We start from the raw sequence: 60,948 nt of genomic DNA on the forward strand, positions 1-60,948 counted from the left end.
GTCCATGGAGTCACAAAGAGTAGAACACAACTGAACAATAACAACAATGTGTGCCCACGATCTTCATAGATCTCGTGAAATAATATTTATTTACTAAAGTAACAAAAGATTTTAAGAACAAATGTAAATCACTTAAAGGCAAACAGATTTACATAGTCTGTTATCAAAATCCACATTCCAAGAAAACCTTGTTCTCTTAACAGAGAGAGAAAAGCCAAATTCTAGTCTGACACAAACTTACTGTTAATAACAAATTTATTTATCTAGTTGATTTTAATTTAATCTTAAAAAGTCCTCTCTTGAAGAGGTAGTACTTTTGCAAAGGCATCAGAATAAAACCATAGGTTTCTATAAAGACAAAAGGCTTAAAAAGGCATATTTAAAATCTGATAACAGTGCAATTGATAAAGTAACTTGGTTACTGCTATGACACGTAACACTTTAAGATAGTAACTAGAATTATGACTGACAACATTTAATCATGACATATCAGATCTTTATGAATTCTGCATAATTTCTAAAATATCTGTATTAGTAAAATTTACCATATAATATAATCCGAGGAGATTTATTCATGTAATAAATCTTTAACATACCAAGTGACATTAGTTTAATATCTTTGGGATGCCTCAGAGGCCCTCTGAATTACCTCAAAATTAGCTAGAGGTCAAAAGAACTTCATTAGAATCTGATTTTAGGAAGTTCTGTCAAAAATATCAAAGAGTTTTGAATATTCAGCGAGATAAAATCATAGGTCATTATGAAATAATAGTTATTCTTTCAGCCAAAGTAACAATAAAGGATTTCAAAGGTAAGTATAGAACAGATCACTTAAAAGGTAAAGAAACATAAAATCTGTTATCAAAGGCAGTTCAACATCTCAAGAAAAACTGTACCATGTATGAAACTCTTTTCTCAGAGTCCATCTTCCACAAACCTTTCTTCTCGTTTTTGTATCCAAAACTTTATTTTCTCATTCAGAAATGGATACCTGTAAGTCAGACTTACTTCCTTTTCCCTTAACAAAATGCAATTCCATTCCTCATAGCTTCTTTATTAAAGACACACATTCTACTTTCTTTGAGCAACTAGAAACTGTCCTTTTATTAGCATTCTCTAGGTTGGTGAACATAAGTACCAGTTATAAGTCTGCAAATGTTTGCTTTCTTACAGAGAACATCTCAGGGTAGCACCAAACATATTCATTAATAGTCCAAAATACCTTTAGTTTCTCTGTAAGAGGGAGCCTATGTTTAGTAATTAATGTTTTAGCATCTTATTTTGTTGTTGTTCATTCACTCAGTTGTGTCCGACTCTTTGCTACCCCATGAATGGCAGCATGCCAGGCTTCCTTGTCCTTCTTTATCTACTGGAGTTTGCCAAAACTCATGTCCATTGAGTCAATGATGCCATTCAACTATCTCATCCTCTGTTGCCCCCTTCTTCTGCCCTCAATCTTTCTCAGCATTAGCGTCTTTTCCAATGAGTTGGCTCTTTGCCTCAGGTGGCCAAAGTACCGGAGTTTCAGCTTCAGCATCAGTCCTTCCAATGAATATTCAGGGTTGATTTCCTTTAGGATTGAATGCTTTGTTCTCCTTGCTGTCCCTTTAGAAGTGGCTTAATTATTTAATAAAATTCCATCATTTAACTTTATTTAGCACAACCCTAGAAATTCAAGTTACCAAAATCTGAAGAAACTATTTTAGGTAGACATTACTCAAGCATAATAATTCTTAATAGTGTTTATCTAAAAGTTCTTATCTCATTTACATTTTCTCTCCTTAAAAGTTTCTTCACATCAAGTTACTTTGTCAAGTGGACTCGGTATCTGGCCCAAATGTGGAATATGTTGTCACCAGAAACCAAATAGCCTTATATATTTTTGAGCCTCCTGTTTGTCTCGGGAGTTTTAAAATTATATTATCTTTTGTTTCAGTTCAGTTCAGTTCAGTCGCTCAGTCGTGTCCGACTCTTTGCGACCCCATGAATCGCAGCACGCCATGCCTCCCTGTCCATCACCAACTCCCGGAGTTTACCAAAACTCATGTCCATCGAGTTGGTGATGCCATCCAGCTATCTCATCCTCTGTTGTCCCCTTCTCCTCCTGCCCCCAATCCCTCCCAGCATCAGGGTCTTTTCCAATGAGTCAACTCTTTGCATGAGGTGGCCAAAGTATTGGAGTTTCAGCTTCAGCATCAGTCCTTCCAATGAACACCCAGGACTGATCTCCTTTAGGATGGACTGGTTGGATCTCCTTGCAAAATCTCTCTATGGGCTTCCCTGGTGGCACTAGTGGCAAAGAATCCACCTGCCGGTGCAGGAGACATAAGAGACATGAGTTCAATCCATCCGGAAGATTCTGTGGAGGGGGGCATGGCAACACCCTGCAGTATCCTTGTCTGGTGAATCCCAAGGACATAGGAGCCTGGCAGGCTACAGTACATAGGGTCACAAAGAGTCAGACCCTGAAGCTACTTAGCACGCATGCACACACGTTATGGTAGGCGCAGAGGAGGATCTAGCCTCTCTGACCCAGCATGGTACATTCTTCTGCTTTCTCAATTCAAGTGAGTCACAAACATTAAATAACTTCTAAAGGTTTGACCCCTTTAATTTGGGGTTCCATTTCTCACACAATTCAGTGGATATGCCCCATTTAGTAGCTAATGAGCAGTAAGGCTAATCTTCCAGTTGAAGAATAAAAGTTACATTCATCTTAACCTCTTTTTTCTTAAAGAATGGTGTTTTGTTTCATGAATCCTGCTCACAACACTAATTTATGTTTTGCTGAAAGTTTTACTTTCAGTCCAGGATCAAAGGATTTGTTAACAAAAGAAACCACTGGTCACACATAAATAAACAATTTCAATATTTAATTGAGGATTATTTAACTTACCCCTTCATGGATCACAGCTCTGCTGTGGCTAAGGGGCTTGTGTAACTCAGAGGAGCTATGAGCTATGCCATGCCGGGCCATCCACGACAGACAAATCATAGTGAAAATTTGTGACAAAACATGGTCCCCTGGAGGAGGAAATGCCAACCCTCTCCAGTATTCTCACTACATGAACTTCATGAATAGTATGAAAAGATAAAAAGGTATGACGTTATCTCAATATTAAAAAAACCTAAGATCATGGCATCTGGGTCTTATCACTTCATGGCAAATAAAAGTGGGAAAAGTGGAAGCTGTGACAGATTTTATTTTCTTGGGCTCCAAAATCACTGCAGATGGTGACTGCAGCTATGAAATTAAAAGGCACTTGCTCCTTGGAAGGAAAGCTATGACAAACCTAGACAACATATTGAAAAACAGAGACATCACTTTGCCAACAAATGTGCATATAGTCAAAGTTATGGTTTTTTTAGTAGTCATGTATGGATGTGAGAGTTGGACCATAACGAAGGCTGAGTGCTGAAGAATTGATGCTTTCAAGTGGTGTTGGAGAAGACTCCTGAGAGTCTCTTGGACTACAAGGAAATCAAAGCAGTCAATCCTAAAGGACATCAACCCTGAATATTTGTTGGAAGGACTGTTGCTGAAACTGAAGCTCCAATACTTTGGCCACCTGATGCAAAGAGCCAACTCACTGGAAAAGACCCTGATGCTGGGAAAGATTGAAGGCATAAGAAGAAGGGAGTGGCAGAGGATGAGATGGTTAGATAGCACCACCAACTCAATGCACATGAATCTGAGGAAACTCCGGGAGATAGTGAAGGACAGGGGAGCCTGGCATGCTGCAGTCCATGGGATCATAAAGATTCAGACATGACAGTGACTGAACAACAAAATTTAACTTAATTTCAATATACTACCATTAAAAGAGTGCCTCAGACAGTAAAGTGTCTGCCTGCAATGCGGGAGATCTGGGTTCGATCCCCGGGTCGGGAAGATCCCCTGGAGAAGGAAATGGCAACCTACTCCAGTACTCTTGCCTAGAAAATTCCACGGATGGAGGAGCCTGGTGGGCTACAATCCATGGGGTTGCAAAGAGTCGGACATGACTGAGCGACTTTACTTTCACCATTAAAAGAAAAGAGAAATAGAAACAATATAGAAGAGTGATAGCACATATATCACCAAATTGAGCTGACCGACATCCAAACTTAAACAGGGTGCTTGGAAGTCCTGAGTAACAACAATCTGGAGTCCCAGTTGGGAAAAGATCCCAGGCAGTGTGTCCACTCCACCAGTGAGACTTCAAGTTGCAATTTCAAGGGCTCCTGCGTATAAGCCCAGGCCACGAACTGATATCATAAGTTTGCACACAAAAATGCAGCCCTGGTTTTATTTTAATCTCTGTACAATTCTGCTTGTTTCACTTTGTGTCATAGGATTTCGTTAAACCCTGAGCAGTTGACCAGACCTCCAGGGGTTCAAGAATTCCAAAATCCACTCCCTTTCTTATCTAAATTGTTACCTGATATGTTGTACTTGTAGGCAGGCGTAGAATCCAGGCAGTGTCCAGGCAGGTCAAAAGCAAGGTCAGAAGCCTGCTCTCTTGCTTCTGAAGCCTAAACAAGACTTCCTCCATTTTAATTTTCCTAAAAAAAATCTTAAAAAAAAAATGATACAAATGAACTTATATACAAAACAGAAACAGACACACAGATAAAGAAAACAAATTTATGATTACCAAAGGGGAAAGGGGGGAGGGATAAATTAGAAGTTTGGGATTACCATTTATACACTGCCATATATAAAATAGAAAACAACCAAGGACCTACTGTATAACACAGGGAGTTATACTCAATATTTTGCATAAACTATGGGAAAAAAGACTGCAAAAATGAATCTGGTAAGTCATCCTATTCAGAGTTATTACAAAATTAAAAAATATTCCTTTCCAAAAATTATGCCTTATTTCATATTCTTGATACTGGCTTTTAAAAACTTTTTTTGGCATTTTTTTCTCTTGATCACACTTGCCGAAGATTTGTCTTTTTTATTGATTTATTTCAAATAACCAGTCTTCAGTTGTAGTGATCATTTCCGTTTTAAAAATTTTAATTTGTAGTTTTTGTTTTTACTGATTTGACATGTTTCTTCTAATATCTTTGGTCTATAGTTTTTATTTGTTTGTTTTAACTTGTTGAGTTTAAAGTTTGTTTCATTAATTTTTAATCTTTCTAATAAATGCATTTAAGGCTATAAATTAACAGGATTTGAAATGCAATGGTCTTGCTTTTATTTTTACCTAAACATGTTTTCTTAACTATAGTTTTAAAAAACCCACTTAATGTAAAATTTGCCATATTAAGTACTGTTAAGTATATTAACATACTGTGAAAGAGACCTCCAGAACTTGATCATCTTGCAAATCTGAAACTCTATACCTATTAAACAACTCTGGTAACCACCACTCTACTTTTCCTTTTTCTATGATTTTGGCCAATTTAGATACCTAAGTGGAATCATACAGTATTTATCTTTTTCTGATAACTTATTTTATTTAGTATAATGTGCTCAAGGTCCTGTCACATGCTGCCTTCTTCCTATTTAAGGCTGAATAGAATATATGTATGCACCACATTTTACTTTCGTATTTATCCATTGATGAGCATGTGAATTGCTTTCACCTCTTGACTGTTGTGAATAGTGCTTCTACATACATGGGTGTGAAAAAAAATCTCTTCAACACCCTGGTTTCAATTCTTCTGCATACCTGTCTAGAAGTGGGGTTGTTAGATTGCATATCAGTTCTATTTTGAGGAATCTCTATATTGTTTTCCACAGTGATTATACCACTTTACAATTCCACTAAGAGTGCACAGGAGTGCCAGCTTTTATGCACGCTTGCTAATACTTGTTATTTTCTCTTTCTTTTTTTTAGTAATTGTCATCCTAATGGCTCTGAGGTGGTATTTCACTGTGGTTTTGTTTTGCACTTCTATGATGGTTAATGATGTTGAGAATATTTTCATATGCTTGTTGGCCATTGTAGATCATCTTTGAAAAAATGTCTATCCAAATTCTTTGCCCATTTTTAATTGGATTATTAGATTTTTTCATGATGAGTTATAGGAGTTCTTTTCACATTCTGAACACTAGACCCTCATCACATATATGACTTGCAAATGTTTTCTTCCATTCTTTATTTTTTTTTTAAACTGTGTTGATTATGTCTTCTGATGCACAAAAGTTTTAAACCTTGAGGCAATCATGCATGTCTATTTTTGCTTTTGTTGCCTGTGGTTTCAATGTCATATCTAAGAAATCATTCAGCCCAATGTCATAAAGCTTTTCACTAATGTTTTCTTTGGAGAGTTCTATAGTTTTAAGTCTTACACTTAGGTATTTAATCCATTTTGAGTTATTTTTTGTATATAGGGTAAAGTAAGGTTTCAACCTCATTCTTCTGCATGGGGATATTCAGTTTTCCTTCTACTATTTGTTGAAGAGAGTATACTTTCCTCACGTACTGGTCTTGACACTCTTGTTGAAGATCACTTGATCATACATGTGAAGAGTCATCTCTGCAATTTCTCTTCTATTCATTGATTTATGTATCTGTCTTTTTGCCAATATGACACTGTTTTGATTACTGTTCCTTTGTAGTATGTTTTCAAATCAGGAAGTATTAGACTTTGAACTTTGTTTCTCTTTTTCAAAATTGTTTGGCTATTCCATGTCTCTTGAGATAGCATGAATTTTAGGATTTATTTTTCTAAGTCTACAAATAATGCCATTGAAATTTTGAGACTGATCACATTGAATCTGTAAATCACTTTAAGTAGTACAAACATCTTAACAATACTAAGTTTTTCAATCCATGAGCATGGGATGCCTTTCCATTTATTTGTGTTTCCTTTCATTTTTTCACAGTGTTTTGTAGTTTACAGTGTACAAGGTTTTCATCTCTCTGGTTAGGTTTATTACTAGATATGTTATTCTTTTTTAATGCCATTGTAAATAGATTTGCTTTCTTAATTTTCTTTCTATAATTGAAGCTTAATTGATTTACAATGCTATATATTATTTTCAGGTGTATAGCATAGTGGTTCAATATTTGTATAGGTTAAACTCCATTTAAACATATTATAAAATATTGCCTATATTCCCTGTATTATACAGTATATCCTTGTAGCCTGTTTATTTTATACATAGTAGTTTATACCTCCCTATTGCTATCTTGTCTCTTTTCTCTCTCACTGGTAGCCACTAGTTTGTTCACTATATCTGTGAGTCTATTTCTGTTGCATTATATTTATTCATTTGTTTATTTTTTATATTACATATATAAGTGAATTCATATTTGTATTTCTCCACCTTACCTATTTCACTAAGTATAACTGCCTCCAGGTCCTTGTTGTTGCAAAAAGAAAACACCTTTCTTTATTATGGATGAGTAATACATATATATAAACATATGGAATACATATGTATGTATATATTGAAATTATCTTCTTCTATATCCATTCATCTGTTGATGGACACTTAGGTTGCTTCTATATCTTGGCTACTATAAATAATGCTGTAATAAACATTGAGGTGCATGTATCTTTTTGAATTAGTGTTTTCATTTTCTTTGGATATATATCCCAGGGTGGAATTGCTCAGTCACATAGTAGTTTTATTTTTCATTTTTTGAGGAAACTTCATACTGGTTTCCATAGTGGCTACACCAATTAACATTCCCACCAGCAGTATACTAGAGTTCCTTTTCCTCTACATCCTTGCTAACATTTGTTGTCTGTGATCTTTTTGATGATAATCATCAAATAGGCAGATATGTGGTGATACCACATTGTGGTTTTGATTTGCATTTCTATGGTAATTAGCAATCTTGAGCATCTTTTCATGTACCTGTTGGCCATCTGTATGTCTTCTCTGGAAAAAAAAAATGTCTATTCAGGTCTACTGCTCAATTTTTAAGTGGGTTGTTTGGGGGTTTTCTTGATATTGAGTTATATGAGCTGTTTATATATTGTATCAGCCAAAAGGTTTGTTCAGTTTTTCCTGTAAAATGGCTCTAGTGGCACTTAGTTGTCTTTAATGTCATTTAAAACAATTTTGTTAGAGTTTATTGTGACAGCTGTCATATCAGCATTCATTAAAAACTTATCAAAATTGGTGAATTTTGGGGTAACCATTTTAACACTGAATATGAAAGAAAAAAGCAATATTTTAGCATATTATGTTTTATTATTTCAAGAAAGGTAAAAACACAACTGAAACACACACAAAAAGATTTGTGTAACGAATGGATAATGTGCTGTGACTCATCAAACATGTCAAAAAGAAAACTTGCAAACTTTTGTTGTGAAGTTTGTTGAAGTTTCATGCTATAGATTTCTTTCTGGATGATGTTCAATGGTCGGATAGATCAGTTGAAGTTGATAGCAATCAAATAAAGAAATTAATTGAGAACAATCAATGTTATACCACGTGGGAGATAGCCAATATACTCAAAATATGCAGATCAAGTGTTGAAAATTATTTGCACCAGTTTGGTTATGTTAATTACTTTGATGTTTGGGTTCTATATAAGTTAAGCAAAAAAACCCCTTCTTGACCATATTTCTGGTTGCAATTCTCTACTTATACATAATGATAATGTTCCATTTTAAAATCAAATTGTGACAGGCAATGGAAAGTAGATACTGTATAGTAATACAGAATGGAAGAGATCATGGAGCAAAGTGAAATGAACCACCACCAACTACACCAAACGTAGCCAAAGAAGGTAATGTGTATATGTTGAAGTTGGAAGGGAACCCTGTATTATGAATGCCTTCCAGAAAATCAAATGATTAGTTCCAACAAGTACTGCTCCAAATTAGACCGACTAAAGGCAGCACTCAACAAAAAGCCCCCAGAGCTAGTCAACAGAAAATGCAGAATCTTCCCTCAGTAACACAAGACTGCAAATTTCTTTGATGTGCTTAGTCGCTTCAGTCATGTCTGACTCTTTGCGATCCTATAGACTATAGTCAGCCAGGCCCCTCTGTCCATGGAATTCTCCAGGTCAGAAAACTGGAATGGGTAGCAATTCCCTTCTCCAGTGGATCTTCCCAACCCAAGAACTGAACTGGGATTTCCCACGTTGCAGGCAGATTTTTTATCAGCTGAGCTACCAGGGAAGCCCATTTCTTCGATGACCAGCTAAAAACTATTACAGCCTGGCTGGGAAGTTCTGATTTATCCACCATATTCATTAGACATTGCAACTTTGGAAATCAATTTATTTCAGTCTTTACAAAATTCTCTTAATGGAAAAAATTTCAATTCCCTGGACAACTGTAAAAGGCACTTGGAACAATTCTTTACTCAAGAAGATAAAAAGTTTTGGGAAGATGGAATTATAAAGTTGCCTGAAAAGTGGCAGACAAAATGATGAATATATTGTTCAATAAAGTTCTTGGTGAAAATTTTAAAATGTGTCTTTTATTTTTACTTAAAACCTGAAGGAAATTTTTGGCCAACCCAATATTTTAGATTAACCCCGTATCAGACATATCATTGTCAAATATTTCCTCCCATTCAGCAGATTGTTTTTTCATTTGTTGATGGTTTCCTTTGCTGTACAATAGCTTTTAGGTTTAATTTGGTCTCATTTGTTCATCCTTGTTTTTGTTTTCTTTCCCTGAAGAGACAGATCCAAAAACATGTTACTCCTAGCTATGTCAAAGGGCATTCTGCCTATGTTTTCTTATAGAAGTTTTATGGTTTCTGGTCTTACATTTAGATCTTTAATCCACGTTGAGTTTATTTTGTATGTGGTATGAGAAAATGTTCTAATTTTGTTCTTTTACATGTAGCTGTTCAGTTCTCCCAGCACCTCTTATCGAAGAGACTGTCTTTTCTCTGTTGTACAGTTTTGTCTCCTTTGTCATTGGTTAGTTGACGTAAGTGCTTGAGCTTATTTCTGGGCTCTTTATTCTGTTCCATTGATCTACTGTTTTGTAGTTTTGTAATAGAGTCTGAAGTCAAAGAGTGTGATAGTGTGAGATGGTGCTGGAGATGGAGGGGCCAGAGCCAGAGTCAGGTATGAACCTGTCTAGTTCTCCTCATCTGTGTCTGTCACTGCACTACTGGGTGGCAGAGTCAGGTCCCAAGGTGCTGGAGAAGGAGCCTGAGGGTCATGTCTGAGCTGGCTCCACCTCCTATAGGTATGCCCTCTCCCCACTCTCAGCAACGGCATCTTTTTTTTTTTAGTTGTTTTATTTTATTTATTTTTTGTTGTGCTGGGTCTTTGTTGCTGTGCATGGGCTTTCTTTAGTTGTGGCAAGTGGGGACTACCCTCAAGTTACAGTGTGAAGGCTTCTAATTGCAATGGCTTCTCTTATTGCAAAGCACAGGAGCTAGCATGCAGGCTTCGCTGGTTGTGGCTTGCAGGCTCTAGAGCACAGGCTCAGTAGTTGTGGCAAATGGGCTTAGTTACCCCATGGCATGTGGAATCTTTCCAGACCAGGGGTTGAACTCCCATCCCTTGCATTGGCAGGTGGATTCTTAACCACTGGACTGCCAGGAAAGTCCAGTGGCACCTTTCTGATTCCTTATTCAGTCTCCTAACTCATTATTGATCTGCTCACATTTTCTGTTTCTTCATGATTCTGGTTTGATATGTTGTGTGTTTTTAGGAATTATCCATTTATTCTAGGTTTAATTTATATAAATAATTGTTCATAATATTCTTTTTTATCAAAAAGGAATATTTTTATTTCTGTAGCATCATTTGTAATATCTCCTCTCTCATTTCTGGTTTTAGTTATTTGAGTATTTTCCCTCTCTTTTTTTTTTTTAATTATTATTTATTTGGTTACACTGGGTCTTACTTGCTGTACATGGAATCTTTGATCTTTGTTGTGGCATGCAAACTATTGGTTGTGGCATGTGGAATCTAGTTCCCTGACCAGGGATCAAACCCCAGCCCCCTGCATTGAGAGCACAGAGTTTTAGCCACTGGACCACCAAGGAAGTCCCTTGAGTATTCTCTTTTATTCTTAGTTAATCTAGCTAAGAGTTTATTAGTTTTGTTAATCTTTCAAAAATTTATAACTCAATTTTATTGATTTTTTTCTATTCTCTATTTCATTTATCTCTTCTCTCATCTTTGTATTTCCTAGCTTCTGCTAGCTTTGGTTATTTTTCACTTATTTATTTATTCATTTTTGGCTGCACTGGGTCCTTGCTGCTGCACTGGGTCTCTCTAGTCATGGTGAGCAGGGTCTACTCTCTAGTTCCGGCGCACTGATTTCTCACGGGCGTGGCTTCTTTTACAGCAGAGCAGGAGCTCTGTAGCGTGTGGTCTTCAGTAACTGAGGTGTGTGGACCCTGTCGTTGGGGCTTGCAGGCTCTAAAGCCTGGGCTCAGTAACTGTGGCAACTGGGCTCAGTTACTCCACAGCATGTAGAGTCTTCAAGACCAAGGATTGAAACTGTCTCCCCTGCACTGCAAGGCAGATTCTTAACCACTGGATCATCAGGCAACTCGTAGCTTTGGCTTTAGTTTCTTTCCCCATGGGTTTTGTAGGTATAAATTTAGGTTATTAAATTAACTTCTTTTTTAACATACACGTTTACAGCTATAAAATTTCCTCTGCACTGAAAGCAGTGAGGCTTTTCAGTGCACGTTTTGGTACACTGTATTTTAATTTTCATTTATCTCAAGATGTTTTCTAATTTCTCTTGTGGTTTATTCTTTGGTCCATTTGTAGCTTAAGAATGTGTTATTAATTTTCACACATATATGAATTTTTCTGTTTCCCATGTGCTTTGGATTTCTAGTTTTGTTCCATTTGTAATCAGAAAAGATACTTTGTATGCTTTTGGTCTTGAGTGTGTTAAGATTTGTTTTATGGCCTAAAATGTAATCTTTCATAGAAAATGTTCCAAGTGTACTTGAGAAGAGTATATATTCTTTGGGGGAGAATGATTACACATATATGTATGGCTGAGTCACTTGAAACTGTTCATTTGAAAATATTACAACATTGTTAATAGGCTATCAGTTCAGTTCAGTTCAGTCACTTAGTCGTGTCCGACTCTTTGCGACCCCATGAATCATAGCAAGCCAGGCCTCCCTGTCCATCACCAACTCCCAGAGTCTACTCAAACTCATGTCCATCGAGTCGGTGATGCCATCCAGCCATCTCATCCTCTGTCATCCCCTTCTCCTCCTGCCCCCAATTCCTCCCAGCATCAGGGTCTTTTCCAATGAGTCAGCTCTTCACATCAGGTGCCCAAAGTACTGGAGTTTCAGCTTCCAATACAAAATAAAAAGTTAAAAAAAAAAACCAAAAATATATATCCTGTTGTTATTGAGTGCAGTGCTTTTCTAGATCCAATTGCTATATTGTTCAATTTTCTGTTTTCTTATTTTCTGTTTTTTCTATTTATTATTGAAAGTGAGAGTATCGAAGTCTCCTACTATTATTGTATCGCTGTCTATTTCTCCCTTCAACTCTGTGGTTTGCTTCATATATTTAGGAGCTTTGAGGTTTGGTATTGATAATTTTTATATCTTCTTGGTGGATTATCTCTTGTAACAGACTTTGATTTAGTCTGTTTTGATCTTTGATATTAGTACTCCTTTCTTTTGGTTACCATTTGTAGAATATCTTTTCATCCTTATGCCTTCAGCTTATATGTGTTCTGATATCTAAAATAAGTCACTTGTAGACAGACTTTTGTTGAATTTTGTTTTTTAAATCCATTCAACCAATCTATGTCTTTTGATTGAGGAATTTATCTATCTATGTTTAATTAATAAGAGGGAAAGACTTACAATTGCCATTTTGTTCTGTTTTCTGTTTGCCTCATAGCTTTTGCATGTCCCTCCTTTCTTTTCTTTTCTTTTTTTTTTTTTATTAGTTGGAGGCTAATTACTTCACAACATTTCAGTGGGTTTTGTCATACATTGATATGAATCAGCCATAGATTTACACTTATTCCCCATCCCGATCCCCCCTCCCATCTCCCTCTCCACCCGATTCCTCTGGGTCTTCCCAGTGCACCAGGCCGGAGCACTTGTCTCATGCATCCCACCTGGGCTGGTGATCTGTTTCACCATAGATAATATACATGCTGTTCTTTTGAAATATCCCACCCTCACCTTCTCCCACAGAGTTCAAAAGTCTGTTCTGTACTTCTGTGTCTCTTTTTCTGTTTTGCATATAGGGTTATCGTTACCATCTTTCTAAATTCCATATATATGCGTTAGTATGCTGTAATGTTCTTTATCTTTCTGGCTTACTTCACTCTGTATAATGGGCTCCAGTTTCATCCATCTCATTAGAACTGATTCAAATGAATTCTTTTTAACGGCTGAGTAATATTCCATGGTGTATATGTACCACAGCTTCCTTATCCATTCATCTGCTGATGGGCATCTAGGTTGCTTCCTTGTCCTGGCTATCCTCCTTTCTTTTCTTAATCTCTTCCTTTATGTTTCTTTTTCTTTTGTAGTAATTATGCTTTGGTTCCCTTTTCATTTCCTTTTGTGTATGTTCTACGGGTGACTTCTTTTGTGAATGCAATTGCATCAAACCACCTAAAAGTATAACATTCTATTTTCAACTGATAGCAATTTGACTTCAATTATGTACAAAAATCTCTACTCCATTATAGTTCCCCACTCCTATAGCTTAAATTATTGATGTCAAATATTACATTGCATTCCCATAACACAGGTTTTTTTTTTTGGTTTAAAAATGTTTTTGCCATGTGTATGTTTGCCACATATGCATCAAAAATTACTATATTTACTCCTGTATTTAGGTTCAGTTCAGTCACTCAGTCATGTCTGACTCTTTGCGACCCCAGGGACTGCAGCACACCTGCAGGCCTCCCTGTCCATCACCAACTCCTGGAACTTGCTCAGACTCATGTCCATCGAATCAGTGACGCCATCCAACCATCTCATCCTCTGTTGTCCCCTTTTCCTCCTGCCTTCAATCTTGCCCAGCATCAGGATCTTTTCAAATGAGTCAGTTCTTCACATCAGGTGGTCAAAGTATTGGAGCTTCAGCTTCAACATCAGTCCTTCCAATGAACACCCAGGACTTATCTCCTTGAGGATGGACTGGTTGGATCTCCTTGCAGTCCAAGGGACTCTCAAGAGTCTTCTCCAACTCCACAATTCAAAATCATCAATTCTTCGGCACTCAGTTTTCTTTATGGTCCAACTCTCACATCCATATGTGACTATTGGAAAAACCGTAGCTTTGACTAGATGGACCTTTGTTGGCAAATTAATGTCTCTGCTTTTTAGTATGCTGTCTAGGTTGGTCATAACTTTTCTTCCAAGGAGAAAGCGTCTTTTAATTTCATGGCTGCAGTCACCATCTGCAGTGATTTTGGAGCCCAAGAAAATAAAGTCTGTCACTGTTTCCATTGTTTCCCCATCTATTTGCCATGAAGTGATGGGACTGGGTGCCATGATCTTAGTTTTTTGAATGTTGAATTTTAAGCCAACTTTCTCACTCTCCTCTTTCACTTTCATCAGGAGGCTCTTCAGTTCCTGTATTTGCTATTACTGAAGATCATTATTTTTTTCTTTTCCTTTAAAACATTGAGATGTACAACTGTATCTGTATAATATAATTGTATATATATTATAATACATAAATTATGTGTGTACAACATAGTGATTCATAATTTTAAAGATTATACTCCATTTATAGTTATTTAAAATATTAGCTATATTCCCTATTTTGTGTAATATATTCTTATAACTTATTTATTTTATACATAATAGTTTGTATATTTTAATCACCCTCTTCTACTTTGCTCCTCCCCATTTCCCTCTCCCCACTGATAAGCACTAATTTGTTCTCTACATATAGAAGTTGTGTTCTTTTTTCTTTATTTATTAGTTTCTTGTATTTTTTGGATTCCACACAGAAGTGATATTATACAGTATTTGTCTTTTTCTGTTTGACTTATTTTGCTTAGCATAATGTCCTCCAAGTCCAACTGTGTTGTTGCAAATGGCAGATTTTCACTTTTTTTATGGCTGAGTAGTAATCTATTGTGTGTGTGCATGTGTAATTCTCATCTTTTTTATTCATTCGTCTGTGGTTGCTTCCATGCCTTGACTATCATGAATAATGCTGCTATGAACATTGGAGTGCGTATATCTTTTTGAATTAGTGTTTTTGTTTTTCAGTTATATGACCAAGAGTAGAATTGTTAAGTCATATGATAGTTCTATTTTTAGTTTTTTGAGGCATTTCCAGATTGTTTTCCACAGTGGCTTCACCAGTTTACATTCCCCCCAACAGTGTTCTCGGGTTCCTTTTTCTCCACATCTTTGCCAAAATTTGTTATCTGTGATCTTTTTGATGATGGGCATCAGATAGATAGGTGTGAGGTGATATCACTTTGTGGTTTTGATTTGCATTTCCATGGTGGTTAGCAATCTTGAGCATCTTTTCATGTGCCTATTGGCCATCTGTTGTTCTTTGGAAAAATGTTTATTTGGTTCTTCTGCCCGTTATTTTTAATCGTGTTGCTTGGATTGATAAAGATATTGAGTTGTATGAGCTGCTTATGTATTTTGAACATCAACTGCTCATTGGTCCTATCATTAGCATTTCCATTAACATTCTCCTATTCTGTAGGTTGTCTTTTCATTTTGCTGATAGTTTCCTTTGCTGTGCAAAAGAGACATCATTATAATTTTTAATAGTTTCATGTTGCTTACATTGTTTCATTTCAACTTGAAGGACTCTCTTTTAGTGTTTCTTCTTGAGCAAGACTAGTGGTAATAAATTCTCTCAGCTTCTGCTCATCCGGGAAAGTCTTAATTTCTCCTTCATTCTGAAGGACAGTTTTGTCAGATATAGTTTTCTTAGCTAACAGTTTTTTTTTCCTTTCAGCAATTTGAACATATCATCACACTTGCTTTTGACCTGCCAAGTTTCTTTTGAGAAATTCACTGAAAATTTTATGGAGGATCTCTTGTTTGTGATTCTCTTTTGCTGCATCTAAGATTTTGTCTTTGACTTTAGACAATTTGATTATAGTGTCTCATCGTGGTTCTCTTTGGAGTTATTTGAGCTTCTAGAATCTGTGTGTCCGTTTATTTCCTTAGAATTGGGAAATTTTTAGTTATTGTTTCTTCAAATAAACTCTCTGTCACTTTCTCTCTGGTATTCCCACAATGCGTATGTTGGTCTACTAGATAGTGCCCATAAAGTTGCTTGGTTCAGTCACTCAGTCATGTCTGACTCTTTGAAACCCCATGGACTGCTTCCCTGCCCTTTACTATCCCCCAGAGTTTCCACAAATTCATGTCTATTGAGTCAGTGATGCCATCCTACCATCTCATCCTCTTTCACTGCCTTTTCTTCCTGCCCTTAATCCTTCCCACATCAAGGTCTTTCCCAATCAATTAGCCCTTTGCCTCAGGTGGCCAAAGTATTGGAGTTTCAGTTTCAGCATCAGTCCTTCCAATGAATATTCAGGGTTGACTTCCTTTAGGATTGACTGGTTTGATCTCCTTGTAGACCAAGGGACTCTCAAGAATCTTTTCTAGCACCACAATTCAAAAGCATCAGTTCTTTGGGGCTCTGCCTTTCTTATGGTCCAACACTCACATCTGTACATCACTTTTGGAAATATTATAGCTTTGACTATATGGACTTTTGTTGGCAGAGTGATGTCTCTGCTTTTTAATACACTGCCTAGGTATGTCATAGTTTCCCTTCAAGGAGCAAAAGTCTTTTAATTTCATGGCTGTAATCACCGTCCACAGTGATTTTGGCACCTAAGAAAACAAAATCTGCCACTGTTTCCATTATTTCCCTACCTAAGTGCCATGAAGTGATGGAAAAACCATAGATTTGACTATATGGACTTTTGTTGGCAGACAGATGTCTCTGCTTTTTAATATGCTGCCTAGGTGTGTTATAGCTTTCCTTCCAAGGAGCAAGCATCTTTTAATTTCATGACTGCAGTCACTGTCCACGGTGATTTTGGAGCCCAAGAAAAAATCTGTCACTGTTTTAATTTTTTCCCCATCTATTTGCCATGAAGTGATGGACCAGATGCCATGATCTTATGGCATAATGCCGTTTTTTGAATGTTGAGTTTTAAGCCAGATTTTTCACTCTCCTTCTTAACCTTCCCTCAAGAGGCTCTTTAGTTCCTCTTCACTTTCTGGCATTAGGGTGAGATGTCATCTGCATATCTGAGGTTATTGATATTTTACCCAGAAACCTTGATTCCAGCTTGAGCTTTATCCAGCCTGGCATTTTGAGTGATGTACTCTGCATATAAGTTAAATAAGCATGGTGACAATATACAGCCTTGACATACTCCTTTCTCAATTTTGAACCAGTCCGTTGTTCCATGTCCAGTTCTAACTGTTGCTTCTTGACCTGCATACAGGTTTCTCAGAAGGCAGGTAAGGTGGTCTGGTATTCCCATTTCTTTAAGAATATTCCACAGTTTGTTGTGATCCACACAGTCAAAGGCTTTGGCATAGTCAATGAAGCAGAAATAGATGTTTTATGTAATTCCCTTGCTTTCTCTATGGTCCAACTGATGCTGGCAATTTGATCTCTGATTTCTCTGTCTTCTCTAAATCCAGCTTGTACATCTTGGAAGCTCTTGGTTCACATACTGTTGAAGGTAAGCTTGAAGGATTTTGAGCATTACCTTGCTAGCATGTGAAATGAATGTAAATATGCAGTAGTTCAATCATTCTTTGGCATTGCCATTAAATCCCTTAGATCTCTTCATTTTTTTTCATTCAATTTTTTTCTTTTTGCTATTCTGATTTGATGGTTTTAGATGATCTTTCTTCAAGCTCACTGACTCTTTTTTCTGCCTGATAGTCTGCTGTTGAAACTTTCATTAATTTTCAGGTCAGTTACTATATTTTTCAGTTCAAGAAATTTTGCTTCTTTATTTTTCTATACATATACTTTCTCTTTGTTGGTATTCTCATTTTACTTGTGATGGGTTCATGGTAGGTGAGTGGGTGTAATTGTAGGCCATGGACGGTGCTGTGAAGAAACTAAGTCATTTACTTTTTCTTATAGGCACACAGGAAGACTGCATTTCCAGGTGTCCAATGCCTCTCGATGCGGCCATGTGATTAGTTCTAATCAATGGAATTCAACTTCTTGACCCACCTCCTAGGCTATTTTTTGAGCTTCTTGGCCACTCTCATTATCTATAAGGCAGCTATCTGAATACATTGAACCCAGAAGAAACCTCCAAAAGGATGGAGGATCCATAAAATGGAATGGGCACCCAACCAGAAATATTCACTTAGTTAACGTGAAGGAGGAAACAGTCTTTCTATTAATCCACTGAGATTTAGGTTTGTTATAGGTGTTAGTTGATTCTGACTGATACAGAAATTGGTAAAGGAAGTGGAGTCTTGCTGAAATTAAGTCCTACAGTATATGACATTGACATAGCAGTAGGTGGCAAGCAGTGATGAAGCTATGTTGGAGGCTGGAGAAATAGAGATCCATGTTGTTGGAGAAAAAGCACTGAATAAAACCACCATTTTTTGAAACATGAGAGGAAGACTCCATGCCTAAAGGGTAGTCAGAACCAAAAAAAAGATGGGAAATAGAGTATTAATATGTGTGGATATTATTAGCTTTGATGGCAAGGTATTGCAAGGATGATATATGTTCAGGAAAGACTCAGTCAGTGTAAATTCCAAAATAAAAGGAAGCTGGGAGATCCCAGAAATTTGGCACCTTGAAAGAAGGAAAAGACAAGTATTTTGAAGTCCCAAATAGTAAGATATAAGAATTTTTAAAGCTTTAAACAATAAAGGCTCAGTAAAATTTAGCAATTGAATTAAGTACTCAGTGCAAATTTAAAATTTTGATCTTTTTTGTTCAAGCAGGGTAGGCTCAAAGTAACTGCCTTTACATTGAGAGAAAGCAAAGGAAAGGGGTGAGAAAACACTTCAGGATTTGAGAACTATGACCAGGAAAAAACCTTGGTTATGATTAATAAATGAAATGGAAAGCAAGTAGATTACCAACCCAACCCAGTGTTTGAAGGAATTAAATTTTGTAAGCTACGACAAGCCTGGACAAAAACCGACTCTGCCTGTTGAAGACTTGAAACAATCGTCACAATGGCAGTGACGGCGCAGTGATGTTGAGCCCGTACCCACATCCCTCCACATACAGAACATCCTGAAATCATCTCTTACCTGTCAGCAGTCAAGGTACTTGCAGCAAGTTCCAAGGAACTAAATGGACTAAACATGTTGGTTTCCCACAAAGTCTTTGACTCTTAAAATCATGAGCTTTACATCTCCACCTGGATGACTAACAAGACATTTCAATCTTACACTACCAAAAGGTGAACATTGACAACTTCCAATCATGACCAAGATGGATTAACAAACCAGATTTTCTTCCACCCAAAATAACAGAAAACTGGACTAGTATATGAAACAGTGTTGTTAAGATATTAGATATTATGCAGTGAAGAACAGTGATTCCTGAAAAATGGGAAGAAAATGAGGTGAACCCTATGAAGGTCCCAGCTTAATTCCTGGAAAGCAATCCAAGGAGAGCCTAGTGGTCTCTTCAGGCTGAGAAGTTGGTTTTAGGAGGCCTTGGTGGCTTGAGTTTGCAGGGCAAATCACCAGAGAGGAATTGCACAGATAGAGAAGTCTAGATATCTGTAGATGGTCGCTGAAGTATTCCCCTGAGTACTGGCCAGTGCATGAAGATAAGAAAATCTCACAAGGCTAAAGTAAGTATTACCCAAAAACAACCAGAGGAAAAAATCCCTGTAGCTCACACAGGGATAGACATATGCCTTTTTTCACCATCCAAAGGAAAGTTACCTAGTTCACAAGGTATCAGGTGTGTTTGTCTCAGCAGTGGAGAATATTTAGGTCCTCTACTAAATTAGACACTACTCTGGTCTTATCTAAAAAAGCTTAAAAGCAAGATCTGAAAGAATTACACTGGCTCTAAGTAACTTAATTATGTCTGATAATGAGAGTTAAGTATATTTATAGGAATACAGAAATATACAGCACACAAGGTAAAATTTTGAATGTCTGGCGTACACTCAAAAGATTGCCACAAGTGCAAAGAAGCAGACAGATATGATTCATAATGAAGAAAAATCAGTCATTAGAAGCTGACTCAAATAATATAGATGATAGATTCAGTAGGCTGGGACTTTCACACAGTTGTTACAACTATATGTTGTAACATATATGAACTATCCATATGTTCAGGACGATAGATGAAAGGTTGAACACGTTAAGTAGAGACAGAGAAAATATAAAGAATACTCAAGTTGAGCTTATAGACCTGAAAACTGTAATGTCTGAGATTTTTTAAAAAACATGTCACAAATGGTATATTAGATATTGTGGAAGAGAAGATTGGTGAATTTGAAGACAGAGCAATAGAAACTATCCAAAATAACATAGAAGAGGAAAAATACTACAAATAAACACACAAAGCATCAGTGTCTTTATTTGAGGGGCTTCAAGCATCCTAATATACATGTGACTAAGGGAAATGCCAAAGAATGCTCAAACTACCGCACAATTGCACTCATCTCACACGCTAGTAAAGTAATGCTCAAAATTTACCAAGCCAGGCTTCAGCAATACGTGAACCATGAACTTCCACATAGTCAAGCTGGTTTTAGAAAAGGCAGAGGAACCAGAGATCAAATTGCCAACATCTGCTGGATCATCAAAAAAGCAAGAGAGTTCCAGAGAAACATCTATTTCTGCTTTATTGACTATGCCAAAGCCTTTGACTGTGTGGATCACAACAAACTGTGGAATATTCTTAAAGAAATGGGAATACCAGACCACCCTACCTGTCTTGGAGAAACCTCTATGCACGCCAAGAAGCAACAGTTAGAATTGGACATGGAACAATGAACTGGTTCAAAATTGAGAAAGGAGTATGTCAAGGCTGTATATTGTCACCATGCTTATTTAACTTATATGCAGAGTACATCATTCAAAATGCCGGGCTGGATGAAGTTCAAGCTGGAATCAAGGTTTCTGGGTAAAATATCAATAACCTCAGATATGCAGATGACACCACCCTTATGGCAGTGAAGAGGAACTAAAAGGCCTCTTGATGAAAGTGAAAGAGGAGAGTGAAAAAGTTGGCTTAAAGCTCAACATTCAGAAAGCTAAGATCATGGCATCTGGTCCCATCACTTCATGGGAAATAGATGGGGAAACAGTGGAAGCAGTGCCAGACTTTATTTCCTTGGGCTCCAAAATCACTGCAGATGGTGACTGCAGCCATGAAATTAAAAGACTCTTACTCCTTGGAAGGAAAGTTATGACCAACCTAGACAGCATATTAAAAAGCAGAGACATTACTTTGCCAACAAAGGTCCGTGTAGTCAAGGCTATGGTTTTTCCAGTGGTCATGTATGGATGTTAGAGTTGGACTGTGAAGAAAGCTGAGCACCGAAGAATGATGCTTTTGAACTGTGGTGTTGGAGAAGACTCTTGAGAGTCCCTTGGACTGCAAGGAGATCCAACCAGTCAATCCTAAAGGAGATCAGTCCTGGGTGTTCATTGGAAGGACTGATGTTGAAGCTGAAACTCCAGTACTTTGGCCACCTCATGTGAAGAGTTGACTCATTGGAAAAGACCCTGATGCTGGGAGGGACTAGGGGCAGGAGGAGAAGGGGACAACAGAGGATGAGATGGCTGGATGGCATCACCAACTCGATGGACATGAGTTTTGGTAAACTCCGGGAGTTTGTGATGGACAGGGAGGCCTGGCATGCTGAGATTCATGGGGTCGCAAAGAGTCGGACACAACTGAGTGACTGAATTGAGCTGAACTGAAAGTCTCTGTAGGAGAAGAGGTGAAAAAACTCTTTTTCCAGCTTTGCAATATTGCTATCATAGAACATTGTGTAAGCTTAAGGTGTACAATGTGTTGATTTTGTACACTTACAATTTGCAAAATAATTACTACCATAGCATTAGCTAACACCTTATATTTCTTCTTTGTACTGAGAACATTTCAGATTTACTCTTTGTTATTTTTGTTTAGTTGCTAAGTCATGTCCAACTCTTTGTGACCCCATGCACTGCAGTATGCCAGCCCTCCCAGTCCTTCACTATCTCCCAGACTTTGCTCAAACTCATGTTCATTGAGTCAGGGATGCCATCCAACCATCCCATCCTCTGCTGCCTTCTTCTCCTTTTGCCCTCAATCTTTTCCAGCACCAGGGTCTTTTCCAGTGAGCCGGCTCTTCACATCAGGTGGCCAGAGTATTGGACTGTCAGCTTCAACATCAGTCCTTATAATAAATATTCAGGATTGATTTCCTTTAGAATTGACTGGTTTGATCTCCTTGTAGTCAAGGGATTCTCAAGAGTCTTCTCCAGCACCACAACTCAAAAGCATCAGTTTTTTGGTGCTAAGCCTTCTTCATGGTGCAACTCTCACATCCATACATGACTACTGGAAAAACCACAGGTTTGATGCTATGGAACTTTGTTGGCAAAACGATGTCTCTGCTTTTCAGATGAAGGATCAGGAAGTGGCAACAGCAAAAAGTTGCATGGCTAACCCTAGTACAATTACTGCAGTGACTGCTATCACTGTTGACTCACTGAGCAGATACTATGCTCCAGGCACTATGTCAGAGATTCGTGTATTTTATAGCTACCATCTGAAGATGGTATTATTATCCATATATGATAGGTAGATGGACAAGGAAGGGTCAGTTAATGTGGCTGAGGACACACAGTGGGTGAATATCTCAACTGGAATTCAAATCCAGGCCAGGGTGACTGCCAAGCCAGCCCTCTTTGCTGCCACATAGAAGTAATCTTCTTTCTGGGTGGACTTTGCAGTGACTTGAGAGGTCTTACTGTCTTTAGAGCTGCCCTGCCAGGAAATGCTAATTTTTTCTCCAAGACTTGAGATCCTTTAGAAGGCAAGCCCAGAATAGTGGGGTTTTCCTGGGGTGGTTCCCCAGGATGCTGCAGCAGAGTGGGTACCTCAAGTAGGACATGCTTCTCTATTAATATGTGATCACCCTTTCTGAACTAGGGCCTCCCTTCTCCTAGGGACTCTGGAGAGTTTTCTGCACTGGCCTTGACTCCCAGGTCTCACCATGGGTACAACTGCACTAATTCCTTCATCATTCTGAGCCTCATTTTTCTTACTTGAGTCTTGGGTAAATGGGCGATATACCTCCTGGCCCTTGGATAAGTGGGTGCAGCAAACACTCTGTTAGGCTGTTTTGGCCCTAGTAAGTTCGGTGGATGTGACTGGTGATAGAAGCAAGGTCCGATGCTGTAAAGAGCAATATTGCATAGGAACCTGGAATGTTAGGTCCACGAATCAAGGCAAATTGGAAGTGGTCAAACAAGAGATGGCAAGAATGAATGTCGATATTCTAGGAATCAGCAAACTAAAATGGACTGGAATGGGTGAATTTAACTCAGATACCATTATATCTACTACTGTGGGCAGGAATCCCTTAGAAGAAATGGAGCAGCCATCATGGTCAACAAAAGAGTCCGAAATGCAGTAATTAGATGCAATCTCAAAAATGACAGAATGATCTCTGTTCCTTTCCAAGGCAAACCATTCAATATCATGGTAATTCAAGCTTATGCCCCAACCAGTAATGCTGAAGAAGCTGAAGTTGAACAGTTCTATCAAGACTTACAAGACCTTTTAGAACTAATACCCAAAAAAGATGTCCTTTTCATTATAGGGGACTGGAATGCAAAAGTAGGAAGTCAAGAAACACCTGGAGAAACAAGCAAATTTGGCTTTGGAGTGTAGAATGAAGCAGGGCAAAGGCTAATAGAGTTTTGCCAAGAGAATGCACTGGTCATAGCAAACACTCTCTTCCAACAACACAAGAGAAGACTCTGCACATGGACATCACCAGATGGTCAACACCGAAATCAGATTGATTATATTCTTTGCAGCCAAAGATGGAGAAGCTCTATACAGTCAGCAAAAACAAGACTGGGAGCTGACTGTGGCTCAGATCATGAACTCCTTATTGCCAAATTCAGACTTAAACTGAAGGAAGTAGGAAAAACCACTAGACCATTCAGGTATGACATAAATCAAATCCCTTACGACTATACAGTGGAAGTGAGAAATAGATTTAAGGGACTAGATCTGATAGACAGAGTGCCTGATGAACTATGGACAGAGGTTCGTGACATTGCACAGGAGACAGGGAGCAAGACCATCCTCATGGAAAAGAAATGCAAAACGGCAAAATGGCTGTCTGAGGAGGCCTTACAAACAGCTGTGAAAAGAAGAGAAGCGAAAAGAAAAGGAGAAAAGGAAAGATATTTCCATTTGAATGCAGAGTTCCAAAGAATAGCAAGGAGAGATAAGAAAGTCTTCCTCAGTGATCAATGCAAAGAAATAGAGGAAAGCAACAGAATGGGAAAAACTAGAGATCTCTTCAAGAAAATTAGAGATACCAAGTGAACATTTCATGCAAAGATGGGTTCGATAAAGGACAGAAATGGTATGGACCTAACAGAAGCAGAAGATATTAAGAAGAGGTGGCAAGAATACACAGAAGAACTGTACAAAAAAGATCTTCATCACCCAGATAATCATGATGGTGTGAGCACTCACCTAGAGCCAGACATCCTGGAATGTTAAGTCAAGTGGGCCTTAGAAAGCATCACTATGAACAAAGCTAGTGGAGGTGATGGAATTCCAGTTGAGCTATTTCAAATCCTAAAGGATGATACTGTGAAAGTGCTGCATGCAATAGCAAATTTGGAAAACTCAGCAGTGGCCACAGGACTGGAAAAGGTCAGTTTTCATTCCAATCCCAAAGAAAGGCAATCCCAAAGACTGCTCAAACTACTGCACAATTGCACTCATCTCACATGCTAGTAAAGTAATGCTCAAAATTCTCCAAGCCGGGCTTCAGCAATATGTGAATCGTGAACTTCCAGATGAACAAAGCTGGTTTTAGAAAAGGCAGAGGAACCAGAGATCAAGTTGCCAACATCTGCTGGATCATCGAAAAAGCAAGAGAGTTCCAGAGAAACATCTATTTCTGCTTTATTGGCTATGTCAAAGCCTTTGACTGTGTGGATCACAATAAACTGTGGAAAATTCTGAAAGAGATGGGCATATCAGACCATCTGACCTGCCTCTTGAGAAACCTATATGCAGGTCAAGAAACAACAGTTAGAACTGGACATGGAACAACAGACTGGTTCCAAATAGGAAAAGGAGTACGTCAAGGCTGTATATTGTCACCCTGCTTATTTAACTTATATGCAGAGTACATCATGAGAAACGCTGGGCTGGAAGAAGCATAAGCTGGAATCAAGATTGCCAGGACAAATATCAATAACCTCAGATATGCAGATGACACCACCCTTATGGCAGAAAGTGAAGAGGAACTAAAGAGCCTCTTGATGAAAGTGAAAGAGGAGAGTGAAAAAGTTGGCTTAAAGCTCAACATTCAGAAAACGAGGATCATGGCATCTGGTCCCATCACTTCATGGGAAATAGATGGGGAAACAGTGGAAACAGTGTCAGACTTTATTTTCTTGGGCTCCAAAATCACTGCAGATGGTGACTGCAGCCATGAAATTTAAGACACTTTCTCCTTGGAAGGAAAGTTATGACCAACCTAGACAGCATATTAAAAAGCAGAGACATTACTTTGCCAACAAAGGTCTGTCTAGTCAGGCTATGGTTTTTCCAGTGGTCATGTATGGTTGTGAGAGTTGGACTGTGAAGAAAGCTGAGCACCGAAGAATTGATGCTTTTGAACTGTGGTGTTGGATAAGACTCTTGAGAGTCCCTTGGACTGCAAGGAGATCCAACCAGTCTTTCCTAAAGGAATTCAGTCCTGGGTGTTCATTGGAAGGACTGATGTTGAAGCTGAAACTCCAGTACTTTGGCCACCTCATGTGAAGAGCTGACTCATTGGAAAAGACCCTGATGCTGGGAGGGACTAGGGGCAGGAGGAGAAGGGGACAACAGAGGATGAGATGGCTGGATGGCATCACCAATTCGATGGACATGTGTTTTAGTAAACTCCGGGAGTTGGTGATGGACAGGGAGGCCTGGTGTGCTGAGATTTTTGGGGTCGCAAAGAGTTGGACATGACTGAGTGACTGAACTGAACTGAATTGAAGTTCAGTAAGGTTGCACTGAACTGAAGGCTCCAAGATGCCATGGGACAGGTGGCAGGTAATAGCATTTAACCTCATCTCCTGGTTCAGTTTCCTGCTTGTACTTTGTACATGCTCTAACATTTCTGAAATGAGGTTTCCCCATCTCTGAAGGGGTATGGTCATGGGGCTTATCTCCTCAGAGTGTCAGAGGACTCCATGATCCAGTGTCTGCCAGGGCCGGGGGCACAAATGTTCTGCAGTTGGTGTTGGCCCACTAACACAAGGACTCTGATGCTGGGTGAGGAGTGGGCTCCTGGCACACAGCATAAGGAGCCCCTACCTTTCTCCTGCTGGCCTAGGGTTTGGCTGAGCAATGCAGGGTTGATGACTAAAGAAACAGAAGCCCGAGGTGAGTGCCTTTTTCTCTTGTGTTCACTAAAGTCCAGCCAGGGGCATCAAGGTTCAGGTTTCCATAACCCCTGGGATACTCTGGGAGTGTTGGAGGGAGCCCTGAAATCCGCAGTGTCTGCTGGGGTTCCTACAACCCCGATCAGCTCAGCACTGCTTCTCCTGTCATCTGTGACTAATGCCTGTGGATCAAGGCTTGGCTCCTGGGTGCCTGTGGTTTGCCGATAAGAATCTCACTATTAAGATTTTGTGCAACCTCCGGAGGGCTTGCCTCCAAATCTGATAGGTGGGGAACTGGTCTATCAATGCCTTCTAAATTTCAGTCATTTACATGTTATTTGTGGTTTTTTTTTTTTTTTTACTATATTTGCATAAAATCATCCTTTATTTGCTCAACACTCTTCTTCAGAAACCTATTAAAGCCCTAATAAAAAGAAGAAGAAAGTGCAATGACTTGAAGAGGAAACTTTTTGTATACCTAGATAAATGAAAATGACTTCACTTTCACTTTTCACTTTCATGCATTGAAGAAGGAAATGGCAACCCACTCCAGTTTTCTTGCCTGGAGAATCCCAGGGATGGGGGAGCCTGGTGGGCTGCCATCTCTGGGGTCTCACAGGGTCGGACACGACTGAAGTGACTTAGCAGTAGCAGTAGGATAAATGAAAACTTGACACAAATAAAAAAGTGTCCATAAAAATCAAAAGATATTAGAATAGCAGGTATGTCCTATACTACCCATGTAACCAGGAAGGGTTAATTTTGACTCCATAATGAATCTGTTTCCTTGACTTTAGCCCTTGTTTTTGCTGCTTTTGTTATTATAATCATACATAATGGCCTGCCTTAGAGAATTTACTCCCCTCTCCCTGACCCTTAAACTAAAGTGCCTTTGTTTAGCTAACAGGGCTATAATCACTGATGACTGTGATATACTTAAGTTCCTTGTGTAGGGAGTGGCGCTGCTTGTCAGCATGGCTCAGAAATTCATGTTTGGAGGGCTAGAATCATGGACAGCTGTGACATTCTTGTTTATTGATATGACAGGAGATATTCCATTTCACAGCACATGTGAAATGACTGTAAGAAAAAGAAACCAACACACCCACCTGCCAGAGGCTTGCCATTCTAGGGATATTTGCAAGAATTAAATGATCTTTTTACTTTGTTTCCTCACCTCCCCTCATCTCTGATCCATAAAATAACCTGGTATCTGGGCCCTGACAAGACGGTTATTTTGAGATGTTAGTCTGTCATCTTCTGGGTCAGCTGGCTTTCCAAATAAAGTCGTATTCTTTGCCTCAGCACCTCATCTCTTGGATTTATTAGTCTATCGTGTGGTGAGCAGAGTGAGCCTGGACTCAGTAACATCAACTGTGATTCCACATACCTGTGAACCACAATTTGGCACTTGCCTGTCAACTATAAATTGGCACTTGCCAAGAACATTGCCAGTGACTGAACAACAAGGGCATTTGCTAACTGCCTCTGTGAAGATTGAACCCTGTGCTACTTACTGCAGCTGTTGAACGTCAACACTCCCTGAGGGAATCCAGGGTGGAATGAAGCACTCTGTGCTACAGGGACTCTGGTGGAACAGGTCTTTAGATGGTATTTTCAGGAACTGATTTTGTGATCCCAATCCTTGAATCTCTTCATATCTAGGAAATTACTAAATCTCTTCATGGTGACATCAGCTCCCTGTAACTAGCAGAAAACCTTTTTATAAAGTAAGTGCTTGATTGCAATGAACTCCCCCTTCACTAAAATATTATATATTGACCTTCCCTGACTACCTCCTTGGAACAGTCTCTCAGAACTAACTGAGGTTTTGTCTCCCGGGCTGCTGTCCTCATTTTGCCCCCAAATAAAGCTTAACTTGCAACTCTCAAGTTGTGCATGTTTTTTAGTCAACATATCACACTTGGAAAATGCAGAGCAGTTCCTGTGTTTCCTCCCAGCTTGCTGCTTCCATGACCTATACCTCCTTCCCCTATCTGAGTACACAATGTAGATGGGGAGCACAGCCCATTGTTATTCATCACCTCACTCTTATCTCTGTGGATAAACAAATTATCCTTGTGGTTTTGCAGGGCAAGGGACAGAGTTCTGGGGCTCCAAGTCCAGAGAAGCCTCTGACATAAGGACAAATGGCATATCCAAATAGGAAGTCCTGCTTGTTACCCAGTCCCATCTGAAGGATTGCAGACATTCTGGGAGAAGCATAGCAGCAGAGATTACATCAGGAGTTTATCTGCCTGGCCTCCTCGGGGCCCATCAGGCAACCCCTCTCCCTGTCTGCTAAACAGCCACAGAGAAAAACATCATGTCCTCATCCAGGGCTGGGAGCTGCCTATGACTTCCAAGGCCCGGGAATGTCTGGAAGAGCAGAGCAGGAAGACAGAAGTCAGGGACATCAGGGACATGTCTGTACTCATTAAGGCACATCCAGAGCAGAGACTGGGCCAGCAGAGCTCTGTGGACATCTTTGTTGTTAGTATAATAGTATCTAATATTGACTGAAGCCAGGGATATGCTCAGGCCTTGAGTGTGAGGAATGATCTCACCTGAACCTCGTCTCAACCCCTGCAGTCAGCCCTATCAGCATTCCTTTTCATAGAGAGGTTGGCCGTGAAGAACTTCCCCCACCCTATACCCGTGTCTCTAGTTCTCCTCCTATTTTCTCTTAATTTTTTTAAAACCAACTCTATAGGGTATTTTTTAGATACTATAAGTTTGCATATGATAAGATGCACCCATTTTAAGCGTACACTCAGATGGAATTTTAATAACTGTATCCATCTAGGTAACCACAGCCCAAATCAATGTGTAGACCATGTGCATACCCCCAGAAAGTTTCTTTAGGTTGTTTCAGCCAATCTCAGCAGCCTCAACCCCAGACAACTGATGATCTACTTTCTGTACTCTAGATTAGTTTTTCCTTTTCTAGGATTCCATATAAATGAAATCATACAGTATGTGATCTTTAAAGTCTGACTTCCTTTGCTCAGCATATTGTTTTAGGTATTTGGTTCATTTTTATGACTGGGTAATATTCCATAGTATGTATAGGCTACATTGTGTTTACTCCTTCATCTGTTGATAGATATCTGTATTATTTCCAATTTAGGGCCTACTGTGAATAAGGATATTATAAATATTTGTGTACAAGTCTTTTTGTAAACATACATTTTCATTTCTCTCAAAACCTAGGAGCGGAATTGCTAGGTCAAATGGCAAGTATGTAAGGAACTGTGAAACTGTTCTGTTATACCATCTTATACTCTTACAACGTCTGAAAAATGTGTGACAGTTCTGGTTGTTTCACATTCTTTCCAATGTTTGGTGTTATCCATTTTTAAATTCATACCATTCTACTTGGTCATTCGTGACCCTGTGGACTGTAGCCCACCAGGTTCCTCTGTCCGTGGGATTTTCCAGGTGAGACTACTGGCGTGGTTGCCATGCCCTCCTCCAGGGGATCTTCCTGACCCTGGGACTGAACCATATCTCTCATGTCTCCTGCATTGGTGGGTGGATTCCTTACCACTAGTGCCATGTGGGAAGCCCCACTGGATGAGCAGTGGTTTTAATCCACATTCCCCCGATTACTAATGCTCTGAGAATCTTTTCATGTGGTTTATTGGTCACTCATACATTTTCTTTTATAAAGTATGTCTAAATCCTCTGCCATTAAAAAAATCGAGCCATTTGTCAACTAATTATTGAGTTGAGAGTTCTGTATATATTCTAGATACAAATCCCTTGTATAATATTTGTTTTGTGAATATTCTCCTGGTTTCTGGCTTGTCTTTTCATTTTCTCAGCAGTATCTTTTGAAGAATAAAAACTTTTAATTCTGATAAAATCTAAGTGATCACTTCTTTTATGCTTTATGAGTCTTGGTCAAGAAATCTTTGCCTGTCCCAAATTCAAAAGGTTTCCTCCTATATTTATTTTCTTCTAGAAATTTTAGTTTTGACTTTTACATTTAGGTAAATGCTTCACTTTACATTGATTTTTGTGTATGATGTGAGCTAAGAATTGAGGTTCCTTTTTTTCTTTATAGACATTCAGTTGTTCCACCATCATTTGTTGTAAAGATGATACCTTTTGGGCTTCCCTGGTGGCTCAGTGGTAAAGAATCCATCTGCCAATGCAGGAGACATGAATTCGACCCCAGATCAGGTTCCTGTTTTCTACTGAATTATCTTGGTATCTTTGTTGGATATCAATTGATCATATATGTACATGTTTATTTCTGGACTCTCTAATCTGTTCCATCAATCTTTTGTCTATATAACACTTTCTTGATTACTGTAGCTTTCTAGTGTATCTGAAAATTAAGTATAGTATAAATTCTCCTCATTCGTTCTTCTCTTTCAAGATTATTCTGGCTATTTTTTAATCTTTAACATTTCCATATTGATTTTAGCATCTGTTTTTCTATTTCTATGAGAAAAACCTGCTGAAATTTTGATTGAGATACTATTGAATTTATAGGTCACATTGGGGAAGAAGTGGCATCTTAATGTAGAGTCTCCCAACCCAGGAACATGGTATATCTCTGAGAAATGGAATATTCCCTGTCATATCTGTAAACAAAGGAGGTTCACCTGACATCTAACATCCATCAGTATTCTTTCTTTCCTCAGGGAGTGCATTCTCTCAGGGCTCACCAGCTCGTTGACCGTGGTGGCGGCAATTGCTGATGAGTGTAACATCTTTTGTTTAACTCACTCCCTGAGGAAGGAAAGAATATCTACCTGCTAGCAGCTGTCAGGGCTTTCCAAGGGCTCAGTGGTAAAGAATCTGCCTCCAATACAGGACACAAAGGATCTTCAATCCCTGGGTCAGAAAGATCCCCTGGAGAAGGAAATGGCTACCCACTCCAGTATTCATGCCTGGAGAATCTCATGGACAGAGGAGCCTGGCAGGCTACAGTTCAAGGATTGCAAAAGAGTCTGACATAACTTAGGGACTAAAGAAAAACAGCTGAGGTGCATATCAAAGAAATGATTTCAGTGAGCCCAGACTCTTACATGTTCCCATACATTTAAAAAAATGGTAAATTCCTTAACTTGAGATATCTGGTTTTCTTTTAATTAACAATAATCTTTTAATGTTCAGACTACCTGAGTAACAGAGCAGGACCCCATGGGGCCTTCTAGGGGGTGAGCAGAACAGGCCTTCCCCAATATCCTCTGCTTTAACTCCTCTCTGAAGTACCTAGGTAATAGTATTTGATGCACATTTCCTGAGTTGTTTTGCAGATGTAAAACACCTTTCCCTCTCCAACAAATAAAGATGCTAACTACTTGATAATGATGAGGACACAGTCCCAAGCCTCCTGGAGACTAAGGACTGATAAAGTTAACACCTGTGACACCACCTGGTTGTCTCACCATCAGTCAATCAGAGAATTATGCACAAGCTGATCATATACCCTTCAACGCCCCCTCCTGCACCTGGCTTTTAAAAGTGTTTTGCCAAAGCCCTTCAGGGAATTAGAGGGTTTTTAGGGCATGAGCCACCTATTTCCTTGTAGGGCCCTTCAGTAAATCTGTCTCTGCTCCAAACTCATCGTTTCTATTTGTTTGGCCTCACTGTGTGTTGGGCACAGGAGCTTGCATTAACACTTGTTGCAAAGCTTCTATTATATAACCCACCTCCCCAGCTCACCTCCTCAGAGCAGTTCTTTCAGGATTCCTTGAGCTGCTGCTTCCCAGGCTTAAAGTCCTAGAAGTTCCGGCTGAATAAAACATGTCTCAACTTTAAGGTTGTAAATAATTTTTAAGTCTTTACATCTCTTTGTTTCTTTAGGTTTTCTTAATAATATTTTGTAATGTTTAATGAACAGAACTTGTACATAGTTTGATAAATTGATCTCTATTTCATGTTTTTGATGACACTGTAATTGGTACTTAAAATTTTCATTTCCAGTTATTTATTGTTGATAGAGACAGAATAGATTTTGATATAGTCACCTTGTATTCTACAATCTTTCTAAATTCTCTAATTACTTCTAGTAACTTCTGTGATCGATTCCTTAGGATTATCAACATATACGATCATGTTGTCTGCAAATAAAGACAGATTTACGTCTTTGTTTCTAACCTTTATTCATTTATTTCTTTTTCTTATGTTATCACCCTGTCATCATTCCAAGATTATTTTGATTAGAAGTGGTAAGACATACATCTTAGGATCATTCTTGTTTTCTTTCTTGATTCCCACATCATATCATCATGATTAGATCATGTTGATTCTTCCTTTGAAATCCGTCTGGAGTCAGATGAGCTCTTATGCCCTCTATAGAGTGAGCTGGTTGAAAGTGTGGACTCTAGAGCCAGAGTGCTTGGGTTCAGATCTTGACTTGACCAGATACTGGCTAGATATACTTGGGCAGTTACCCAACTTCTTTGACTCAGTTTTTTGCTTTATGAGAAGAACATGACTATAATTATATCTCCTTCACAGTAGGTTTTGTTGTTTTGTGAGGACTAAGCCTTGGTTCGTGGTATGTGCAGTCTGAGCGTCAGTATCAAGTAGCTCCTTAAGTGGTCTCACTTCCAGTCCTGCCCACTTCAGTCTGTTTTCAACCCAGCAGCCAGATGGATCATCTGAAAAGATAAGTCAGAGCTTATCATGCTCTAGTTCAAAACCCTCTGGGGGTTCCCATTTCACAGGAGGCTCAACAAAAGCCCCCAGCTCCCAGTTCAGATACTCCCCTGTGCAGGGAAGAGATGACAGGAAGTGGTGTAAATGGTAGGGGAAGGCGGGGGTAGCTGCCCTCTCCCATGGTGAGGCTGCCCTCCCCTCCCAGAAGTGTGTGCTGTCCCAGCCCTAACTCCTCTCTCCTCCCTGAGATAACAGGGCCTTGCCACTGCGCACAGACCAGTCTCGAAGGGGCAATGGGTATGAAACCCTTTCTCAAAGGTTAGGAGAGCAAGCTGGGGAGGCTGGAGAGACCCCAGTGAGGTCAGCCTGCCCGGCAGCCAAGGTGGCTGATTTCTTGATGAGCTGTGTGTCATGTCTAGGTGGTCCTGAGGTCAGAGTAGATCAGTTGGCTTTGGAGCAGGCAGGGGTCTGCCTATGCCATCTGGAGGACAGGATCTAACCTGGAGTTTGAATGTCCTCACTCTACGTTCAGGGTCTCAGAGGCTGAACTGGTAGGACCCTTGTGCTGGGCACCCGGGTTACAATGATGGACAAGACACAGTGCTTACCATCTAGCAGGGAGGTGGACAGGCAAACAGCCAGGAAGCAAACATTGGAGTAGCAGGAACTCCCAGGAGGGTGGCCTGGGGGTGTGGCAGGCAGAGATTTCCAGGGAAGGCCACAGTCCAATTTCTCAGGAGTAAAAATTGCACCAATCTTCATTGATTTCTTTAGGGATGGACACTCAGGATTTTCTTTCCAACAGTTTTGATAAGTGGAGCACTGTCACCCACTTCTTACCATGCCTACACTGATGTTACCTGGTCATCCTGTGACTCAGCATCCTTGGCTGGAAGCCTAGCCAAGAGCTGTGCATCTCTCATCTCCAGCACAAGGGAAGCAGGAAGTTCTGTTGGGTGGTGAGCGTTCACAGTAGGCCCTGCACTGCGCTGGGTGCACCCTATGCGTGACTCCTCATTGTTTGCAGCTCTGTTCTGTGAGGTCAAGATCACTACTTCCATCCTAGAGATGGGCAAACAGAGGCTCAGAGTGGTTCTGTTTCATCCCAGCCACACAGCTAGGAGGAGGCCCAGTCTGGACTCAAATACAGGTCTGTCAGTCTTCACGCATGAGCCCTTCCCACAGAACCCAGGACTTACCTTCATGCCCTGGGACGTTTCCAAGCAAGAGGCAAGTGACGTTTGTGGTGTCCCTTTTCCAGCCTCCAGGCATGCGAGCATTGCAGAAGCCAGGACTGTGATTCTAGGGGTTTTGGACCTGCCCCCAAACTTCAGCCCACTCTGGCAAACTTTTTACCCAGCCCCCAGGGCAGCCTTGGACAGTTCTCGTGACAAGCTAAACTCTGCAGCTGAACTCTACCACTTCACCACCTGCCCAGCAGGAACCAGCATTCTTGTTGGCCAGTTGCAGGGATACACAGTCTCACTGACACCCCTAGCCAAAGGTAGTTCCCCTTTGCAGCAAGTAACACATTAACGCCCACAGTGTTGCTATGACTGTTCCTTGTATCAAGCCCTTCCTGGGTGCCAGTTGGAGGTTCTCCATTAAATCCTTCACCTTAAATCTGAGTCAGAATTTTGATCCTCATTTTGGGAAAAAGATGCTCAGAGAGGTTATTTTGCAAAATCGTGGTATCTGATCTGAAACCCAACTGACCCAAAGTCCATGTTCTTACCCCCACAGACTCTCTTCCCCATCCCACCCTGTCTCCCTTTATCTGACCCTGTCAGGAGTTGCAGATCCCACAGCACCCCTGGGACACACTGTTTTGCTCAGGGTTGTTCTCCGGACCAGGGGCCTCAATTACGTGCCAGGCTAAGGAGTCTGTGCTTTCTCTAGGGAATAAGGGTTAGTTAGCAGGACACTGATGCGTGTCCAGGAGGCCTGACTGCAGGGATTAAGTCAGGTCACTGAGATGCTCCATGGCTCACCCTCCCAAGCCCCACCTTCACACATCAGGAGCTGGGCCGAGGGCTCTCTGTCCTGGCTGCATGTTGTAATCCCCTGACCTGGATCCCACCAGAGATTCTGATTCAGTTGGTCTGGAGTGGGACAAAATTATGACTGTTTTTAGAAATCTCCCCTGCCCTAGATGATCCCCATTTGCAGATCCAGGAGAGAGTCTTGGTTTGAATGGTGCAAATTCCTGTCATGTCTTGCCCTCTGGCTCAGGCTCACAGATCCTGCAAGAGGTTCTGAACTGGAATCCAGTGGCCAATGTGGGGGAGTGAGCCGTCAGGGCTTTGTTGACGGCTGGCTGGGCTGTCTGGAGAGCCAGGCTCTCACACATCTGGGCAGAGGCTGGGCATATCCTGGGAAAGCAGATCCCAGTCCCTGGGTAGCCTCTCCCTCAAGGACTAAAGAATTTTGGTGCTTTGAACTTTTTTCCTTGGAAGCTTGACTTTTCATTCCTCCGGGTTTGGCTGAGTGCCGAGTACCTTTTGTAGCCACAAAACCAAGGGCCCACTGAGTACGATGCTTCCCAGAGTGCTCCCTAGGCGACAGGCATCATCCATTCTTCATTCTATCTTCATTCAGCTCTGTTGCTCACTCCTCTGGGGCAAGCTGTCCACCACCGCTGAGTCAGGGAGACACAGCAATGCAGATGACATATCTGTAGGACACAGCAGGGCGGGTGAGCGCTGGTAGGGCCAAGGGACAAGGCTGTGCACGCTTGCTAGTCTGATCGAATGTTCCTGCTTTGGGCCTGCCCATCCTCTGGCCAGACTCCAGGCCTATGTTCCACTCTGCCCTAGAGAGCCCAGTAATGGGGTGGTCAGAGCAAGAGTTCACATAGGGTCTTCGGTGCCCCTGACCAGGTGCATCGGGCAAGCTGGTCTCACAGGGGCTCTGGCTCGGACACCTGATGCTCCTCAGACCGCAACCTCTCTGCCCACGTGACATGGGGATGGGAGGGGGAGCACTGAGGGGACTCAGGGGTCTCAGAGTCCTTCCGGCAGAACTCGGCCAACCTTCTCACCCCAGCCCTCACCTGGGGAGCCTCCTGTTTGATGGCTCCTCCTCCCTGCAGGAGCACATTGGTCAGCTGCTTGCCCCACAGCCCAGAGCCCTGGGGAGGCCCTGCATTCCTTCACACCTGGCCTGTTCTCACTGTGCTTCCAGACGAACTTTCCTAGCAGGAGTTGTGTGCCTGAAGAAGGGTCTGTGGCCCTGATATCAAGAAGGTGTGGAAACCCTGAAACTCTGACAGGTAGCTTCCCACAAGCCACGGAGCATTAGAGCCAGCCTGGAGGAGCCCTGAGCTCTGGAGTGGGTCCCCTGGGATCTAAGCCCTGCTGAGGGTCCCCCAGGCCTGTGTCCTGATGAGGGTCCCCCAGGCCTGTGCCCTGATGAGGGTCCCCCAGGCCTGTGCCCTGATGAGGGTCTCCCAGGCTCTGAGCTCTGCTAGTGGTCCCTCAGACACAAGCTGTGTGATGTCTTCTCAACAAGGAACCTTCTGCTAGAGGACTCTGTCTCGGGTACCGCAGCACAGCCAGGGGCTCTCACAGCATCTGTTTTTGGAATAAAGGCCTCAGTAACTGACTGCCTTCCTTTCCCCTGGCTGTCCCTCCTTATCTTTATCCCACGGTTCCCCCCACCTCCACCCCAGATCATTTGCTGATCATCTGCTGACCATCCTCTGGACTCACTTCTCCTTCCAGGAGCATTGCAGACACGTCTTCTTGGGGAGAATTCCAGCCCATCCTTTTCATTTTACCACCTGCTGTCCTCTGCCAACCCTCTATTCTGTCCCCTCCCATTCCCCATGCAGCTCCTCCCATCATGGGCAGCAGCCTGCGAAGGACTGATGGCTCAGGAGTTGCAGCCTGGCCAGCTCCTACAGGAGGCCAGCGCTTCACAGGAGCTGGTGTGGGTTTGGTGCTGAGCCCAGGGGGCTCACTTCCTGGATAGAGTCAGTAAAGGAAGGCCTGTCTGGAGACCCAGAGGTGAAACAGTGAGGATGGGACTTCCCTGGTGGATAAGAATCCACCTGCGCCTCTTGCTACCACATCGCCACCATCATGGGTTGCGTGCACACTCCCAGGAAGGGCTTGTCCCAGTTAGCTCTCCCCTACCACCGCAGTGTCCCCACCCAGCTGGAGCTGATGTCTGACAATGTGAAGGAGCAGGTCTACAAACTGGCCAAGAAGGGCCTGCCTCCCTCACCAATTGGTATGATCCTGAGAGAATCACACAGTGTTGCACAAGTAGGTTTCGTGAAAGGCAATAAAATCTTGAGAATTCTTGAGTCCAAAGGACTTGTTCCTGATCTCCCTGAGGATCTCTATTATTTACTTTAAAAAGCTATTGCTGTTTGAAAGCATCTTGAGCAGAACAGAAAGGGTAAAGATGCCAAATTTCGTCGGTTCTTTTTTAAAAAATTAATTAATTTTAATTGGAGGCTAATTACTTTACAATATTGTGGTGGTTTTTGCCATACATTGACATGAATCAGCCACAGGTGTACATGTGTCCCCCATCCCAAACCCCCCTTCCACCCTCCTCCCCATCCCATCCCTCTGGGTTGTCCCAGTGCACCAGCTTTGAGTGCCCTGCCTCATGCATCGAATGTGGATTGGTTATCTATTTCACATATGGTAATATACATGTTTCAATGCTATTTTCTCAAATCATTCCACCCTCGCCTTCTCCCACAGAGTCCAAAAGTCTGATCTTTATATTTGTCCCTCTTTGGGCTTCCCTGGTGGCTCAGAGGTTAAAGTGTCTGCCTCCAATGCAGGAGACCCGGGTTCGATCCCTGGGTTGGGAAGATCCCCTGGAGAAGGAAATGGCAACCCACTCCAGAAATTCTTGCCTGGAGAATCCCATGGACGGAGGAGCCTGGTAGGCTACAGTCCATGTGGTTGCAAAGAGTCGGACATGACTGAGCAACTTCACTTCACTTGCTCTCTCACATATACAGTCATCATTACCATCTTTCTAAATTCCATATATATGCGTTAATATACTATATAGATGTTTTTCTTCCTGACTTACTTCACTCTGTATAATAGGCTTCCATCTGATTCTGATTGAGAGTCGTATTCACTGGTTGGCTCGATAGTACAAGACAAAACGAGTCCTCCCCGCCCCCATCCCCACTCCCAGTTGGAAATATGAGTCATCCGCAGCCTCTGCCCTGGTTGCATACATTTGCCTATTGTACACAAGCAATAAAATCATTGTTTAACAACAACAATGAAAAGGAATCCACCTGCCAATGCAGGGGACATGGGTTCCATCCCTGCTCCAGGAAGATTCCTCATGCTGAGGAGCAGCTAAGCCCATGTGCCTCAAATACTGAGCCCATATGTTGCAACCACTGAGGCCTGTGTTCCTAGAACCTCTGCTCCCCAACAAGAGAAGTCACTGAAATGAGAAGCCCATGCACTATGATGAAGACCCACTGCAACCGAAAAGAAATAAATTTTAAAAAGAAGAAGAAGAAAAGTGAAGATGGAGTGGAGGGCTCAAGGGGAGGAGGGGGGTCAAAGATCATGGCCCTTCCCTGTGGTCTGGGGGGGACTGGGCCCCCCTCCCTGTGGGCAGACTTATGGCAGAGCCAGGCGCCTGCCTCTTCCCATATATGCCATATACGGCTGCAGGTCATGACACAGACACTGGAGAAAGAGGGGCAAAGTGAGAGAGGGAAGAGGGAAGACCAACCTGAGTGAACTGGGCCCTGGAGGGCCTCATAACAGGGTTAAGGTGCTGAGTTGAGTTACCTGGTAGATTTGGGGATGGGGTGGGAGGCTGGGGTGGAGGAAGACAGGACAGTGTCTGAACAGGCACACTCCCACTTACTCCCAGTCCAGTGGGTTCCATTCTTTTCAAATATATTGATCCCCTTTTGATATCTAAGCTCTGATGTCTTTCACATGATTGACAGCATTTTTACATTCTCTTTATGCTAATAATTCCCAGAAAGTAAACTAAAAGCAGACTGTCTACTTAGGTATGGGCATGGGACAAAACATTTCCAAGTGCTGTTTAGGATGGGATGCTCAAAATTTTTAGAAAATCAGCTTTGATTCAATAGATTAATCCCTTCTTAGATTTGCTATATTGTTCTAACTCCATCAAATATACAACTTTTGTACATTTGGATTTCAGTTGCATTATTTAAGAAGTTCAAAAGTAGTACCATTTTGCTTAAAAACACTTCTTTTACTATGGGAATTTCAATCCCCAAAGTAAAGAAAACATTAAAACAAATCCGCATGTGCCCATGACCAGCTTTAATAATTAACACATGATGGATCTTGTTTCATCTCCCGGCCCACTCCCACTCCTCCCCCTGCCTCTGGCCACTGGATTCTTTTAAAGTAAATTCCAGACATATCATTTCATCTGTGTGTATTTCAGTTTCTAAGAAGGTCTCTTTCTTCAAAACAACCCCATGCTATTGTGACACCTAAAAGTTGACCATCATTCCTTAATTATCATCAAATATTCCATTATGTTTAAGTTCCACAGTTGCCTCATTAATGGTTTTTTACAGACGATTTGTTTAAATCAGAATACAAAGTTCTCACATTGATTAATTGTCATCTCTTAAGTCTCCTGTAATATCCAGCAGTTCTGCCTATGTTTTTGTTGCTTTCTCATCATTTACTTATTGAAGAAACTGAGTTATCTATACTGTAGAGTATCCCATATTCTAGACTTTACTGATTGCACTCTCTTGTTGTCATTCACATATTTCTTTGTCCCTCTTTTTCCTGTGAATGGTAGTTAGGTCTGGAGGTTTAATCAGATTCATAGGTCATTTTCTTTTCTTTTTTAAAAAAATTATTTATTTTTGGCTACACTCGGTCTTTGTGGCTTTGCGAAGCCTTTTTCTAGTTGCAGTGAGTGGGAGGCTACTCTTCATTGCAATGCAAAGGCTTCTCATTATGGTGGCCTCTTGTTACGGAGCATGGGCTCTAGATGCAAGGGCTCAGTAGTTGCAGCACATGTGGGCTATTTGTGGCTTAGTTGCTCCACCGCATGTGGAGTCTTCCCAGACCAGGGATTAAACCCATGTCCCCTGCGTTGGCAGGTGGATTCTTATCCACCGTACCACCAGAGAAGTCCAGCAATTTTCTATAAGAACATTTCATAGATGGCGTGATTTCATTCTCATTTTACTGCAGCAAAAATCACATAAGTGCCTGTTATCTCTGTTTTTGTGAGATATTCATTGTACAGTGATGTACTGCAGCTTTTCATCAGAATTCTAGTCAGCAGTGTTAAAGGACAGTCACTAATGAACATTGCCTAGATTCATTATTACATTAGGGTATGCAAAATGGTGGTTTTCAAATTCTCTTCACCTATTTTGAATTTATTAGCTAAGATTCTTCTATAAAGAACTTTCCTACATCAACTATTTAGCTACAAGTATGGTTTGTGACGGAATTGCAATAAATGATTGCTTTTTACCAATTTTCAAAATAATAAGCTAGTATCCTTATATCTTCTAAAGGTGGTCAGTGATTTGGATGAGTGTCTGTATGGGACCTTAGTTTACTAAAACCCACCAAGTTAGCTGCCCCAGTCTCATGGATGTAAATTGAAGACATACAGCTCCTGGGTCAGAGATAATGGATTTTTACTCATGTCACAGCAAGCAACATGGGCTTCACGTAGGTGTCTGGTCCTCTGTCTCCCAGGTCCCATGGGTGACACAGAGCAGCCCAGGTGGATGCCACACATGCAGTAAGTTTGCATCACAATGAGAGACAGTTAGCTAAGAGGATGAAGAGTCATCTTTGTCATGGAGGGAAATATTGCTCATCCCCCAAGGCAGTTCTCTGCCAACGTGACCCTGATAAACAGTTTGGGCAAAGAATGGCCAGGGTCTTGTATCCTTTGCCTACCCATAACAGACATGCAAGAGTGTTCAGGGCCCATGGCCTGAGTCAGAATTTTTTTTTTTTTATATTATGCATGGACTCAGTTATTTTAAGCATATTTGACATAAAGTTTCATTGCAGCCATTATTCTTTTTGATGCTCAAATTGTTTCATGTCTATCTGGCCAGTAAGACTTGACTTCTGTGATCTTCTGACATGACCCTAGCAGTCTTGGGTAGCATCCTTGCTTTTTTGTTTAAGCAAGATATTACAGGCTCACCTTGTAAATTTTCTGCTTCAGTTTCTGGATATTTCTCCAGAAGCCTTGTATTGGGAGATGCTATTTGGAGACCATAATCTGGGTGCTAGGAGTGTTTGTTGTTACTGGATGAGTCATGAATTCTACGTCTTTTCAGATGGCAGAGCTAGGAAGTAAGTATTTGTTCTCTGACATAAAAATACATTATGAATCAATATTAATATTTCAGAGTAAACTTTATTATTACAGAATTTGACTTAACATTTAAAATTTTCTATTTGTATCTCTTTTATGCTGAAAATTTTGATTCCTATTAACACTAGCATAATTATTTATTTTATCATAATACACCATAGCTTCAAAGGAATATCACTAATATTATCACTACAGTATGATTATTGAGCTAAGCAACTTAAGATTTCTTCGCAATTTACTTATCATATATCTTATTCTTAATACTCAGCTAAATTACTATATTTTAATGTCACTTTAATAATTCTCTGTATGGTTAAGTCACTTAAGTTCATTTAATTTAACTTTCTTTAGTTATTCTGTAAAATATGTAAAGTCTACATGGTTCCAAAGTCAAAGCTATAAAGTAAGGTAGTCTCTTCCCCTAAATCTTTTACAATCCCCCTCCATGCAGGAAACCATTTTATTTCCTCTTCAACTCTTGCTGCTTTTGTCTTGAAATACAAACAACTGTGAATAGGAATATACATATATTCCCTGATTTTTATAGAAAAAGTAGTATACTACACCCATGATTCTACACCTTGCCTTTTCTCATAGAACAATACATGCTCCATAGTTTATTCCAAAGGTATAAACAGAAATTCTCCCTATTCCTTTTCATAGCTGCATGGAACTCCATTATATTGACATGCTGTGGTGTGTAAAGTTAATCCCTGACTGCTGGAAATGTGGATTTCCAGACTTTTGCTGTTACAAACAGTGCTTCAGTCTTACAGTATGTCATTTTGTATTCTTTACTAGTGTATCTTTGAGATAGATTCCTAGAAGTAAGATTTCTGAGTAAAGGGGTAAACACTCACATAATTTTGCTGCTCCTGCTGCTGCTAAGTCACTTCAGTCGTGTCTGACTCTGTGCGACCCCATAGATGGCAGCCCACCAGGCTCCCCCGTCCCTGGGATTCTCCAGACAAGAACACTGGAGTGGGTTGCCATTTCCCTCTCCAATGCATGAAAGTGAAAAGTGAAAGTGAGGTATCTCAGTTCTGTCTGACTCCTAGTGACCCCATGGACCACAGCCTACCAGGCTCCTCCATCCATGGGATTTTCCATGCAAGAGTACTGGAGTGGGGTGCCATTGCTAGGTATTACCAAATTCCCCTCCTTAGAGTTTGCTATTTTGTATTCCCATCATTATAGACATTTTAAAAAGTGATGTGACAGTTTTACTTAAAAGTTACAATATATCAAAATAATATATATTTAGAGAGATTTAGACTTATAATAACATACTTTAAAGTTCAATTTTGAGCAGAAACTAACACAACATTGTAAAGCAATTTTACTCCAATAAAAAACATAAAGATGAATATGGTTGAGACCATTAAAAAAAAGTTCAGTTTTGAGAGACTACAAAGTGTCTCAGAAATCTTTTAGGGTTTCCTGAGCAAAGTTTTAAAAGACAAATGGTATAAGAAACTGTAGAATGATTGTTTGGTTTATATTCATGTTGTGTCCAGGTGAGGCTTTGATGTCAGTTAGATCTGTGTCCCCATTCCTCCCTTTCTATCTTGTTGGGGTGACTACAGATGAGTCATTTAACCCCTCAGAGATTTCTGGGGAAAGCATTTGTGGAAAGTGTGAGATGAGATAATACGTGAAAAACCCTTAGCACAGAGTCTGTGCTAAGGTGGACCAGGTGGACCACCATGTGGGAGGAATTATTAGGAGCTGACTTGTTCTTGCCAGGACCACACTGTCCCTCCCCTTTCTTGCAGATCAGAGAGGAGAAAGCAGCTATGATGGGATGGCGGTAGGGAACTTGGTTAAGCAACTTGTCCTGGTTTGCTCTGGACTTTTCTGGTTTTTGCTCTGAAAGTCCCACTCCATGGAAACCCCTTCAGTCCCACATGAACTGGGATGGTTGGTCACCCTCTTGGGGAAACAGGTCTGGGTCGAGGGCCCCAGGGACCTCTGCCAGAGGCTGGAGACAGGCAGAACACAGGGCCAAACAAAAAACCTGCTGTCACAGAGGGGACCAGAAATGTTTTGAAGTTAAAATGGAGTCTTCATCTTGAATGGCTTCTGCCAAGGGAAGCTGGGTTGTTGGGCTCCTTTCTCCAAGTCTGTGGCTAGGAAGAGTTTCTCATAGGCCTTTGACTTTTTGGTATCAGCTGTAATTGAAAAGCTCCTTGGCTATCGTAGCATGTTGATATCCTATTGGTAACAATAGTGAGGTTTTTTTCATGTGATAAAAAGCAATCCCAGGAAATTGTATCTAATCATCCCTATTCACAGGAGGAGGGGATTCCCAAGTGGCTCAAATGGTAAAGAATCTGCCTACAATCCTGGAGACCTGGGTTCAACTCCTGGGTCAGGAAGATTCCCTGGAGGAGGGCACAGCAACCCATACTACTGTTCTTGCCTGGAGAATCCCATGGACAGAGGATCCTGGCAGGCTACAGTCCATGGGGTCTCAAAGAGTTGGACACAACTGAGCACTCACAGGAGGAGTCACACATTCAAAGAAGGAAGTCATTGTTTAATACTGACCATGCAAGTGAGAACACAGGTGTTTGGCAGCCTCAGCCTCATGGCAGGCCAGACTTATATCACTCAGCTCCAATTATTTCAATATTTCATGAAAGAAAAATGTCCCTTCATAGATGGCAGGGTGCTCCGAGATTGCCAAGAAGTAGGCCACTCAGCCAGAAAGTTCGGGAACATGCTGGGAGCCACCAACCCACCTCTGACATTCCCCAGGAGCATCACTGGCAATCAGCTCTCCAGTTCCTGCCAAGAAACAGGCTCAGGGTGCGGCACGTCAGTCGCTCCGAGGTTTAACCCCGATGGGTTTACAGCATGAGTCATACAACCAAATCCCATTAGCTGCCTCTGAAATTGTAACTTCATGTTCAGAACAGCTTAGCAGTTCTTCAAGACCCAATTCGTTTCTCTGGCAGGATGCTCTGTCAGTGGGAAACGCAAGCAGCCTCCTGTGGCAGGTTACTCAACGCTGCGCCTCCTTTGATCTCATTGTCCGCCACCACGTTCCCCACCCCGCCCTGTGGTTTCAAGCGCCTTGTATGCCATCACCCCTGTGGTGGAAGTTCAGCCAGTTGCCGTGGCCTGGCCCCCTACAGCACCCGTTGGAGTGAGTGAGTGAAGCTTCCCCACTGCGGGCAGCCCTGGTGGGGTGACCCCAGGCACAGGCAGGATATCCACTCCCGGCCCCAGGCCCTCCGCGTTCTCACTCTGATGCAGCCAGTGGGTCGGTGGGTGGGGGGTTGATCAGACCGAGGACTGGCCAATCCAATGGGACATCCTCTCCTGGGACCACGATTCTCCAACAGAGCTGTTCGAGGGCTGAGCAAACGTCTGGACTTAAAGGCCTCTTGGGTTGCCGTGGTGTGAGTGGCTCAGAGGTGGCCCGGCTCCCCAGGCCTCCCGCGTGCCTTCCAGCCTTGCTGCTCTGTTGCCAGTTAATGCAGTCTCATGGTGTGCCTGGGGCACTTGGGCGGCACCAAAGGTGAGGAAGGCCTGTGGGCCACCTTGCTTGGGGACTTGCTAGTGAAGCAGTCTGGCTCCTCAGAGCCTGGGAGTTGTAAAAATGTTTAAAAATTGGTTTCTTAAGTAATATATAGACATAAACCTTAAACAGAATTTGAAATGTGTAATAAAACACAGTAAAAGTGAAACCTCTCTCCCACTCCGGCCCCGCACTCCGTGCTGCCAGCATCTTTGCTTCCCCCAAGACTAACCTGCTGTGCTGTGCTTAGCTGCTTAGCCGTGTTGGACTTTTTCCGACCCCATGGACTGTAGCCCGCCAGGCTCCTCTGTCCATGAGGATTCTCCAGGCAAGAATACTGCAGTGGGTTGCCATGCCCTCCTCCAGGGCATCTTCCCAACCCAGGGATCGGTCCAGGGTCTCCTGCATTGCAGGCAGATTCTTTACCAGCTGAGATACACATCTATTATTATGGTGGCTTTTTAAAAGTTACTTGTTTTGTTTTTTTATTTTTATTTTTTGGGATATGGACCAGTTTTTAAAAGTCTTTATTGCATGTGTTACAATATTGCTTCCATTTCATGTTTTGGTCCTTTTTTCTTGTTTTTGGCTACTAGGCATGTGGGATCTTAGTTCCCTACCAGGGATCGAACTCAAAACCCCTGCATTGGAAGGTGAAGTCTTAACCACGAGACGACCAGGGAAGTCCCCACAGTGGTCACAAATGGAATCCACCTACTCACACCCTGCTTTTCCCCACTAATAAGACTTCAGAGTCTCATTGGAGACTCTAAGGAACAAAGGCCACTTAAAAGATTTGTTTCAAGGTGGAAGCTTGAGTAAGCTCTCATCCAGGGGCCTCTTTCCCGTGTATGTGTGTGAAAGTGCAATGCGTATATGCATGCTGTGTGTGTGCGCACGTGATGCTGGCTGCACATGTATTTCTGACACCCGCCACCTTGTGCAGGGGGTGACAGGGTGGGGGAAGTTGGGCCTTATTCATCTTCTAGCACCGAGCCCCGGGCCTGGCGCAGCAGTGCTGGGGAAACATGAGGTCACTTTTTCCTGGCCACCCTGCCCCGCCCCCCAGCATGAATCCTACACTCTAGCCAATTCTACAGAATTGATTTCCAGACTCTCAGTCCCTGCTCATGAAACAAGTTTGCTGTTTCTTATACTGTTTCTTTTACCTGGAATATCCTCCCAAGTTCATCATCGCTTGTGGAAGTTGAGATCATGCTCTCTGGCCCTCTTCCTGGAATGATTTTCCTGACCAGTTGGACCAGCCAAAATCCACCAATGGCATTCCTCTGTCTCACACAGAACCACCCTGAACCCTAACTCTTTCACACAGTGACCCTCCCTGACCCTGCTCCAATCCTGACACCGACACCAGTGACATGATATTATATGTGTAGATGGAACAGTTCTTCACCCAGGCCTGTGGCTTCCAATGACACCTGGAACCAGAGGGCTGGGACAGCCTGGGGCCTCATCTGTGGATCTGTGGGGAGCCATAGTCTTTGCAGCTGGGAACCCTTGGCAGGTAACTTCTCTTTCTCACTATCTCCTGGCTAATCTTCTCTTTAAACTGAGAAAGAGGGAGGTGGAGACTGATGAGGACTTGGCCCACAAATCCCCATGATGCAGGAGGGCTGAGCATTCTCCTCCTGACCTGTCTGGGTGCTCTGGGGATTGGCAGTCCCCAGCCCCGTCAGCTGTGGGCAGAGGAGAGGAATCACAGCTGTCTGGGGCTGCCCTCAGAATTCACTCACTTAATCATCACTTATTCAACAGGTATTGGTTGAGCTCCTGACATGGATGGGGATAGTGGGGACAGAGCTGTGAACACCACCACGTCCTGCACTTGAGGAGCTGATGCTCCAGGGAGAGAGGCCACCAACACACAAGTAAGTGATGAGCAGAGCGCGAAGGTTCAGCAATGCTGTGAAGCAAATAGAGGAGGAAACCTGGGTTTGCAGTGGGGTGGGCACTGGCAATTGTCAGGATGGTCAGGGAAGGGCTCTCCGATGAGGAGATGCCTGAGCAGGAACTCGAAGGAAGTGAGTGAGGCCATGTGGGAGCAGAGGGAATGGCAGGCTGTGCCAAGGGGAGAACAAACGCCCAGTGTGCCTGGGAGGACTGAGCCAAGTGGTAAGAGAGGAGGCCCAAGTGAGTATGTGGGGGGGAGGGGGGAGAGGGGGGTGGGATGAGGTGGGGTGGGGTGGGGTGGGGTGGGAGCATAGCATACAGGCCACAGAAGGGACTTTGAATTTGACTCCTTGTGAGCTGGGAAGGGTCCTCTGGACTCGAATGTTCTAGAAGAGTGACATCAGACTTACATTTTAAAGTGACCTTTCTCCAGGTGGTAGTTTGTAGAGGGGCCATAGCAGAAGCAGGGGGACCAGGCGGGGGCCACAGCAGTGACTCAGGTGGGAGATGGCGGTGCTTGAGACAGGGTGGCCAGGAGGTGGCCAACCTGGGTAGTGGAGGTGATGGGAGGTGGTCTAGTTCCGGACAGATGCTGAAGGAAGAGCTGGAAGATGTTGTGGGAAGGAGGGAAGCCCTAGAAGGAGGAGATGGGGAAGGCACTGAAGTGTCCAGGACAGACCTAGGATACCCACAACCTCACTGAGTGACTCAGCAAAACAAACCTTCTCCAGAATGGGCTTCAATGTCTTCTTAATGCCTATAACTTGTGGCGGTTAGAGACACAGTTTTGAGGAAGACAAAGCCTCGCTCCCCTTTGGGATCACGGTGCAGGGGGCCTCCTCATAGGTAGGGCGACTGAGGGGCCCCTGCTTTCACTCCAACAGCCTGACCAAGCCTGGCTGGTCTTTGGAGGAAAACCATCTGTAGCAAGTAAACCCACTTTTCACAATTAGAGCAAATTCTCAAGTTTGATACTGGAAGATAGTTTTTAGCAAATAATTTTGGTAAAATGATGACTTTTGCTGTAAACAAACAGCCCAGCCAGGCTGGTCTCACAGCAAGATGTGAGGAATTCTGACCCCATTGGCCATTGCTGTGGGAAATGGCTACTCTGTGTCCTTTCAAACAATAGAGTTTTCAGAAATGTAAACACTGACTTTTTCCCTTGGTGCCCTAGTAGGCCACTCCCCTCCCCTCTGCCAAGGTCGAACAGCTTCTCTGAGGAGGCTCTTCACCAAAGTTAAAGGTCAGGCTGAGCCTGGACCCTAACCGTCATCCCCCTCCTCTTCCTCCCAGTAGGACTCCAGCTTTCAATGAGGAAGTGGGGAGGCGGCTTTGTGAGTCTGGGCATCTGTGAGTTTGGGGGCCAGAAAAATCCTCAAGTGTCTGTGTCTCTGGACACTGCTGCTTAAAGCTTTGTTCTGGGCAGTGCCTTCCAATAGGCTGCCCCCACTCCCCGCATAAGGGCACGCCAGGGCTGGGCTGTGAAGCAAGACAAGGACAGGGGTCCTGCAATGGGCAGGTCTAACCTGCAGGCTGCTGGAATTTGCAGGAATCATGATGGTGGTGGCTAACACTGACTGTGTGTTTGACACTGTTCTAAGTACTTGCCATGAATGATACCATCTAATCCTCACAACTGCCAAACGAAATACATGATCCTGTGGTGCCATCTTGCAGTTGAGGAAATCTAAGCTTGGCAAGATGAGGCACTGAGCCTGGGGTCACATGGTCCAGGAGTGGTGGGCCCAGGGTGGGAGCCCTCATGGTCCAGCTCCAGACCCTGCATGGTGACGGTGGCCAGCAGTCACCGGCCCTTCCTCCAGAGTCAGGTGTCAGGAGTAAAATCACCCCAGCTGAGAACCACTGCCATCTATTTTGATTGTGCCAGATTAAGAAATTCTGTTTCACATGGAGAAGTATTTGCAGTTGTTAAAAGTGTGTGTGTTTTTTTTTTTAATTAGCTCTCTTGCTGTTCCTGGAACAACCTTTAATTAAATAAAATTCTTGCTTTGAGATCTGTACAAGAAAACACATTCTTGCAGCAGTCCAAGTTAATATGTCGGTTGTTTTCAATGTATTAAAATTTGTACATAACACATTTGTGTGAGTGTGTTGTTTTCACTACAATTTTGAGGAATAGGAAAATCTTCATGTTAAAAACATTCAGACCAAATGTTGGCAGATCCTCTAAGTCTTTCAGAGGCGGGTTCAGAGAGGTTGGTTTCACATTGGAAAGCAGCCGCAGAGAAAGGCAAGGATTTGATGACAGTGCAGGTCAGGCAGGAGAGCAGGGTCACCCTGAGGCTTCATTAGACAAATCCTGCAGGAGGCAGGGAGGGCGTGTGGAGGACTGGGTCCAGGCAGGAGAGGATCCAGAATTGAGGAAGGAAAATAAGACTGATTCGGGCACAAACAGAAGAAAAAGAAAGGCCTCTTGCCCCAAGTGGTTCTAACAAAGAGCCCCCAATTCTCAGTGACGCAGGGCCAGGAGGTTAAACCCAGAATAATCATAATGAAAACAATCTGTTTGCACCATTTTATGCTTCCAGAAATTCCCTGGAGCGAGTCCAAGGTGGAGAATCCCAGAGGAAGTGCTGCTTGTTGGAAGTGAGAGGAGGGTGGTGGGAGGGAAGGAGGACAGTTTTCCCAGGTCCCAAGGACTGGGGGAGCCAGCCACTCTGGGGATGATGGAGAGAGGGGCACCCCCGCAGGCCGCAGAAACAACAGCTGTCTTAAATGTTCTGGAAAACATAGTCTTTCCCTGGAATCAACTTGTTCTCCCTCCTCCGAAATGGGGAGCCAATTTCAGGGCTCCCTCCTAGGAAATCTGCCTTGGATGCAGGGGGACAGCTGACCTTAGGCCAGGACTCACCACACAGCAAAATACAGCAAACCTGACCAGAGTCAGGACACCCACCCTCCGGCAGTGTCCTGAGCTTGTGGGCAGTCCTCGGAAAGAGGGAGACTGGCCCCGGTAGACAGGGGGACCTTGAGCACATACCTCCACCCCTCCTCCACCCCTTTTCCAGCCATTGTGGGGAATTTCCTTCTTGGGATAGGACTGGACACTTTCAATGTGTCAGACTTTGTGAGAAGTGGTCCAACTCTTCATTTCACAGACGGGAATCTGAGGCTGTGTGTGTGACTTTTCCAAGGTCACCCGCCCAGGCGTTCTGACCACCAGCTTAGGGCTCTTCAAAACCACCACTTCCTCTTGGTGGGGTTCGGTGACTGATCCAGAGCCTCTCGCTTTGTCATCCAAAGACAACACAGACATCCTCTCCCCTGTCTTCTGAGGAAGGGTAAGCGCGTGAGGGGGTGTGTCCTGCCCTGGAGGGGAGAGCTGATGGATACAGCCATTTCTAAGTGGCTGACTTCTTCCCAGCAGGACAGACCCTCAGCTGGGTATTGGGTTGAGGTGAGGACTAGGGAAAGGGTTAGGGCTGGGAGTCTGGTGAGTGTTGAGAGCCTGGCAGTTCTGTGTGGGATGAGGAAAGTCCTTGGAGTACTTTGGAAGGTAGCGGGTGGAAGTCAGTCTGGTCAGACAAGGCCTCCTGGGAAAGGGGGCCCACGGAGGATGCTCAGAATGTCAGCTGGTGAAGAAGAGCCTGGGAAGACAGAAGGAACAGGGGCTGAGAGGCTGGAGACAAAAGATGTGCTTGGAAAAGTTCAGATGGTCCGTATTGACTACAGGATAGGGTTTACTGGGGGAAGAAGTAGCCGCCAGGCACATATTGAGCACCAGCTGAATGCAGGTGCTGTGCTAGATGCCAGAGATAAAGGTAGATGAGACTTGAGTTGAGAGTTAACCAAGAGTTGTTCTGTTCATTTTCCCGACACACGTACAGAGGCCCTTCTCTTGGCATACACTGTTGGATTAAGGAAGAAAGTGTGGTCCTTACCCTCAAGAACTCATTGACCACGAGGGAGGCTTCGGGAGGCATAGGGCTATGGGAGCTTCCCAGCAGGAGTTCCTGCCTCCTTCTAAATTCCCAGTTTAATCCTAACTCCTGCACACACACCTCCAGGGGTCCTTAGCTGGGATCCTTATGCATCCCTGCCCTACCTACCCAGGAGTCTGTGTTTTCCCCTCCCATTGAGGAGTTTCAGAGGACTCCCTTAAGAACCACCAGCCCCAGTGCAAGCCCATATCTTGGCTTGCCAGGAGGGTTCAGAGCCCAGTTCATCTGGAGAAAAGAAACCCAGGGCTCTGCATTTCAGGATGAGAGGCGCTGAGAGTCTTCAGACCTTGTCTGGCCCCTCGGGCAGCAGAACACCAGCTTCGCAGCTTCTCTGCTTCACGTTGAGGGCTGTCACTGCCTTAACTCAATGTCCTCCCCTTGGGTGACTGGAGCCTGATAAGGGGCTCACCTCACACTTGGAAAGCACCATACAGTTTCCCGTGACCTCCAAGCTTTCCTTTGGCGTTGGCAGAGCAGCCGTGCTTTCCATTTCGCAGATGAGGCCACTGAGGCTTGGAGAGCGCGAGGCTGGGCTTCCTCCAAGGTTGATCTGCGCATGCCCAGGCCCTGCCCTGCAGCCCCCACCCCTTCCAGCCACCCATGACTTCCCTCCCAACACGGGCCACAGAGCTCTGTTCCCACGTAACGGGAGTGGATTCCAAAACCAACTGTGAAGTTTCCTGAAAGGAGCTCCAGGGCCGCCAGTTTCAAGGGCTCTGGCAGGGCCCTGCCAGGAAGCGCTGAGCCAGTACCGGCTGGGGCATGCTGTGCTGACCCTGGCCTCAGGGGCCTTCCTCTCCTCATCGGGAAAGGAGGCTGGGGATGCTGAAGGAGACCCTTCTGGGAACCGTCCTACGGGAAATATTTCTCCTGCTCGGCCTGCCCCATGTTGGGCCACACCCACCCTTGGCAGGGAAGAATGGGCCTCAGCTCCTGGGCCTTGCAGGGGGCACAGGTCAGCACATTCCAGGGTTTGGCCTTTCCGCCTCCATCAGAAAGCTCACAGCAGACGGAAGGCCTGGGCCTCCTGGTCTGCGTGGAGCCGACAGTGGACAGGGAGTGGGGACCAGTGACCCCCTCTCTGCTGGGCAGAGCTCATGGAGCTACTTGGCCTCTGCTGAGCAGGAACTGACCTGGGAGCCTCCCTCCCCAAGGTGCTATGAGGCCCGGGGCCCCTGACTGCTCCCAGTCCCTGAGCTGCTCTAGGGAAGGGCGTGTGTCTCTGCTAGTGGGCAAGACACACCACTTCCGGTCCCACCTCCCCTCTGGACATCCTCAGCTGACCTGCCTGGTGTCCCCTCTTGAGGCACACAGGCCTCCTCTGGCTGTCACAGCTCTGCCCCCTCCCTCCGCTGCCTGGAGTAACCTCTCCTCCATCTTCCCCTGGTAACTCCTGCTCTTCCTTCAGCCCCAGCTCCCCACTCCCTTCCCCAGAATCCCTCTGTGGATCCTGGGATGGTTGGTCCCCTGTCCTATGCCCTGACCTTTTTCTTCAGAGCACACATGCCTCACAGTCAACTTTAATGGCCTGAGGTTGGCCCATGGACCTCATGTCCCCAGGCGCAGGAGGGCTAGGACAGTGCCTGCCTCTTGTATGCCAGACCAGACGCAGTGAAAGCTGCTCAGCTGTGTTTATCAGTTATGTTGAATATTCTAGCTGCATTGGGGTTTCTGGAAGATACTGCCATCAGGCCTTGCACACACCTGGAGTATGAGGCATCATGCGTGGCCCAGAGAAGGTCCTTTAGGACAGGGCAGGTGGGAAGTGTGGGCTCACACTGAGGGGCCAGGGTGCGGTGCCAAAGTATGGGGCTGGTGGGGCAGTTCGTCCAAATAGGACAAAATATCTTGGAGTAGATTTGCAGAGAGAGGGGAGCCCTGGAGAAAGGGCAGTGACCAGCTGGGGATGGCCAAAGGCAGATTTGCTCAAGCCTTCGTGCCCCCAGGGGTCACCGAGGAGGCAGTGGGTCCAGATCTGGTGTCATCTTCTCTCTGGAGCCCCACTTTCCTCTTCTGTAAAGGAGGGACCTAGCTGATGGGGTTACTGGGAGGTCAACTGAGGGAGTGTTCATGAAAGTTGAGTCAAATGTCACTTTGCTTTCTCCTTTTCTGCAGAACTCTGGCCAGAGGTAAGGCCCGTGGGAAGTGGTTGTCACTGTCTGGGTACTTGCCCTCCTCTGACACATGCTCTGGGTTCCTGCAAATATTGCCAAGGTAAGGGGAGTTTTCTTTGGCCTTTCTGTTGCTCTTCCCAGGAACCAGGCACTGTGTCACCACCAGGCAGATGCAACAACACTCTGCCCTTGGAGGGCCCACTTTCCCGGGCTCAGGGAGGCCAGACCCCTGGAGGGGAGCAGGCGTTTTGTAGAGAGCTGGCCCTGACCAACTGCTTAGTGGGAGACCAGGGCCCCACTGTCACCACACTCATTCTTTGGAGGTCTGGCTGGTCCCTGACTTCCTGTCCTTCTCTGCGGGTCTCCAGTTCAGCCTCTGTAACTCCCGGCTCCTGCCCCAGAGCCTTCATACGGGGATGAATAGACAGCTCGCTTAGGGCCCAAGGCTAAGCTCACGAAGCTCCCTGACCCTCACCTCAAAGTATGGCTGCTCCAGCCTTCCAGTCCTCGGGCCGCAATCCTGGTGGCCCCCTGTCTTTCCCAGGCGACACCCAGCCTGCCCACCAGCCCTGTCAGTGCTCCCTTAAAACAGATGCAAACAGATAGTGGCAGAAAGCAGACTGGAGTTTGCCTCCTTCTCAGTGAGGGAGACAGGACAGAGGGCCATGAGGAAGCTTCTGGAGGCGATGGGAAATTTTTTTTAGCTTTATTTATTTCGCTGTGCCTGGTCTTAGTTGAGGCATGCAGGATGTTTAGTTGCTGCCTGTGCCCTCTTAGTTGGGGCATGTGGAATCTAGTACCCTGACCAGGGATCAAACCTGGGCCCCTGCATTGGGAGTGAAGAATCTTAGCCACTGGACCACCGAGGAAGTCCCAATGTGATGGGAACGATAAGTATCCTGACTGTGGAGCTGGTTGATGGGGATGTATGTGTGTCAGAACTCACCCAACTATGCACTTCATGTGGAGTTTAATAGATGCTACTTATACTGTAATAAGCTGTTTCTTGTTTATTAAAAAACAAACAGATGTTTCCAGTGGCCTCTGTGAGATCCTGGACAAGTTTCTTCCCTTCTGTTACCCTCAGCTTCCCCACTGTAAGTTGAGGGTCTCTAAGAGACCTTCCAGCTTGACCTTCATGAACTTCCATCCACAAATCTCCTTAAGAGGCAGGGCCCATCCTCAGGGGAGGGCATGAGGCTGTGTGGCCCAGGTCTGTCCAGCACTTTTCTGATCCCAGCTCAGCTCACCAGCTCTCCCCGCACAAGTGGCTCAGACCAAGTCATTGACTGGGTAGAGCTGGAAGCCAGGAAATAGGGCCAAGTCATGTAGGAAAACAAGGAAGTGAGTAACTCTGTGACTCCACAACTGCCTGGGCTCCTCTCAGGCCCAGAAAACTCCCAGAAGGCTGGAGAGAAGCATGGAAATGTTATCAACATGTACATTTGACAGGTGGGGAAACAGGCCCAGAGAGATGTTGTCTCTCAAGTCTGCTGAGTTGGGGTATGGCAGAGTTGATGCAGAAAGGCAGGTGGCTGCTAGCTAGACTCACTGTGGTGACCACTTACAACATATACAGATATTCTGTTGTACACTTGTGACTAGTATAGTGTTATATGTCAATTATATCTCAATTTAAAAAATAAACAAAGGCAGGGTGCTGGGCTCCTGATCTATCACACATAGCCCCCTCCCCTGAGGGTCAGAAGACATGAAGTTCATCCCTGGATCCCTGGGCCTCTCTAAGCTGGTTCCCCAATGACCATGGGCTCTGCCTTTGATGCTCCCAGAGAACTGTATCCTTCTGTGAACCCCATGTCTGGAGAATTCCCATTTGGGGCAGGGAGTCAGAGGCTCAGAGACCTGATCTGAGGGGCCTTGACTGAGCTGGCTGGGACCAAAGAATTGATGCTTTTGAACTGTGGTGTTGGAGAAGACTCTTGACAGTCCCCTGGACTGCAAGGATATCCAACCAGTCCATCCTAAAGGAAATCAGTCCTGAATATTCATTGGAAGGACTGATGGTGAAGCTGAAACTCTAATACTTTAGCCACCTGATGTGAAGAACTGACTCACTGGAAATGACCCTGATGCTGGGAAAGATTGAAAGCAGGAGAAGGGGACGACAGAGGATGAAATGGTTGGATGGCATCACCAACCTGATGGACATGAGTTTGAGTAGCTCCGGGAGCTGGTGATGGACAGGGAAGCCTGGTGTGCTGCAGTCCATGGGGTCACAGAGTCAGACATGACTGAGCGACTGAACTGACTGAAACACTCCACATCCATCCATCCATGGGTGATTCTCCAACTGCTCTGTGAGGCTGACATCATTAACCCTGTTTTACTTCATTTACTAAAGGAGAAGTCTGATATTCTGAGCACTGAAGCAGCTGTCTCTGGCCCCAGAGCTGCTCACTGGGGACGCCAGAACTGGAATGTAGTCGGCCACATTCCAAGACTTTCCAAAATGAAGGAGGCAGAGATGGGGAGAGGGAGGAAGAGCAACAACAGCAGCAGAATCTGTCAGCATCAGGGCCACCTTGTCCACGCCACTGTCCTATTAACTGGTATCCCTTCTTCTTCTCTGTTCCCTTGCCAGGTGTTCTCAACACAGCAGCTGGGATCCCACTGGAAAGCTGTCAGACCATGCCTGCCTTCTCTGCTCAGAGCCCGGCCGAGGTCCCGCTTCTAGAGCCAAGCCCAGGTCCTGGCAGTGGCTGTGAGCCTGCCCCGGAGGCCCTTTGCCCCTCCGACTTCCCCTCCACACCATCCTCACCCTCCTCCCTGCCTGTCTGGCCACAGGGCCCCGTGCTGTCCCTACAAAACATCAAGCACCCTCCTCGCCCAGGGCCTTTGCACTTGTTCTCTCTGCTCAGACCTTCTTTTCCAGGCATCCTCATTGTCTAACTTCTTCCTTCCCCTGAGTCTACACTCCAGAACACCTTCCCTGAGCACCCTGTTCAATACTGCCACTTCTCCCCAGCCCAGTGTTCCTGATCACCCCGCACTCTGCCACATAGGACTTACCACTTTCTAACACATAATACAATTTGTCGTTGTTTAGCCAGTCAATCGTGTCCAACTTTTTTGCGACCCCATGGACTTTAGCCCCCCATGCTCCTTTGTCCATGGGATTTTCCAGGCAAGAATACTGGAGTGGGTTGCCATTTCCTCCTCCAAGGGATCTTCCCTACTCAGGGATCATACCTGTGTTTCCTGTAAGTCTCCTGCATTGCAGGTGTATTGTTTACCACTGAGCCACCAGGGAAACCATAATACAATTTATCTATTTATTATATTTATTGTTTGTCTCCCTCTGGACAACTCTAGCTCCATAAACACAGGGCTCAGTGTCTCTTTTGTAAATAGATTAAACCCAAACAACTTGAGTGGCACCTTGAACAGTGCCTGGCATGGAGCAGACCTCTAATAAACACTTGCTGGGTAACTGAATTTGTTGAGGGCTGCTACCCTGGAAAGACAAGAGCTTGTGAATCATCCTTTCCTGGGTTTCACTGCATCCTTCCAGCGCTGACCAGCAGCTCAGTTTTACCTCCTTAAGTCGCCCTTTCTCATCTATGAAATACGATTAATTTTTGATATAATACATATGAGGGGCCTCACAGAGCGCCTGGCTCACAGCAGCTGTGTGAGAGCCAAATGTGGGGAGAAGTGACTTATTTAGCAAATAAATGTTAACTAGAAGAAGCTCTGGCACATTAAATAGGACGAGGAGCCTGAAAGCTTGCAAACTTGACTTGGGTGTTAAGCTCTTACCAGAGGAAATATTTTCTCCCTTCCTTGAAGGGAAATGTTGTGGTCCCTGAAGCAGGGAGTTTGAAGGAACAGTGCCAAGGAGTGAGGAGCCCAGTCTCAGCCAGAACATTCACTTCCTGACAGGGGGCTTGGGGACACTAACTTCAGCTCTCAGGACCTGTTTTCTCATCTATGAAATGAGACGAGGATGCCTTCTCTGCTGACTCCAGGGGAGGTTAAAGGGATTGAAGCAGAAAGCACTTGTGAAATACCTGGTGGGCAACATGGATTGCCTTTATAGAGGGAGCACCCAGCCACCATCGAAGTAGATGCTTGCTGCTTGGGCAGGTGTTACAGGCTGGGCTATGCCATCTCAAATTCACATGTTGAAGCGCTGCCCACAGAACGTGACCATACTTGGAAGTAAGACCTGTAATGTTGTTGTTCAGTCACAAAGTCGTGTCTGACTCTTTGTGAACCCATGGACTGCAGCACGCCAGACCTCCCTGTCCCTCACTGTCTCCTAGAGTTTGCTCAAATTCATGTCTGTTGAGTCAGTGATGTCATCCAACCATCTCATCCTCTGTCACGTCCTCTCCTCTTGCCCTCACTCTTTCCCAGCATCAGGATCTTTTCCAATGAGTTGGCTCTTCACATCAGGTGGCCAAAGTATTGGAGCTTCAGCTTCAGCATCAGTCCTTCCAGTGAGTATTCAGGGTTGATTTCCTTTAGGATTGACTGGTTGGATCTCCTTGCAGTCCAAGGGACTCTCAAGAGTCTTCTTCAGTAACACAATTTGAAAGTATCAATTCTTTGGTGCTCTTGTCTTCTTTATGGTCCAACGCTCACATTTGTACATGACAACTGGAAAGACCATAGCTTTGACTATATGGACCTTTGTCAGCAAGCGATGTCTTTGCTTTTTAATATGCTGTCTAGGTTTGTCATTGCTCTCCTTCCAAGAAGCAAGCATCTTCTAATTTTATGGCTGTAGTCACCATCTGCAGTGATTTTGGAGACCAAGAAGAGAAAATCTGTCATTGCTTCCACTTTTTCCCCATCCATTTGCCATGAAGTGATGGTACTGGGCCCTGATCTTAGTTTTTTGAATGTTGAGTTTAAGCCAACTTTTTCACTCTCTTCTTTCACCCTCATCAAGAGACTCTTTAGTTCCTCTTCACTTCCTGCCATTAGGGTGGTGTCATCTGCATATCTGAGGTTGTTGATATTTCTTCTGGCAATCTTGATTCCAGCTTGTAATTCATCCAGTCTGGCATTTGGCGTGATGTCCTCTGCATATAAGTTAAATAATCAGGGTGACAATATACAGCCTTGTTGTACTCCTTTCCCAATTTTGAACCAGTCCATGTAAGCTTCTAACTGTTGCTTCTTGACCCATGTATAGGTTTCTCAGAAGACAGATAACATGGTCTGGTATTCCCATCTCTTTAAGAATTTTTCACAGTTTGTTGTGATCCACATAGTGAAAGGCTTTAGGCTAGTCAATGAAGTGTAAGTAGATATTTTACTGGAATTCCATTGCTTTCTTTATGATCCAACAAATGTTGGCAATTTGATCTCTGGTTCCTGTGACTTTTCTAAATCTAGCTTGTACATCCAGAAGTTCTCAATTCAAGTATTGCTGAAGCCTAACTTAAAGGATTTTGAGCATAACCTTACTAGCATGGGAGATGAGCGCAATTGTCCGGTAGTTTGAACATTCTTTAGCACTGCCCTTCTTTGGGATTGGGATAAACATTAACCTTTTCTAGTCCTGTGGCCACTGCTGGGTTTTCCAAATTTGCTGACATATTGAGTGAAACAGTTTCACAGCATCATCTTTTAGGATCTGAAATAGCTCAGCTAGAATTCCATCACTTCCCCTAGCTTTGTTCATAGTAATGCTTTCTGAGGCCCACATGACTTCACATTTCAGAATGTTTGGCTATAGGTGAGTGACCACACCATCATGGTTATCTGGGTCATTAAGACCTTTTTTGTATAGTTCTTCTGTGTATTCTTGCCACCTCTTCTTAATCTCTAATGCCTCTGTTGGGTCCTTACTATATTTGTCCTTTATCATGCGCATCATTGCATGAAATGTTCCCTTGGTATCTCTAATTTTCTTGAAAAGATCTCTAGTCTTTCCCATTCTATTGTTTTCCTGTATTTCTTTGCATTGTTCTTTAAAGAAGGCCTTCTCTCTCCTTGCTATTCTTTGGAACTCTGCATTCAGTTGGGTACATCTTTCCCTTTCTCCCTTGCTTTTCACTTCTCTTCTTTCCTCAGCTATTTGTAAGGCCTGCTCAGACAACCGTTTTGCCTTATTGCATTTCTTTTTCTTTGGGATGGTTTTGGTCACTGCTTCCTGTAAAATGTTATGAACCTCTGTCCATAGTTCTTCAGGCACTCTGTCTACCGGGTCTAATCCTTTTAATCTATTCATCACCTCCACTATATAATCATAAGGGATTTGATTTAAGTCATTGCTGAGTGGCCTAGTGGTTTTCCCCACTTTCTTCAGTTTAAGCCTGAATTTTGCAATACGGTGCTGATGATCTGAGCCACAGTCAGCTCCAGATCTTGTTTTTGCTGGCTGTATAGAGCTTCTCCATCTTCAGCTGCAAAGAATGTAACCAGTCTAGTTTCAGTATTGACCATTAGGTGATGTCCATGTGTAGAGTCATCTCTTGTGTTGTTGGAAAAGGGTGTTTGCTGTGAAAAGAGTGTCTGCTTACTGACCAGGTCTGTAAGGAGGTAATTAAGTTAAAAAGAGGTCCTTAGGACCATTCTAATCCTATATGGCTAGTGCTATAAGAGGAGGAATCTTGGTCATGGACACACATGGAAGGAAGGCCATGTGAAGATGCAGGGAGAAGACAGCTGTCTACAAGTCAAAGAGAGAAACCACCCCTGCTGTCACCTTGACCTTGGGTTTCTGGCCTCTAGAGCTGTGAGACAATAAAGTTCTGTTGTATCAGCACCCCATCCGGTGGAACTATAGTTATAGCAGCCCCAGGAAACTAAGAGAGAAGGTCTGGATGAGATTCATGGAATGTTAGGAAGCCCAGGAACTCACTTCCTCTCCAACTTAGAACCCCTCCCCAAACCTACAACTGATGACCCCAACATCAGTCCTCTGGGGCCCTGAGTTCACCTGCTGCCTCCCTGGGCCCTGGAGTTGCCCAGTTGAGTCTCTCAGTGAAATAGTCAGTAATTTAAGGGGAGTCCTGGTGGCACCATGGGGGCTGCTCTGGGCAAAGACCCTCAGGAACACACCCCATTGAGGTTCCAGGAGGAGAGGCGTCTGGAAGGGCCTTGGTCACATTGACTGGGAGGGGAAGGGCAGCCTCTGCTCACCTTGTTCCTCTTGGCAGTGCAAGGAGAGCAGGTGCCTGTTCGTTCTGGAAAGAACTGGCACTGCCCAGGGCCCTGTGCCCACCCACTCGGCCTTCTCATGCTCCTAGGCCCCTCCTCGGGTGCAGGGCTGTCGGGTTTGGGAGAACTGATTGTGCGGAGGGATTCCCTCTGGGCAGAGATGTCTCAGACCCCCTCCCATGAGAGTGCAGGGCTCTGGGACCTGTCCTCAGATGGACCTCACTCCTCTCTGAGGTCACTTCCGCTGGGGCAGCACATCTCCAGACCCTACTCTCCTGCAGTGGACTTATTTAGTCATGATATGCAGTGAGTCCACTCGCCTCCCCCAGCATCACCCACCTCTGTCCCCACTCAGATCACACACTCCTTTAAAGTGCTTCTGTCAACAATGCAGGCTGAAGTCAGGGGACTGAGACCCACACATCAACTTTGTGAAGGTGGACCCTCTTGGAAGGGTTTCCAAGTGAGGTGCTGGGCTAGGAATCCTGTAAAACCTTGGTAGAAAGTTGCCTGTTTCTGCTGTAGAATAAGGGGGGAAAAATAAAGGTTTTTCTTGCCATACAAGGCCACCCACATACACTCCTTTAAAAAATCGAGGTGAAGCTGTGACTGTTGGTGTGTTGTCGGGTAACTATCAGCCTGCAGCACACGGTCTGAGGCCATCTCCTCGTTTGGCTCCTGACTTAGGAAAACAGGAGCCCGAGGCCAGGCCAACATTCCCCCAGCCGCCCACGCCCATGCGCCCAGGCCCGTGGGGAGAGAGATCTGAATTCCAGCCCCACAGCCTCGTGCCTAGCTGCCGCCTGGGCTGAAGGAGACTCTAAAGGTCAGTCATCCTCGGTC

At 43.6% G+C, this 60,948-nt stretch overlaps 1 non-coding gene and 1 pseudogene across 1 annotated transcript; both read left to right on the forward strand.

Moving 5' to 3' along the window:
* Positions 1–37,182: 37,182 nt before the first annotated feature.
* Positions 37,183–60,194, forward strand: LOC122445158 (annotated as a pseudogene).
* Positions 37,860–37,931, forward strand: TRNAW-CCA. The gene has a single exon. It is a non-coding gene; the product is annotated as a tRNA-Trp (tRNA).
* Positions 60,195–60,948: the final 754 nt, after the last annotated feature.

This window comes from Cervus canadensis, chromosome 7, assembly GCF_019320065.1.
Source record: "Cervus canadensis isolate Bull #8, Minnesota chromosome 7, ASM1932006v1, whole genome shotgun sequence".
Taxonomy (NCBI): Eukaryota; Metazoa; Chordata; class Mammalia; order Artiodactyla; family Cervidae; genus Cervus; species Cervus canadensis.